We start from the raw sequence: 60,948 nt of genomic DNA, 5'->3' as shown, positions 1-60,948 counted from the left end.
TTAGCCTAACTTTATTAACACTACAAAATAACATATTCAAAGTCTGATTTAATTACCCAGGTAGCAAGCCCATATGGGAACCATATGGGACCCATATGAGAGCATACATGGGTACCATATGGGTTTCCCATATGGGATTCCACTATTTTTGCACCCAAGAACCATGTGGGTCCCATATGGGAAGGCCCACATAGCCCATATATAACCCATATGGGACCCATATTTCAAAGCATATGGGTATCATATTATGTTTCCCATATGGGATTCAACTATTTTTGCACCCAAGAACCATATGGGTCCCACATGGGAAGGCCCACATAGCCCATATATAACCACATGGGACCCATATCAGAAAAAAATTATGGGTACCATATGGGATTCATCTTGTTTTGCACCCGATACCCATGTGGGTCCCATATTGAGTAGCCTATCCCATACAGAACCCACATGGGGCCCATATCCAAAGACTTAATGGGCAAATTACGTGTTGCCCATATGGGATTTCAACAGTTTTGCACCCAAGCCCCATGTGGGTCCCATCTTGGTAAGCCCATTCCAAACAAAACCCATATGGGGCCCATATCTGAAACCAAATAGGTATCATAATTGGTTGCCAATATAGGATTCTTCTGGTTTTGCTCCCACGACCCATGTGGGTCCCATCTTAGGAAGGCCATTCCATACAAAACCCACATGGGCCCCATATCCAGAAACGTATGGGCATTGCAATGGGTTATCGAAATGTAAAAGAATGCACAGATGCACATACAACTTACACATACAGGACAATTATAAATACTGTTATGAATTTATTATTTATAATTTGCATTACAAAGGCTACTGGAAATAGCTGAAGTGAGTACTTGATGATTGATTTATCGAAAGTTAAATTCTTGACAACAAAAAATATACTAAATGATCTATAAATAATGAAAAATTTGACAATGTTCAACATGAATCTGTAGCGTTTAAACCAAGCGTCGTAAAGTTTCTACGGGTTTTATTTCGGGCTTATCAAGCCTTCCATCAGTACTTCTTTTCCTTCTACAAAATTGTCACTTTGTCATTTGTTGCCACAATATTTGATTTTTGGTTCCTGAAAAAAGAAACAAAAATGTAAACTCAATTATTTACGTATCTTAGATTGCTAAATTTGTAAACAAAACACTGTTGAGGACAGATTTATTTCGATCGATTATGATATTTTTATTAATGATTTAAAAAATAAATCTATTCCAAGATTTATTTATGTTACCCTCCTATTAACAAGTTAATATGTTTATATGTTAATATTGTTTTATTATTTTCTATAATTTAGAAAAACAATGTCCACCTTGCTTTTGAAAGAAGAAATAATTATGAAATTTGAATTATAGTATTATAAGTGTACGTGAATACGTTCCCTAATAATTGAAAGAAGACTAATATATAATGTGATTTAAACGCACTTACCGATGTTTGATTATACAGGCATCTTTTATTTCTTCTGAAATCTCTTTCTTATACCGGTCCAATTGATTTTTGCTAGCTAGTGCTGAAATTTTATTGTACTGGCTATCTCGGCTACATATACAAGCCTATGATCTGAAAATGTGTTAAATAGAAATATAACTTAAGATGATTTTTATATAATAATTATACACAAAACATGGACCTCTAACATTTTATAATCTGCTAGTCATGGCCTAGCCTGCTTCTTAAACATACATGCTACACACATGCATTAATGGCTAAAATAATATTGTAATTAAAAGCTTTACATTGTTACATTACCGGCCGTATTATATAATAATAAATAGAGTATTCAAATTAATAACTTACCTTACATCTTGTTGCACTTATAGTTTACTTTTGAAGACATAATTATGCTGTTGAGTCAATTTCATTTGACAGAACGCTGTAATGAATACTATGTGGTATAGTGTACTGTATTAAAAAGGTACAGTATTAAACTGATTTCAGGTTTGAGGTATTTCAAATGTGGGGGAGAACTCGACATTGAGGTCAGTTTATATTCCATTGGCCAATGGCAATGGTCATTTTACTATGGTCATCATATTGGAATGTGCCTTAACCATTAATGCTCAGCAAGGGAATACTGTACTTGCCTTTGAAAGTTGACCTCGGATTGTTTCAATGTCAAAGATTCCCAATGATTATACAGTACATGCCTATATAAAACATTATGAATGCATTGATTTTAGTACTTAGTTTGTTTTAATTCATATTGGTCGATAGGTATTGTATTGTTTAATACTGTATCTTGCCACCCAATCTTCAATACTTTTCATTCCCATACTTCAGTAATTTTAATATCTGTCTGCAATATTGAAATGTATATCTTAAATTTTTTCAGTACTGTATACACCGTCTTTATGGAAATGTTTACATATAGTAGGTTCATGTACGTTTTATACCTTTTTACGTTTTTTACGTTTTGTGGGTAACAAATAATTTATCAGGGCGTTTCTTATCCCATATGTGGCAACTGCATGCCCATATATTTTACAGATGAGCCCCATGTATGTTGTGGGTGTACCAAAATGTAATGAGAATACCCATATGTATTTGCCCATGCTTTTCGCTTACGAATCCCATATGGATCACAAATGGGCAACCCATATGTATTTGCCCATATATTGTACAGATGGGCCCCATGTAAGTTGTATATGGGCATACCCATATGTATCAGCCCAGGTTTATGGCATATGGGCCCCGTGTATTTTCTGTGTCGGCAAACCCATATGTATTTGCCCATGCTTTTAGCTTATGAATACCATATGGGTCACAAATGGGCAACCCATATGTATACCTGCCCATCTATTGTATAGGTGGGCCCCATACGTTGTATATGGGCGCGCATACCCATATGTATCTGCCCAGGTTTATGGCATATGGGCCCGTGTATTTTTTGTGTTGCCAAACCCATATGTATTTGCCCATGCTTTTAGCTTATGAATACCATATGGGTCACAAATGGGCAACCCATATGTACCTGCCCATCTATTGTATAGGTGGGCCCCATATGTACGTTGTATATGGGCATACCCATATGTATCAGCCCATGTTTATGGCATGTGGGCCCCATATTGTGTGTGTGGGAAAACCCATATGTATTTGCCCATACTTTTAGCTTACGATACCCATATGGGTAAAAAATGGGCAATCCATATGTATCTGCCCATATATTATACAGATGGGCCCCATGTACATTGTATATGGGCATACCCATATGTAATAACCCAGGTTTATGTCATATGGGCCCCATGTATATTGGGTGTGGGCAAACCCATATGCATTTTCTCAGCTGTTTGGTTTATGAATCCCATATGGGTTGAAAATGGGCAAGCCCATATGTATCTGCCCACATAGTTTACAGAAGGGCCCCATGTGGGTAAAATGTGGGCAGGTTATATGTGTGTTTTCCCACCTGGGCCCCATATGGGTTGAATATTCCATATCCCATATAAACTTTCCCAGGTAATTTATATATGGGCCCCATATGGGCTTGCTACCTGGGTAATCTTCCTTTTTCATGATTTTGGGGGACAATACATCTTTAAAAGTTTGTTGGATATAAAATGTAAAGCTTTCTTCTCCATTAAAAAAATGCAGTCCTCCACAGTTTGAAGAAATAACTTACTTATCCATTGAAAAAATGCACTCTGTAGTTGCCAATCATTCAGTGGTTGCTGAAAAATGAAACGTAACATTAAGCATATAACTTCTAATATTGTTTATACTAAATTGAAAAATGAATAGAAAACATACAATAATTTTGTATATTATTATTAGGCTTTATTTTTATTAGTAGGCTTACCAGATAAACGGCTTTGCTGTAGTACAGTATATCATTTACAATACTATTATTAGATTTGTAAAAACATTGTACCAACCATTTAATGGAACCATGCAATCAAGTTTGTATTTGAACACAAATGATTTTAATTCTCGGTTGGAGCTAAACAGTATAATTATATTAAGTCTTGGTTTTGATCGAATGTGTATTGCACTTTGTTTGTAGGAATAATTATTTTCTTAATTTACAAAACGTACTGACAAGTTTTCAAAAATGCATCAAAGCAGGAATATTCGGTTATGAACTTTACGAAACACGACGGAAAGCCACAGGACGGTGCTCATGAATAGTTTATGCATGAGCTTTAACAAAGTGAAATTCCGTCGTCTTAACTTTTTGAGGACGAAAAAGTTACTTTTTGAGGACGAAAAAGTTGTCATTTTCCCGTTTACGGAGAACGACTAGAAATAATATACATATAACCTTAAATATACAGTTCAAATTACACTTAAACTTAGACTTAGACCTAATTCTATTCATTAAATAAGTTTGATCTCCTACAGTTTTAATGATAACATATACAACTTACTTCAATTCTTTATTGAAAAATAATACGGTAGGATATGTGGACGGAATGTGCGTTGTTTGTAGGAATATTTTATTAATTTATAAAATGTTGAGAAGTAATTACTGAGATATGAATTATAGAAATCAAATAAAAATTGATACCCACATTGATGGTGCTTTATAGGCAAATACAAACAATAAAAATAAACATATACAGATAAAATAGTTAGTTAAATTGCTACACTTTATTTAACAAATTTGATCATATCAATAACAATAAAATAAATTTAACTAAAAATAAATTTAACAATTCAATTATTCAATAACAGTATTCAGCAATTTTAAGCTATGGATACGAAACTGCATTACAGAATATTTAGATTATTGTTTTATACAAAAATAATAATATTTAGAAGTTTGATTTCGTATTATTTTACATAAGTAATTCAAGTATTTATTTATTTAGTACATAAACAAAGTCGGAGATTTTTGGGTTTTTTTTCCTCACTAAATCTCATTTCCTTAAGTGTCCAGTTATTCTACATTCGAATTTATTATCTCCGAATAGGATGTTATATTTTCACCCCTGTATGTTTGTGTGTCTGTCTGTCTGTGAAAAGCCTGGAGGCCACAGTTTTCAACCGAATCGGGCCAAATTTGGCCACAATGATCTATGCACCAAAAGATTGGACGAGTTCGATTTTGAGGGGAAAAGGTCATAGGTCAAGGTCACAACTAACAACAAACTATTTTACTGCCTAGAGACCACAGTTTTTATCCGATTCTCACCAAACTTAGCTTCATAGTAAAAAAGAAAAATTTAAAATAAAATAATAATTATAGTAATGAATAATTATGATAAAAAATAAATAATAATAGTCAAAAAAAAATAATAATAATAAGGATAATGAACAAAATAAGATCCTCTGCGAGCATTGAACCAGCGATCTAAACTGAGAGGCTGGATACATAACCATTACATTACTTTGTAGTGTGCATTTAGCCTATATACATTTTAAAATAATTTTAAAAAATTTGTAAAAACATTTATTTTTTCCGGGGACATTTTATGTAGGGGAATTTTACAGTAGGCGGAGGTTTGTACTCTCGGCGTATTCTCTAGTTTTATTGTGTTTTCATAATCTTTTTTTCATTGTATTTATTTTATATATACTTCTATTATTTACACCTTTTGTTTTATTTGACCGAAGCCATCGTTTTAAATGGTAGTATGCTAAATGTATGCATAAATAAATCAAGAGGATTCATACTCACTTTCAATTTTTTTGGATCTTGTGAATGTATAGCCTGATAAGACAACAGCACGGTCAGTACCAGACACTAGTATTAGTTACGTACGGTAGTGATATTATTCACGAAAAACGTGGCACAAGATTCGACATGACAGCAAACTTATTTTTTTATTGTATAAGTTTGGATGTTAGAATATGTTCCATTGTTATCAACTGATCGAAACGTGTATTTATCGGTTATTTGATACGAATGTTATATTTGTGAAGGTACCATCCCAAATTCATTAAGTGTCAAGACAAGAAATCGGTGAGCATGTTACAATAAGCAGAATTGAATTTGTTTAATCTTCGACTTAATTTAATTCAATATTTGGATTCACTTCTTTCGATATGTCATTCCCAGAGTGACAATTCGATTTGACTACATATCAACACCGTGCCGGTGTCTTTCACTCCATGTGGACGATATGTATCTAGCTTACAACATCTATTTTCAAAGTTGTGAGTACATCTGTGGGCACTTATAAGAGATATTTTTAATTTCGTAAATATTTCAAAACATTTAGGGAAGCCTAAGAATTGGGCGATGATGTAGGCCTAATGTACCCAGTTTTTAATATGTTGCAAAGCTATAGTAGATATGTTATGTTAACTGTTTATTGCAAACAAAAATGTTATTTTTATTTTACTGTCCGTTGTCTGTGTATGAGAAGTTTCACCAATTAGGCCTACTTGTCTATTAAGTAATACATTTTTTGCTCTATTTTGAATTTAGTAGGCCTATAACATTATGTTCAAAACAGGTGGAAATGCATTTAGTACTGTCCCAGTATATTTGATAAACATTTAAATTACGTTTATTCATTCTTTCAAAACGTCATATATAATGTATCGATGTGTTCGTCGTCTACGCATCCTATCTTTCTCTGCTTACAAAGGAATGCAAAACAAAATCGCTAGCGTATTCCTAATTTAGGTCAACATTAAGACTTGTTATCGTACATTTACAATAGAGTGTATAATCCTACAGTCATCTCATGATTTTATGTTTACGGTAATGCAGATTTTCAATAAAATAAATACTTACAATTCAGCTTATAAGTAAATATGATTATTCCTTATTTCGAATCCTTTATTTCTCCATAAGTTGCCGTGTATGTGTACGACTTGCACAATATCAATAACATTGTTTGTGACTAGATTGGTACAGAGAATACCGAGTATATGTGTTCGCTCAAAAACATAAAGGCGACTGGAAATGGCATGCTGAATAAACACAACAGGTATTAGATCTGAATAACAATAATTCCATAATAGGGGTCGAATAACAATATTAGGTACCGAACTATACTGTACTCAATGTATTGTTGATATTAAAAAGAAGTTTATCGAAGCAGAAAGAGGTAGGTCTACTATGAGACGAATAGCTAGAATTCCATTAAAACAGCCTTTGATTTTTAATTCTTACTCAATTTCCTGATAGAGAGTACGTTATTATTAGCATTGGTAATAGAGTGCTTGCTTCATTTATTTTAATGGAGAAAATGATGCAAAGGTAACATTTAAAACAAGTTTGATAATATTATGAGTAGGCCTGATTTAAAGAATCTTTAGAATAATCATAATATATTGCTACTTTAAAGTTGAGATAACTCAGTGTAAACAATCTAAGTTTTTTTTACATAAAATATTGAATTTGAATAATTATAAAATCAAATTAATCCATGTTTTCAGTAAAAAGAACTTTGCGAATAAGAACATTTGTATAGAGAAATATGTTTGAGAAAACTGATTTAATAAATTAGAATGTATATAGAAATAGGAAATTAAACATAAAGTACGACCTTAAGAGTATTTAAATGGTTAATAAAACACTTTACAAATGAATCAGTAATTAGTCATCTTGTTAACTAAGGTAGCCTATATGTATCCAATTATGCACACATGTACCTCTCATTTAATTTACATTTAAAAGAGAAAAACATTTTTTACTAACATTTGTTCTTGATCTGAAGTACAAGTTAATAGGTCTAGTAACAAAATGTGTCCGTGGCCTTTAAACACTAAGTGTTCTTTATGCCCTAAAACACTCAATTACATATGGGTCGTAACTGCATTGCATTTAGCATTAGCATTTATAGAAAGAGATCACAGATCAGCAAACAGGTAGTTTGTGCCAATACAAAAGGCAGCAAAACAAATAATATAGGTGAAATCTCAGTGAATCGAAACACACTATTACTGTGGAATATAATAATTTCAACTCAATGGGTTTAACAAATGACTAAGCTGATATTGTAAAGACTAAACATAATATACAGGAAAAGAAACACAACTGTTTTTATAGGTATATTGTTAAATAAGCACCGTTAAAATAAATGTTTGAACAATTTTCTAAGAACATCTATGCAAAACAATTACTGTGTGTCGGGCGTTAACGTACTATAATCGATTATCATACGTTTTATGTGTCAAGTGGTTAAAATAAGAAATTGACATTTAGTTTAGGTTCAAGTTTAATTTTAATTTTCAAATAAAAATCAATTGTTTTTCAAAATGATTCTGTGTGTGTGAAAAACATACCATATATTTTAAATATAATATAATAATAAATAGATATGTGTATATTTATTAAACATAATTTCCAGACACATTTTAGTTAGGCCTGCATTGTTTTAAAAATGTTAACGTTTAATGAATAGTTAGCCATAAACCTAGTAGGTGTGAGTTATCGTAAAGGTAATCAATTGCAACAACTATACACTGTAGTCACGAGTCAGAGAAAAGATGTTAGATGGAAATGGTCCGTTAAAAAAATGGTTAAAGTTATTCTGCTCTACAGTGTATACATGTAGGAATTTACTAGTATTCATATGTCTCATTTTTAGTCGAGTGGACGCGACTCTATAGTTCACTGTGTTGGTCGGTCGGTCGGTCGGTCTGTCGATCTGTCGGTTGGTCGGTCTGTCGGTCTGTCTGTCGGTCCGGTATCACATGCGTTTTAGCACGCGACTTATGGCTGTTGGCCTTGTTAAACGTGTGTTGCACTACAATTTCTTCTAGAACCAGTAGACAGAGATACAGTGGAAGACGAAGAAGGATTTTTCTTTTGCATTGTTCGGGATCTTTTAGACGACCAGGAATTAAAATGGTTTCAATGATATGCACGATTAAGTAACAACAACATCAGGTGTTGGTAGATTAGAAAATATATACTGTTGATGTTGATGAAGATATTGTCGTCAGGTCACTTAGCACCTTTTTTTTGCACTTTGTGACAACATCCCAAGCTTTGCAGAAACTTTCTTTGGGACCTAACTAACAATTCTAAAATGGGAGCCCAAACATTTGAACAACTAATAACGTCATTTTGACCACGCCCCTTCATGATGTGATTAAATATGTTTAGCTTTATTTTTCATCTTCATGAATCCCATTGTGAACTATTTATAGGTACCACCAGGAGTAGAGATGGGAAATTAATTGACCAATCAAAATCTATAAGACAAAAACAATTATGAACCACTCAAACCTAAGAAGCAACAACAAACAATTAACAGAACAAGTCTGGAAATACACTAGATTAATAGACATACTTAATTAGTTACTCCATTTATCATAATTTAGTATTCACATATTAAATCCCTATTTCAACCAACATTGTTATGATAAATAGTGCATAACATAATTATAACGTAATATATCAGTGTACACTGTTACTATAATAAACACACTATTTGCAGGCGTGACATAACAATAAGGCACTAATGCCTTATTACAAATAATAAGCCCACATGCAATACGTCAATCCTCTTCGTAACGATAATTTTGATTAATTCAAAACTTTAATACAATTTATCAAATTATTAATTAATAATTTGTTTTCTCTTTTTTATATTAAACAATTCCTAAACATTCGAAGCACATGATTAAAACTATATTTTAATGGTTTATAATCTTTTAATTTTACTGTTTTTACTGGTTTATATACAGTGTATTTTATAAACTGATTTGAATTAATTAAATGGGCTAATGGATTTATAAAGGTTGCTATAATTTAAATTCGAATACTAACATTTTTATCATTCTTGTAACAATCAAACTATATGTTTCAGCCTATTTTTAAATATACTACGTAAACTTTTATGTACAGTATCAAGTGTAATGTCATTGGATATTGGTACCGTCAGTATACAGCATAATATTATTAACTGTGGGTACAATAATTTTAACTAAAATGTTTCATGTTAAAAATAAATCCGTTAAGTAATTGAAATTGGGTAATAAAGTCACACAATACTATTATTTTGCACACTAACTAACACTTGCATTGGTCTTCGGTTGTACCCCGTTATCGATTGTTTGTCGCCTCAAATAGTACCACGTGTTACATTTTGTGTTGCTCGTACTTACTGTTGAATTTCGTTAACATTAACATTATTAAGCCTCTTATCGAGCACCTTTTCTTAGTTTTATAGCATTGACATACGTCCGTTAAATATGATAGTGACGTAGAATATTAATACAGAGATTAACAATTGTGATATTAATTATGAATTCTTAATAATAAGTATTACGAATTCATATAACAATGACATTTCGATGCATATTAATGGAAATAATGGACATAATGATGTTTTTTTATTAAACAAATAAATAAAATAAAAACATTATTAACAAATTCACAGGTAAATTTGTATGATAGCAAAAACATTATGTATAATTGGTACTGTAGGCCTACAATCGGTAAAAATAATTGTTCTCTTCTGTGTATCACCTATTGTTTATAGAAGATGTATTTTAAAACAAATATTACACTTAAAATAATATAAAAAGATACACCTAAACGTAAAAATAATGTTGTATTTGTTATTAAAATATTTTAAAAATAATAGGCTCCAATACACCAAGGTGAAAAGAATGAGGACAAGAGAGCTCGATATCATCATGTGCATTTTTCTTTTTAAAATTACGGTCTGTTAACAATTTTGAATTACATTTCAAAGAAGATTCAATTACTCATACATCTTTTACCATTGATTCATTAATGTACGTACTGTCAGTAAGGCTGAGCTGTAATTAATTTCAGTCGCCATTGTTAAACCTTCCCATCATCTTTCGTCTTTTATTTCAAGCACTAGATGGCGCACTACGACTAATTTGAGTCGTTATAATAAAGTAGGCGTGGCTTACTTATTCATCCACGTCCAAATATCTTCTGAACGATTCAGCCCGCAAGAGGGCTCTATATAAATTTGATATACCATTATGTACTTCATTCAAAATGTATTTTTTTGTCGCGTAGCGTCATTTTGTCGAATTTTTAAAACCGTTTGATATTATTTAACGGATATTATTGCATCATATTCAATAAGCTATAAGGTGATAGCGTCGACAAAGAGGTTAAGCAAACAAAGTGAATAAATAATACAGTATCATATAATACAACATTCTTACATTGTATTTATTACCATAAGTTCCATTCTATATAGGATTTCAGAAATAATCGATAACTGACATATCTTACTATTATGTTATGTGATATAATAATAAGTGTAATTTAATAAATAATACAATTAATTGATTACAATGATAACTAGAAGAAAACATTTTGTCTCAATCCGTATTAATAAACAATCAATAAGTGTGAAACCAAACCTGTTCAATCAGTTCATTGCTAAATAAGCAAAACCAGTTTATATCTTTACCCATTCCATGTTTGAATCAATTATTGTGACCGTTATAATTTGCAGATAGTATATTGACGCTTTTTAAATTATCAAATAAATAATTACATCACACTTTATGTGGCAGATTTATTTTCAAATCTAACATTATGCACATTTTTCGACAACATTGAATTACAATAAGAAGGTGATGCACTGTCTAAATCTTCATTTAAAAAAAAAGAAATAATTTATATATAAGCTATCCTCAGTTTCTTGTTAATGTTCATGATTTAACAAGATTTAACTATTTTATTACAATAAATCTAGTCTTATAAACATTACACTATGTAAACATGATATTAATTATATAGTGAATAATAATAGGATTATGATTAATTTACCGTACCGAATACCGTAGGCCTATTCTACAAAAATAACTGTATCAAGTTTACAGTTAGCATGTGTAAAACAAAAATGTGCATTTTAAACAACACATAGAAAAGCGCATCCAAAAACATTGCAAGAAATACCACCAACTGATAAGGAAATGTTTGTTTCAGAAATATAAAGTGAAGTGTTTAAATCATAAGAAAATGAAATGGTATCAGACTTCTTTTAACTAAGACGAAAATAAAATATTATCAGAATTCTTTTAACTAAGAACATGAATAGTATCAGACCTCATTTAATGAAGAAAGTGAAATGGTATCAGACCTCTTTTAATTAAGATTTTGTATATACATTATTAGTTAGGCCTTTACGCATTCTTAAAAATTGCTTTTCCGCTGACATACAGTATACGAATTTTAAATACCATACCGATACTACCCCGTATGCCTGTATCTCATCAAACTTTGCCACAATTGAATGAATACTAAGTTCAATATTAAAGGGAATAGTGTGTCTTAATAATTTCCACCTATAAACAACAGTATTAATCTGAATCTCGCCAAACTTACCACAATTATCAATGACCTAAGGGTGCTTTCAAATGGAAGGACCAAACTGCTATTAACTATGTAGTGTAATTATAAAGAAAACTCTTTTCTTTTAGTTGGATATTTTTATGTAAAAAAATAATACTGTAGGCGGGAGTATACACTCTCGGAGTACCCTCTAGTTTGCTTTACAATCAGCCCTGGAATGTTAGTCGAAAGTTATCGAAAAATATTTCCTTGCCTTTTATAACTGGTTTTTTTTTGTATTTAGCGGAAATTAAAATCAATTAATTTAACATTTACTGGCTTCAAAGATTATTAAACGTTATGCGTCAACAAATGTGATGTACCCATATATGGACGTGATGATGTGATATAACTACAATATCTGGGCAAATCACACATTTTTTTGGTCAAAATACTGTGATAGTGTAGACAGAGCTTTATATTGTTTACATTTAAAGATTGGAACCCAAACACTTGATTGATTTACCGACATTGAGTTTGGTAATATACTCGGCATCAATGCGAAGCATTATATTCTAACTTTTCAGCAGGAACAGTCATGTTATTCTCCTTTAAAAATGCAATAAATGATTGCAAGTTATCCTCCCTTAGAATCCCCCTTTGTTCAAGATCTAATATAACAGTCCATTGGTTGTCACTTTGTTTTTTTAGAACACTTTTCAAACGGATGAGATCTCTTGTATTTTCTTCAGAAAGTGCGTCACCGAACTGAATTAGTTGTTGTCGATATGTTGAGAAGGATGTGATACACTGGTTGGTTTTATCAAATGTCTCCTTTAACAGTTTGTTGACCTCCAAAACACCATTGGTACTAGTGACATTAATTGCGTCAATAAGAACTTTCACGTTGGTAGTGGTAACATTGCCAGATCGTTTCAATACGTTGAAGAAAGCTATGCAGTCAGCATTCTGAAGATCATTGTAAGGTGTTATCAGATCTTTGCATAACACCTTCAGTTTATCAAGTGAGCCATGTTCATCATACCAGCTCGATACGTTTACCACCATTTTTTCAAACTCTTCGGATGATCCTGTAAAAAAGAAAACCGAAAACAATTACATTCAGATTTTCAAGTTAAAAATTGTAATAATCATATTGCGCAATATGATGAATATTATCAATTGAATACATGCATTATTTGGTACACAGTGTATATCGTTTGAACACCATGGACATAAACACATTCAATTCACTAGTATCATTCCTTGTGGTGCGTTGGTATATTAGTTACCTTGATAAATTGGTGATGGCTCCACACTACTTCTGCCTGGAAATGAAATGATAATAAATGATGTTATATTTTAATATCTTCAAAAGTTGTGTAGATATACTTATTATCATTACATAAATATTCACGTACATTTGTCACTGAAAGATATCATTGTTATTTATTTGTAGGTTAAATATGTATATAAGTAATATAGTTAGTTGTCATAAAATACATATTTATTTTGTCATTAAACACAATATGATGAATGTGTAATCCCACCTTCCAAAAATAAGCGCTTTAAGCGATCAGTTTTCATGGACTTCTCACCACATGGAACAGTGCTGTTGTCTTCTTCTAAACACTCTTCCAGATCGTGTAAATGAATGTGCTCTGGATAACAGGCGATACACAACACACGTAGGTTATAACCGATTCCTTCATTAGTTTTCAGCACAGTCTTTAGTTGAAGCTGTAAATAGCTTAGTATCTAAAACAAAAAATACATAATAAATAAACTTGAATGAAACGTTTCTTATAACTGCATTCAGATATGCTATTACATTACAATCTTAGAATCTTTACCTCAATGCATAAGCTCGGTTTTAGTTCAAATATTTCCTCTGTGTTATTTTCGTCAACTTTAGTTCGACGGGATATTTCAAGCTGTTAAAAAAGATGTATTGATTTGTTGAATTATTTAACATATTCTATCTCACACTGCTTACGTCTACGTATATTCATTACTGTACATTTATTTGGTGAATATAATGTATCATTTAATTTTTAGAATCTTTCAGAGAATTACAAATACTTGTTGGGCAACCTAGATACCAAAACATTAAAAACTGTAAAACAAAATAGCCTCTATATTAATTTAAATTATATTATTATAAAATTATTTGTTGTTTTATTGTCTAAGTTACTTTTATTCTAAGAATCTTAAATGAATACATATTATTAGAATACATAAATTATGTTGTAATCACAGCTAGTATTATTATCCATATGTGTAGTCATGATTAGACGTACTTAGCTCTCACTACTGCTATAACTGGATGAATGTTTAGGAGACCAAATTTCTACATGCAGAAAATGATCGGAAATAATTGATAATTTGATATTTGTTTAAAATCTTTCTAAAGATATGCTAGCTAATCAACAGAAATAATAAATATTCAAATTATGGTAAATAATGAGTTAAATAAATGTTTGTACCTTCAACGCATGCTTGTTTTTATTTTGATGGTCGATTTTCACGGGACCTAAACGAACCTCATGATCTCCAAAGTCAAAATCACTACGATTTTGAAATACAACTAGGTCCCGTCCTCTACCTTTAAGCTCCACCAGGTTCAGAAATGCAACAACCAATGTATTGTACACAGAATCAGGAAGGAAGTCCATAGGTGTAAGATAAAGTGATACCTTCTGTTTCTTGTCCATTTCAACTTGAAGGCTTTCATCCTTAGTTTTCATCCGACATGGAACCAGGAACATCCGGTTATCTTCGCTTTCATGCTAATGTAAAATAAGTATTTGTAGTGTTATGAACAATATAATATATAACATCGAACTATATTACTAAAATTATCTCAGATTTAGTTAAGAGCAAATTTGTTCAACTTACTTCTAATTTCTCATAGAGCAAACCAAATGTTTTCATCACTTCAGTAAAAATATCAAAACGATTTGGATCTTCTTCTAATTCTCTTTTCCATAAATGCCGTAGCAATTTTTCCTCAAGTATCCCTTCCTTGTTAAGCTTTTTCCAAAGTTTTCTTAATTGTTTCTGTTTCCAAATAATAAATACAAAAACTAATTTGTAAACATATTCATACAACCACAATAAATGTTGACAACAAACAACTAACTAAAAGTAATCAGTGTTGTATCCACATGTCAATATTTTAAATCCGTTTTGTGACAATTATTTTGATGCTAACCTTATCTACTTACCACTTCAATAGTTGGTTCAACTACTGTGATCACTTTTGTAACCATTTCAATCATCATGTGAAGATTTGTTATCACTGTGTTTCTTAATTTCTTATTTGTTCTTGAATACATGATAACTCCAATGTCATTCAGGTACGTTATGGCAGTGGATAGCACATTTTTTGAAATTCCACATTTAGTGCCAACTTTAAGTCAATGGCTACCAGATGTCTCTGTGAGACGGTTATTTGAACCAGTACCAGTACCAGTACCAGTAATGCAAATTAATAACAAAATAGAATGTACTGAATTTGATGATTAAATATTGTTATTTTCCTTTAAAATAATTGTAAACAGCTTATTGTTGAATAAAACATATTTTTATCTAACATTCTTCCTTTTGACTAGACATTTTAGAAATCGCATTGTTGAGAAGGCCTATTTCTGGTTAAATGTAACTGTTTCCTTGCATGTTTTTTATTTATTTTACATTATATTTGTTCAGTTGTTTTAGGATGATAACTAGCTTTTTATTAACATTACGAAATAAACAATTCAATGTTTGATTTCATTAATAATTTTAGTTGCTCATGTTTTGTGGGAACAACTAAAACAAGAAAAATAGTACAATAATGATGAAGACTTCCAAATACTAAAAATGACAAGACATCTATATTTACTATTGTAATATTAATTCACATCACTGGCTCAACAAAGAAATTGGCAACATTACATTGTAGACAGAAATGTGACCTTCAAATTATGACCTTATACATTATAATTGTTACCGTATAGTACTCTATTTTTAATAAGATAATAAGTACAAGTGTTCATACTCTATATGTTTTATAAATCTGTGTTTACAGTTGTGACAACATACAATTCACAGTTATACATTTAAAACCAAAATCTTACCTCAGTAAAAGTAATACACAGTGTTGTTTTTCCAATTTCTTGCAACTGTTCTTGCAAATCCACCCATTTTAATGGAACACTTCTCACCATGGCCTTCATGTAACGACCAACGTTTCTCCTTAGTTGTTTTATACCTTCATGCGATTTTACAGTGTTATCAACCATGTACATCTCACGATCTACATGATCGGCATATGGCATTCCTTCCATTTTTTCAAACATTTTACAAAACTTATCCTCCACTTCCTTTAATAAAAAGTGTTTTCATAATTACAAGCTAGAACAACAACAAGAATTTAATTATTCTTACAAACTGTTATTTCATATTTAGATGAGTGGAAATAGACTTTTCAGTCAAACAAATTGCAACAGTTTGTTTTTTTGCTGAAACATGCTCAACTATATGTAGATATTATCATATCCAAAATCTACCCTGATCTGCCCATTATAAATTACCTAATTTGCATAAAATCAAAATGGCTGCCATTTTACAACTTTGATCCCAATTATCTCTTAAACCATAAAGAATTTGGTATAAGAATGTATTGAACACAAATATAAACATGACCCCAAAGATTCAGAATAATATATTTGAATTGTCTTTGGGGTCAAGGTCAAAGGTCATTCCAGTATGACATCTAAAATATGCTAATTATCTCTTAATCCATTAGTTATTTTGAATAAGAATGTACAAGTACAAATATAAACATGACCCTTAAGATTCAGAATAGCACATTTGATTTTTCATCTTACCCTGGGGTCATTGGGTCAAAGGTCACAATATAAAAACATTCAAATTATCCTTTAAATCAATTTGCATAGTAGTCTTACTACTACTAAAAACATAGCATATACAGTACAGACATTGCAGCAGATTGATACCCCACCCCCAGAGATTACTAGGTAAATGTGACCCTAAAGATTCAAAATAATGTATTTGATTAGTCTTTGGGGTCAAGGTCAAAGGTCATTCCAGTATGGCCTCTAAAATATGCTAATTATCTCTATAATCTATCCATTAGGTATTTTGAATAAGAATGATAACTATAGTACAAATATAAACATGACCCTAAAGGTTTAGAATAATGTAATTGAGTTGTATTAGGGTTCAAGGTTTAAAAGGTTATCTAATTACACTATATAAAATTTGAAAATAACTCTCAAAACATCAGGTATTTTTAACAAGAATGTATTTAAAATAAATATGACCCTAAATATTCAGAATAAATGCAATGGATTTGTATATGGGGTCAAAGTCAAATGTCATCTAATTATGCCATATAAAATATGCTAATTATCTCTCAAAACATCAGGTATTTTGAACAAGAATGTATTTAATAGAAATATAATATGTCCTTTGATTTGCATTTGATTTGTATTTAGGGTCAAGATAAAATGTCATTATCTTACGATATAAAATACTCTAATTATGAAGTGTATTCATTTGAATTTGGATGATGTACCTATGAACAAATCATATCTATTTATTGTAAGGAATTACATTTATTATATTTGGTTTTTTTCGCGCCGCGGCTATGTCCCAGGAGGAAATATTCATTAATAAGCTGTTTCATAGCGGTAGCTTTAGTATCTAAGGCTGACAGTTTTGCGAAACACCTTTACCCTCTTCAAAACAAAATTTGTAACTGTGAAAATGGAGGTCATGTGGTTCAAGCAGTAACAGACCACTTTTTAAACAAACCTGAACCTAACATTGGGGAAAGTTAAGTTGTATTCTAACCAAAGTGGGTGCAGTAGTGAAAGATGACATTCTGTATATTAGGAATACAGAGACTATGTGAACTAAAGATCTTTAGAACAAGTGTCTATAGTTTACTTTGGTATAAGAACGAGTCCTCTGCTCTCAAATGACACAAATACAGAAAATATAGGGATACATTTAAAGAAACTTTCGTAACACCTTAAATTTTTCAGTTTGAGATGGATGAAAATTTAAAAAAAATCCAGCCATTAAAAATAAGTGCAGTTTGTATTAATATATTATTTAAATACCCTTGGTGTAAACATTTTAAAGTGTTACTGTTAATACCAATCTGACCCTCATGTCTCAATACTTTTCAGCTAACAAACTTTCTCTTAACCACAAAAAATGTAACTTCATCCTGTTTGGGACCCCTCAGAAAATTAAAAACATTGATACTGCAAACTATAACATTTCTATTAACAATCATGATATTCCCTCAGTCCAATCTGCTACATTTTTAGTTATCCGCTTGGTAGAGCGGATAACTCCTTGTTATTGTATGGGATCAATATTTTTTTTCTGTATTATTCTTCTTTCCTTCCTTCCTTTTTGTGAGTCGCGTTTCTCTAAAATGTGTAAACATAACATTTCATAACTTTGACAACATATGGGCATTTACGTGAAGTTGTGCACCTCCTATTTTTGAATGACGTCATAGTTGCGCAACGTGACTTACGCGCAATTTTATGAATTTCAATGATTGATCATAGATTAAAAACCAAAAGTCATTTAGTATTGACACTTTGACAAAATTTAAGTCATATCAGGGGCAAACTTTCTACGGATTAAAAATGGCATGTTTCACAAGAAGTTACGCGCGCACGTATGACGTGCACGTGGCGTTTGTCGTGGTGCAGATAACTAACTCGTCAAAGTGACGAGTTTCATGTCTAGTTAGGAGTTCATCTAGACAGTCGACTTTTATGGAAAAATCACATCAATTTTGTTGAGAATAAAATTTCCAAAAGTCTAGGCATCATCACTAGACTTTCTTCTTTTTTACCCCCTAACATTCTTCGTATTCTTTACTGCTCACTTATGCTGCCTTATCTTAACTATTGCAATATTGTCTGGTGCAACTCTTATCCTTCCAATATTAAAAAACTTCAAACTCTTCAAAAAAAGGCCATCAGGGTTATATCTGGCGCCCCACCCCTGTCTCATTCATCTCATCTTTTTTCTAAGCTTCATCTTCTCAAAGTCTTTGATATCAATCTAACCCAACAAGGCTCTTTCATCTTTTCTTCTATTAATTCTAACCTTCCAAAACATCTTTGCTCCATGTTCACTCCTAATTCTTCAATTCATTATCATCATACCCGTAGTAGTTCAAAATTACATATTCCAACCCATAAAACCAACCACTTTCAACACAACATTAGGTATTCCGGACCCACTTTTTGGAACGATCTGCCACTCCCCATCTTAAACTCTGTTTCTAGTAAATCATTTTTATCTAAACTTAAAAGTCACCTTATTTCCAAATATTAACTATTCTTCGGTCAATTTTTTATTTATTTATTATTTATATTTTTTTAAATTTTTATTGTCTGTGTCAGTATTAGGTACGCCCTCATAAATGTGTTTTTCATCTTTCTGGGCTTGTACCTTCTTCTTTCGAAATGTTGTTTAAATATATATTGTTCATTGAAATCAATTTGTATACGAAAGGAGAAAATAAATGTTGCTTTGAATTGAATTGAAAGTATCAGTATATATTAGGATTAAGTAACAGTATTTATTAATACTTTTATTAGCAAAATGATGCTTTAATCCAGAATGTAATGAATACAGTAAGACAGTAATTCATTGTGATACTTACTAAAGTATACTTTAACAAAATTGGTCCTTAGTATGGCAAAAACATCTTAAAAATAAGTCCATTGACAATCGAGTCCCACCCAAGAATTATTTAGAAATGTTTATGACCAATGTTTCCGAAATGTAAGCTACTAAAGTAGGTAGGCCTAAATGTAAAAGTAATGTATTATCAGAATAAGATACTGTATGGTATAAAGTAAATGACCTACTGATCCTATGTAAATTTAGTAGTTATAACATTCAAGTTTTTCAAAATGTTTAAGCTAAAATCAGTGACCTAGTAATCTCTGGGTGGGAGCGGTGTGGGCGCAGTGTGCAGATATCAATATGCTGCAATGTCTGTACTGTATATGCTATGTTTTTAGTAGTTGTAAGACTACTATGCAAATTGATTTAAAGGATAATTTGAATGTTTTTATATTGCGACCTTTGACCCAGTGACCCCAGGGTAAGATGAAAAATCAAATGTGCTATTCTGAATCTTAAGGGTCATGTTTATGTTTGTACTTGTACATTCTTGTTCAAAATACCTATTGGATTAAGAGATATTAGCATATTTTAGGGTCTGTTTCTGCTGCATAACGCGATTTAACCGGTTATTTTAAAATAGATTAAAAATAGATAACAATAACAAGACCGCGTTTCTGCTCAATTTGTGCTCCGAAATAACCGGTTAAATCTATGGGTGGTCGTCGAGCAAAACGTCATCATTACCCAAAATGCAATACACTCAGACGGAAGTAGTAAGTTGGCTGTTTGTTTACATCGACGTCACAGTACACACGTGTGTGATATCGCCGAACATCTCAAACATGATAACATAATAAAATGTTGTCTCCAGATCTACAAGTTTTGTTTTTTGTAAAGCCTACTTAACATCGCTAATAAAATTAATTCTCATGGCTCCTTCAATAATAGGATAATTATTATCTAGCCTAATTCCTCAAAAAGGCGATGTCACACGGCCCTTCCCACGTGAACGACTGTTGTCTTTCGCGAGCGCGGTCCTACTAAACACCAAACGGAAACAAAAACGAGACTCAATGTTGCAATACCTACCAAACGAGAGTAGATAATTGTTAATTAATTATGAAAACCCAACTTATATAGCAAAAATCGTCCGAATTTATGTTAAAAACGATGAGTTTAGCCACAAAAACTTAAATCAAACGAGAGTATGCAAGTCATAGAATATCGCACGCACATAGTGCCTTTAATAGAATAATGAGTATTGAACATTATTTCGTATATTTATGTAGGCCTACTAACATAAATAATAACACATATGCTTAATAAAATCATATTTAATATATTATCAAAGGCTCTGATAACCTTTGTTTTCGGTCGATGTGATGTTTTTATAAAAAATGATATTATGTAAAACGATCAAAGTAAGATTGTTCATTGTTCTCCTATTAAAGGCACTAAGGGCGTGCCATAAATACGCTCGTTTAGTTTCAGTTTTTGTTGCTAAATTCATCGTTTTTAACATAAATTCGGACGATTTTTGCTATAAAATTTGGGTTTTCATAATTAATTAACCATTATCTATTCTCGTTTGGTAGGTATTTGCAACATTCTGAGTCCCTTTTGTTTCCGTTTTGGTGTTTATAGGATCATACCCTTCTCAAATTGTTTAGCTTGGGTATTTTGGAACTCCACCCCGAATTCCTCTTTTACTTTCGCAAAAATGCTCTTATATATCTGTGAATCTTTTCTATTGCCTGCCATCCTTCCCCGTACTTTCTCTTCTCCCCCACAACTGAATAACATATCTTGTGATTTCATTCATCCACATGCATGTTCACTTCTTCGTTCGACTGTCAAAACCACGAGGAAAACACACATGGTTCGCGACGGTATCTGACCCGGGGTCACAACTGTCAATCAAATAACCGTTATTTCGTGTTGCAGCTAAGAATTGCTCAGCGATAACCGGTTAAACGGCGTTCTAACACCGATTTAAATTGGTGTTTTTAACCGGTTATTTTGCGCTGCCTTTTAACCGGTTACCACAAATTTGTCCTGTTTCTGCTGCCAAGAAAATGGAGTTAATTTATTCACACCGATTTTAATTTATTCACACCGATTTTAACCGGTTATTTTGTATGCAGCAGAAACAGGCCCTTAGATGGCCTACTGGAATGACCTTTGACCTTGACCCCAAAGACAAATCAAATACATTATTCTGAATCTTTGGGGTCATGTTTATATTCGTGTTTAATACATTCTTATACCAATTTCTTTATGGTTTAAGAGATAATTGGGATGAAAGTTGTCAAATGGCAGCCATTTTGATTTTATGCAAATTAGGTAATTTATAATGGGCAGATCAGGGTAGATTTTGGATATGATAATATCTACATATAGTTGAGCATGTTTCAGCAAAAAAAACAAACTATTGCAATTTGTTTGACTCAACGCCTATTTTTCATCTATTTCCACTCATCTAATTCTGATTTGAATAATTCTAACCGATAATTAAACTTAATACACGATTTAATTTGAGGACCGTAGGCTACGCTATTTATATTTCATCACTGTATCGGTTTTAACTAATTCAGCCTTAATCCCGTCCGTGTATACCACATACCGTTGCAAAATTGTAAGCTTATTTAATGTTAATGTACGTCTGTTACCTTGATCCAATTTTTTGATTTTGACTTTTTACTAAATGTGTCCATATGTGTAGCAACCAAACAGATAGGAGGTGACTCGATGATCTTGCCATCAATATTAATGGGACTTCCTGGACCATGTTGTGCCACAGTATGTTCATAAATGGACCTTATCCAGAACATATTCATTTCCAAATTGGTCATACCTAGTGTACTCTAAAATCACAAATAAAATGCAATCTTATAAAGTAAGCTAAAATATTCTCAATAACAAAGACATATTTAATAAAGTGAATTCGAGCGAAATAAGTAGGTAGTCAACTCACTGTGGTTGAATCTCGCGGATTAGCTAGTTCATCCAAGTTATCACACGCATTAAACGTTACACAGTAGGATACTCTATTTGTGAGGAAAAACTAAACAAAACACAATTGATAAGAATAACTTTTTTTATACTCCAAGACATTTATTAGGAATGTGGTAATTGATACATGCAATAATACTTTATTGAAAATGTTATACCACAACACAATGTCGTACTGTCACTATGAGCAAATATCTTTATTTTTTAATAATTATTTAACATATGAAACAAAAAAGACAAACAAAAAAAATACATAAATCAAATAAAATTTTAAAATATAATTTAAAGGTCTGTTTAATAAAATAGATACGTAAACAAGCAAATCAAGACCCTTTTTTTAAACATGCACCAATAAATTTATTTTTAAATTTTTAAGACATTTTTAAGTAATAGCAAACAACAAAATAGGAACATACCCTATGCGTTATGTAGTAGTCCAGTTGACCTGCGTAGTCCCATATAGTAGTTACGTCACTTGGAATACTTTCTGAATCATCACTTTTTACAAATTTTCTAATCATTTTCATCGCCCAACTATCTTTCTGTCTTCGCTTTTTTATTTTAGCAACAACTTTTCTTTGAATGGAGTCGGGAATTGTCGGATTTTCTTTTAGTTGACTCTCTAAATTCAAATAATGACTACAAATCAATGGTGTGTGTGTACATTAGATATGGATAGATGGACTGGTCTGATTTGTTGTGAGTAGACATAGTGAATGTTAAAATAGATAAAAAAGTGTATACAATAAATAAATACATCATTCAGGATTATTAAAGAATTGAACGAGCAGCGAATATTTTTGATTGCCCAGTTTTAATACCAATGCAATATTTGCATTTTAATACATTTATTTGTTTGCAACAAGAAAAGAAAATGTCACTCTTCCCTGGATGGAATAACTTTTTGAGGACAACATTTTCCAGAATGTTTTATAATAATGGTATAATGCCATACATATTATTTTATCAAAAATTAAGAAAACCAAATAATGAGTCCAACCCTTTCTTGCCGATTCCACTGCCAATGACGTGTAATCAGACTCTCTGGAATCAGATGTAGAAGCCTCGCCTAAAGGAAGTTCGTTGAAAGATGTTCTTTCTTTCATCTTTGATGTACTTTCTTCCACTACAGCCTCTTCAAATATTCGCTGGGTTTGCTTGAATCTCGAGTTTTCTGTCGGCGAAAATGTAAAACAAAAATGATTATTTGTGTCGTGTTGCACTCATAACAATAAAAATAATAATTTCGTGTATATTTCAGCATCAGCATGTATAATACACTACATTAATTTATTATTTACATTAAATTGGTTTATTAAATTGGATTAAACAATAATCTAAAATTTTAATTTCTTTTCTTGTCATTAAATTAATTTGTTGCTATTAATTCGCGTGATGACTTGTTATAGTAAAGTGATTAAAATGCGAAACAACCAAACTTTATTTATGCAAAATGATCGTCAGTACGTATTATATTACTGATGTTTATTTGAACACTTTAAAAGTATAAAAAAAAATACTCAAACCTTCCACTAAAGACACAGAGTCAGAAGATATTGAACATTCGGGATCAGATATTGAAGATGTTGAAACTGCACCTTGTAAATGTAATTTGGTTTCAGTTGACGTTTGTTTTTTCATCTTTGCTGTGATGTGTTCAGGCGTTTTCTGGGATGTTCCTGCAATTCATTATAACATATTTTTGATACAATATATAAAATGTCTAACATTTCACTTTTATGTATGTTTCTATACTGTATGAGTGCATCTTAACTTGATTATGATCACCAATACAGTTTGTTTAAAAATACCCTTGTAATAGAAATTGTAGTAGATATTCATCATACCTGTTTTGTCTAGATCCAAAGAAGAGATTGCTGATGATTCCAGTTGGGAATCAGATTTAGATGTTGACATATCTGAACTTCCTTCACCATCATCCATTTCTTCCTTTATTAACTGTGTTGCAAGTTTTTCTGCAAGTGCATCTTCCCGTATTTTCTTGTTGAGCTCCATAACTGTAAAAAAAAAAGCAAGGTGAAATAAGGTTGTACGGTACACATCATAGAGATAAATTAAAATACTAATATTAGAGAAATGAAATCAAATCATCATAATCACCTGTAAATAAAATAATATGTAGGTCATTTATGTAATTATAGACCAAAATGCATTTAAGTATTTAATAAAAATATTATTTCCAATGTACCTTACCGGTACGTGTTTACCTTTATTATGATACTAATTAATCTCTATACACAAATTGGCCAAAGCAGGAAATTATGCGTTTGTTGAAGGAAGAAGAAAGAGAGAGTTTCTCTCTTTTGTGGGGACAGCCCACTTTGAACGAACAGTTAATGTGTCATTTGGTATGGTTGACTTCTTCTTTTCAAACTTACCGTCAATATCTTCCTTCTTCCACTTGTCACAGTCTTTTCCAATTGCTTGAAACAATGTCGTTGTAATAACAATACCATCAGTAGATGGTTCGTTGGATTTAAATCTATAATAATGAATAATGAACTCTAAAAGGTTGGATTTAAAGAAAGTAGAATGTATCCAATAGTTCATCTTAAAATATTAATATATTTAAAATAAAAACACAAGTAAATAAGCAAATGAGATATTTAAAACAAACTGAAACCTTCAGCAGCAGCATTTGCATAAACAGCGTCGTCACCATCACCGTCAATATGTCACCGTCATCATCATTATCATCATCATCATCGTCATTATAATCATCATCATCATAATCATTATTATAAATAGTTGATACCTGAAGTTTCGTGTTTGAGTAACGGGTTTTCATTCCTTTTCGAATATTTATTATTATTCGAAAAGGAATAAAAACCCGTTACTCAAACACGAAACTTCAGGTATCAACTATTTATAATAAGAACCTCACTAATGCCAATTTCTGTATTTTATATATCAAAATACTCAGCACCAAACTTACTATAAAAAAGGTAAACCAAACAACTCTTTAAATGTTGTCAATTGCATTAAAGATAAAGTTGTTTATTAAATGGTTCAAAGAACAAAAGAGTGATTTTAGTATATTTTCTGATAATGTTATGCCATGACTATTATAGAGAACATGAATACACGATTTGAAATAAATGAGCACTTCATCTATTGTAATGGTAAAAACACTATTCAACTTGTATTATAAATGCTGTATATTGATAAAGATCATGTATATTTTATTGGTGCATCTCCCTTATAAAATAACTTTGCTCTTTTGTTACCTTTGTCCAAGCATGGCCTTTACACAACTAGTTTTTCCAGCACCTTCTTTCCCGAGAAACATACATCTTGAATTTACAACTGCAATCTCACCATTTTCAAGTTCATTTTGAAATGATCTAATGGCGCTCTCACCTCTAGCTAATATTTCAACTGGAACTAAATTGCAATTAAAATAAATGTAAATAAAATATACAAAAACAAATACAAATATTTTACACTTAAGAATCAATTCAAAGCCATAGTTTTAAAAATGTCATTATGACAGCTCATCTTCGTCACATTCATACAGTTCAAAGGTTCAGCACAATGTTCAATGTGTGTCATTAGTAATACACAGTTTAATAATAATAGTCATGATGCAAAAACTCAAGAAAAGTGTATTAATACAAACTTACTGTCAAGTAACTTCAATATCTTATTTTTCTTCTCTTTGGAGATATAATCATTATCCTTCAAAACAGATGCTGGTGTTTGTCCTCGCTATACAAAAAATGTATTAAAGTATTATCCACTGTTACTTTACTAATCTATATATAAATTTACATATGAACATTTGAACGTCATGCTGAATGGACGTGTCTAATCGTAGCTCCGGGTTTATCACTAAGCTACTTCATTTCACTTGATTGTTCACCGATACAACAATAATTTACTCTGCTTTACATTGTTTCTCTACCTGTGCTATATATTTCTGAATATTTACTCTTGTTTTTTATAAGTTTTTAATCATTTGAGAAGCTAGCCCAGCTATGCCGAAAACAACTAAAGCGAAGAAGGACCAATCACCTGACACCAGCACAAAGGAAAATAGCGCGAATTCCAACCTTGATAGGAAGAATGCGGATAATGGCGGCCTAGTTGACGGTGAAGTGGCGGACATAATACTCACTCAAATACAAAGTTTTTTCAATGATAATTCGGATATGATGTCTAACATTGCTACTAAGGTTACTACAATGATTAAAACACAACTGGCTGCAGATTTAACTGAGCAAATAGCCCAGGCCACAATTGATAGCATGGAGGATGACATGGACGAATCTGAACAATATTCCAGACGGAACTGCTTAATTTTATATGGCATTCCCGAGCAAACAAACGAAAATACCGATAATAAGGTAATTGACATTATTTCTAATAACCTATCTGTTACTGTACATCCTAAGGACATTGATAGAAGCCATAGGCTCGGTCCAGTACGCAATAAAAACCCAAGAGGTATTATAATCAAATTTAGTAACTATAACAAACGATACGAGGTATAATAAATAGAGCCAAGAAGTACCTAAAGAACTCAAGATTGTACATTCACGAAAACTTGACAATAAAACGCTCTGGCCTTTTGAAGCAGGTCAAGCGCATGTTCAGTACAAACATTAAGGCAACGTGGACCCAGGATGGTAGGATACATGTTTTATCGAATTTGGACAAAAAAGTTGTCATTACAAAGGAAGCAGATATTGCAAGACTTAGAAGAACTCTTGATTTTTAAACAATCAGTGTTGATCAATCATAATATCATTCGTTTATGTGTAGCTTAGTGTATCTCGAATTTTTGAACTTTTTAAGAACTTTTTTAAAAACTTTTAAAACTTTTTAAAGAACTTTTTTTTTTTAACCTTTGTTTAGAACTTTTTAACTCCCTTTTAGTTAGTTGTTGTAGTATATATATTTATATTTTTTTTTAAAAACTGTCTTGTTTTTAAATCATTTTTAACGTTTATGATAACGTAATTGACCAGGTCTGCTCTGCCTATGATGCAAACATTAATAATACGTATATTGCACCTAATGAAATCCATAGATTAGATAAATTTAGTAATGACGCTTTTTCTTTGCTACATTTAAATTCCCGAAGTCTGCCTCTTCATTTTGATGAAATATCAACCCTATTATCTTACTCTGGACACAAATTTAGTATTCTTGGATTCACAGAAACATGGATTAAGGATAATACCTATATTGATCATCTTAAACTTGATGGTTACAATATGATAAACAAAAACAGAGAAGGTAGAGAGGGAGGTGAAGTCAATCTATATGTTAAAGAAAGTTTAAATTTCAAATCACGACCTGACTATAGATGATAATATATCCGACTCGCTCTTCATTGAAATTCCCCAAAAAACTAAAAATATTATTGTTGGTATTATTTACCGCCCTCCTAGCTCTACGATTTCCGATTTTACTGATAATCTTGAAAAGGTCCTCCATGCAGTTAATAAGGAAAATAAACACTGCTTTATCCTAGGCGATTTCAATATTGATATTAGTAAAAATACAGCTAATACCAAAACATTTATTGGTAACATTGAATCTTCCTCTTACTTTCCATTAATAAACAATCCAACTCGTGTAACTGAAACAACTGCAACACTTATAGATAATATTTTAACTAATTATAGAAATCTGAATCCTGAACCATTACAATCTGGTATTATCACATCTGAAATAACTGACCATTATCCCATTTATATTATTTTGAATGATCTCAATATGCCCTTACATAACACGGCATCATCTACAAAAATTGAAATCATTAATCAAACTACAATTAATGATCTTATTAATTACTAAAATTGTGCGAATTAATTGGAATCCACTTTACAATTGGGTCATTCCATACCAAATCACCCAAAAAAAACCACATTTTAAATCTTACTTTCTTCAAATTTGCTCAAATTTTGGTTTTGGGTTATTTTTAATTTGAGCGCCATACGACCAACGGTTCGCGCGCTACGCGCCGTCGTTTCTTCATGTTTTTGCGTAAAATCGACGTGGCGGGCTACATTTAAATGACCGTATCTACGTAATTTGTGGACCGATGTCAGATTATTTAAAACTATAACAAAATGCTTTAATTATATTTTCATGCTCCATACAAAATAATTATTACTTAGGTAAACATATGTACACCATTTGATTATCCCATGTGGTTAGCCAAGGAAGTACCATCAGTTTATGGCACTCTTTTCACACGTTCAAGCAAATTGAATCATTCTTTAGTTTGATGATAACTTTGAAAACATTGATTGTTCTTTGCTGTTCATCATTATTTTACATTTTTGTTCATTGTATTTTGTTCACTTATTTTTTCACTCATAATTAGGCTATAATTACGTTATAAATGGTATGGACCGGGGTGACGATACGTGGGTTGGGGCAAATAGGGTCCAGTCATTTCAGAAAAATACCACTTGCCCCGGTCCATGCTGTCTAGCTGCCATTTTGTGCAATTTTAAAACGTTACTACAATTTAACTTTTTTATAAGAAATGCAATATAACCACATTATTTATAGGGCTATAATTATGTTATAAACGGCATGGACCGGGGTGAAGATACATGGGTTGGGGCAAGTAGGGTCCAGTCATTTCAGAAAAAAACCACTTGCCCCGGTCCATGCCGTCTAGCTGCTAGTTTATGCAATTTTAAAACGTTACTACAATTTTACGTTTTATAAAAAATGCAATATAAACGCATGATTTATAGGGCTATAATTACGTTATAAACGGCATGGACCGGGGTGACGATACATTGGTTGGGGCAAGTAGGGTCCAGTCATTGCATAAAAATACCACTTGCCCCGGTCCATGCCGTCTAGCTGCCATTTTATGCAATTTTAAAACGTTACTACAATTTTACATTTTTGTAAAAAATGTAATATAACCGCATGATTTATAAGGCTATATTACGTTATAAACGACATGGACCGGGGTGACGATACATTTGTTGGGGCAAGTAGGGTCCAGTCATTGCATACAAATACCACTTGCCCCGGTCCATGCCGTCTAGCTGCCATTTTATGCAATTTTAAAACGTTACTACAATTTAACTTTTTTTTAAATAAAAAATGCAATATAAATGCATGATTTATAGGGCTATAATTACGTTATAAACGGCATGGACCGGGGTGACGATACATGGGTTGGGGCAAGTAGGGTTCACTCATTTCATAAAATACAACTTGCCCCGGTCCATGCCGTCTAGCTGCCATTTTATGCATTTTTAAAACGCATAGTATTAAGAGGTAAATTTGGTAGTGATATAATGTCGACAATACATCTACACTGTATAGAAATACCAGAATTGTTGAAGTAAGCCAACTTTGAAATGAGCTAGAAAGCAAACAAAAAATACTATATCTCCAATTTTTTTATATTATGTAAATATCATGTAGGAGATACAAGGTCAAATCCTAGGTTAAATGCAATAGAATAAGTTATACATCTTAAGTACATCTCATAAGTAATAGAAGATTTGGATAGCTTTAACACTTAGCTTTCCAAAGATACCTGTCACAACAAAATCGGTCCAAACATTACGGAGATACGGTCATTTAAATATAGCCCGCCGCGTCGATTTTGCGCAAAATTGGTCGTATGGCGCTCAAATTAAAAATTTCGGGTTTTTTAGCTAAAAATAACCCAAAAACCAAATTTGAAGAAAGTAGGGTGATTTGACATGGAATGACCCAATTCAAATGACACTAATACTAGTTATAATATGTTTATTAAAGAAATACAAGATACGATTGAACAAACTATTCCATCTAAAACACCTAAAACCAAGAAAAAATCATATAAAAAAACCATGGATTACTAGAGGTATTCTTAAGTCAATCAATAAAAAAAATTTATTATATAAAAAACATTTAAAATCCCCAACACAATTAAATATATCAAAATTTAAGAAATATTGAAATATGCTTACTAATCTAATCAGAATTAGTAAACGTTATTATTATTCTCGTATTTTATTTAATGCAAAGCAGACTCAATTATTAATGATGTGCTCGGCAGAAAGAAACATGTTACTGTCTTACCTGACTCTGAAGGTCATAACAAAGTAGATATTGTCAATAATATTAATAAACACTTCAATGAAGTAGGAGAAACTTTTGCCAAAAATATTGTCTTGCCTGTAAATAAAAACTACAAGCAATACCTTAATGGCAATTTTCCAAATTCAATTTATTTTAAGCCCACTGATGATTTAGAAATTATTTCTATTGTTAATAAAAAGGAAACCATCTAACTCTGAAGGCATTGATGAAATTAGCAGTAAATTACTTAATATTATTCCATATGTAGCGTCACCTTTATCATACATCTTTAATTCATCACTTGAAAGTGGTGTTGTACCTGAGCTAAGCAAAATAGCAAGGATATTTCCTCTATTTTAGTCTGGTGATAAAAACATGTTTAATAATTATCGTCCAATATCCATTTTACCTGCTCTATCAAAAATCTTAGAGCGTATTGTTTATAACCGTTTGTATTCCTTTTAAAATAAATTTGCAATCATCCACAAAGAACAATATGGGTTTCTTAAAAAAAGTTCAACCTTTATGGCTATACTTAATCTTATTGAAAAAGTACAAGCTGCCTTAGATAGAAGAGATACTGCTATTGGAATATTTATTGACCTGAGTAAGGCTTTCGACACGATTGACCATTCGATTTTATTATGGAAACTTGAAAACTATGGTATTAGGGGGTCTGCACTACCTTGGTTTAAAAACTATATATGGAAGAAGGCAATATACAGTAATTAACGGAATTTCTTCTGAACACACAACTAATAATTATGGAATACCCCAAGGAAGTATTCTTGGGCCATTATTATTTATCATATATACAAATGATATTTAAACATGACTTTATTCGCTGACGATACAAATCTGTTCTCATAAACCCCAATTTGAATACACTTATTGATATTGTTAATTCTGAACTTATTAAAATTGATAAATGGCTTAGGTGTAATAAACTTTCTCTTAACTGTGATAAGACTAGATATATAATTTTTAGAACTAAAAGAAGTAAAATTAATGTTAATAATATCCATTAAAATTGCTGATAAATCTATATCCCAAACAAATTACTATAAGTTTTTAGGAGTCTTTGTTGACGAATTTGTTAATTTTAAAACTCATATTGATCTCACTACTTCAAAAATATCTAAATATGTTAGTTTACTTTTCAAAATTCGTCACTCCTTTCAATCTATAAGTCACTTATGCAACCTCTTATCAGCTATTGTAACATTATTTGGTTTAATTCATATGCTTCTTATACTGATAAACTTGTTAAACTCCTGAAAAAAGCGATAAGAGCTATAACTTGGTCTGATTATCGTGCACCAACAAGTCCTCTCTTCCACATACATAATGTATTAAAAATTGACGATATTCATAATTACCAAATTGGCATTTTTATGTTCCGAATATTGAATAATCCTGATTTACGATTTTCAAACTTTAAAAATGTTACTGATGGTAATGGTCATAAGTACAATACTAGAGGAAAATGTAAACTTCAACCTCCTCTTCGAAGACTAGTTTCTACAAGTCATAGGCCTAGTATTGCTGTTTCGGGTCCTCATGTCTGGAACAACTTAGATATGACTTTTGAAAATGCAAAATCCATCAATGTTTTTAAAAAATTGTATAAATTGAATCTAATTAATAAGTACAAATCTTAATTTCTGCCGATGTCAATGTTATTTTATATATTAATATATTGTATATATCCTTGTATAGTTTTAGCTGTTTAGTTTTTTTAGGTCTTCAACCTTGTACAAGCATTTAGCTTTTTGTTGTTGATCCTTTTCATCTTTTATGCATTTTATCTTTGACATGTTTTATAATTTTTATGTTTTTTTTTTATGAATAAAATGAATGAAATGAAATGAAAAATGAAATGAAAAATAAGGGCAAAATTCGGTAAATCGCGCCTTACTTCTAGACTTTTTACTCGATGGTATATAAAGTTGGTTCATACTTTCGGTACTGATTTTAACCACCTGATGTAACCCTGTTTACTAATTAAATTGAGTTAGATAATTAGTTATTGACAATTAAAACGAATTTAGGTTTAACAATTTGCCTCAAATAGGGGTGTACACACTGTCTAATGGATGTCATCTTAAAAAATACCCGCACACAATAATATCTCCTTCTACGATAATTGTTTTTATTAGCTGAAAACCGGTTGAACAGCTCGAGTACAGCATCATAATGTTGAAGACAGGCGGATTTTTTTAAAAATACTATTTTAATAGATTTAATATACGTTTAAACAAATGTATTGATTTGCGATAAATGGATCATTCCAATCTCTCTTCCATAATTGTCTATTCCCTCGTAATAACATAAAAGGCAAGTACACCCATAACAGAAATTCAATCCATTTTTTTAAATCTGTGCTGCGGAGGTTGGATATAGGTATTTTTTTAGCAGATAATGAGCTAGCGTTTTCAGTCGCCGTCTATATCTGAACAATCAACTTTATTGCAGTTAAACCACCTCCCACACCACCACCCACCCCCTCAATGGCATGAGTATCGTTGTAATGCCAGTATAGGATAGGCCTACAGTACATGACCTAAACGCAGAACTAGGCCTACTTTGGTGGCTTAAGGAACCAACTTAAAGTATGAATTGGCTCTAAGAAACAATTGAAGGTGGAATGCCATCCTGAGATGAGTAGTAGTAATTAGTCTCGTTTATTTTATTTCATTTACATGTAATTTTTACTTTCTATGGACCAGAGATTCCGAAATAAAAGATTGAATGAATGAATGAATTAGCCTTAATAATTAAGTTGAATTAGATAATTGTTTATTTATTGACGATTAAGCGAATTTACGATTTGCCCCGAATAAAATTGTTTTTCACAAACTGTTTTACATTATATAAACACATAGGCCTATACAAATAAACTTTATTACTGACAGTTGCTTCTCAACTTTTGTATTAATTAATACTGTCATTACAAAAAAAAAATAAACGTCGTATTTGTGTATCATTACATGTGCTGTACTATTTCAATTGACTATGATGGTGAGATTTTTAACAAAGTATTACATCGCAATGTTTTACTGTGTTTAGTTGTATATTATTTGTAAAACATGAAAATAATTAATATTTCGTTACTGAATGGATAAAGAATATATTTAAAATTGTCCCTCTTTGCACTCATCCTATTCCCCATCCCACAACCCTAATGTTACATACAAAACACAAATTAAGTTTGTTTAAATTTGACTCAAACAATTAATATTGTTCTCATTTTGTGACAAGTTCCTCTTTCAGAAGTAATTCCTAGGGTGCTAATTATAGTTGAGTACATAAATCACCGTGCCTATTTATTCGTTCCTGTAAACGAAATTGGTCCTGCGATACACATTTGAAATCGCCATTTTTTAACGCTGAACATTACTATGTATTCAAGAAACATCTGTGGGCACGACCTAGATACCATCTAGTACTAGAAATTTACGTAATCTGGATTGTAATAAAAACACATTCATAAGTTAATATGACACAATCTGAGTAGACCTACCTTTGCAATAACCAACAACAACATTAACTGCTCTATCATTTAATGTTTAATGTGATTGAATACACTTAAAAAATGCTATTGAAAAATATTAAAAAAGAATAGGGATACTGATTAAATGTACATGTTAATTATCGCATCTATGATATTTTACCACCATGCTAAAATAATGGCTTTAAATAATTGTCGCCCTTTCTGATATTCTTTGGCTCCATCAAGATGATGATTACTGTGTGTACAAAATAATTTGAAGTTGATAACATACTCCTAATCACAATAAGAGTATACCTTGGATATAGGCGTAATGGTTTGCTTAAGAAGCACAATTAAAAATGCAAATGCAATTTTGCATTAATTGACGGTACCTTGTTTCTTGCTTTAAGTGATGCTCCATGAGCTATGAGACTGTTCACTATTTCTAAATTACCACTGCCAAGCCAAACGTGTTCATGTAGCGGTGTGTTTCCCTTCTGGAAAGCAGAAAGTTTTATGTATTATAATATACATTTTACACTTTAGATACTAGCATTAAGGTTTAAACACATTTAAGATTGTATTCGTTCTACTCCTACAATTACAACAAGCAATTAACTGCTGCATCTAGTTATTGTATAATTTGTTCGCGTGGGCTACTCGTCTTTCAATAGGTAACTTTGATTATCATCCCAGCCAAATTGCCAGGACTTGCGGCTGGGAATGGGTCCGACGAGCGCACACCCGGGAATGTGGCGGGTGTAGGCGATTATACAAGTCTAATTATTTAAACTGGAGGCAACTGGAAATGCGTCTGGTGGTTGGACAGCCGGGAATGAGTTCAACGGTTGTGAATCCGTGTTTGCAAGCATATATGTCTATCGATAAGAGAATGAAAGTGTGATGATAAATCTGAATTGGGGTAAAAAATTGACTTCAGTAATGTAAATGGGGTCACATCGTATTATTATGAGCCATGTGCACGCATAATGAGTTAAAAACATACACAAAAGCGCCATTATTCGTTCGGCATCATAGTCTGGATGGTCTATGGTTAAGAAATTGTCATGTAAATGGAGTATGTAGTTAATTGTCTACGATAGACCACAGTATAACAGTACTGTAAATAATACAACTAGTTGATTTTAATTGGGACGTGGAGAGGTGTTATGAACATAAATTTGAAAGTATTGGTATTAGCGTCTTGTTAAATGAGACAGCTATTGTGATATTTAAAATACTTATATATGAAAACAAATTAAACAAATCCAAGGTTAGTTTATACGGGAGCTCATTTAGATTAACTTATATTGCTAACTAATACGAATAATTACGTTTTTGATTTTTAAAATCATTGTAAAAGAGTAATTTACATTTTCTGTTGCTGTGATTGATGCTCCGTGAGCTATGAGACTGTTCACTATCTCTACATTACCATAGCCATGTTCAACGTGTTCATGTAGCAGTGTGTTTCCATTCTGGAAAGAAGAAAGTTAGATTAAACTTGACGCATTTTTACAGGTATTATTATAAATTACATATTTATCCTTTTCTACATTCAGTTTCTAATTCATTGAGAGTGAATGTAAATTATATAGAACGACCTGGTATTAAGAAAATAATACAACTTGTTGATTTTAATTATTATAATACAGACGGGTTAGCAATGAACACATTTTAAAAGTATTCATTTAGCGTCTTGTTCAATCTAAAACGGTACAGCTACACGATTTTTTATTTATTTTGCTTATAACGGGAGATAATGTAAATTAACTTGTAGTGTTAACTAATACAAATAATTACATTAATGTGGGCTACTCGTCTTTCAGTAGGTAACTTTGATTATCATCCCAGCCAAATCGCCAGGACTTGCGGCCGGGAATGGGTCCGACGAGTGCACACCCGGGAATGTGGCGGGTGTAGGCGATTATACAAGTCTAATTATTTAAACTGGAGGCAACTGGAAATGCGTCTGGTGGGTGGACAGCCGGGAATGAGTCCAACGGATGTGAATCCGTGTTTGCAAGCATATATGTCTATCGATTAGAGAATGAAAGTGTGATGATAAATCTGAATTGGGGTAAAAAATTGACTTCAGTAATGTAAACGGGGTCACATCGTATTATTATGAGCCATGTGCACGCATAATGAGTTAAAAACATACACATAAGCGCCATTATTCGTTCGGCATCATAGTCTGGATGGTCTACGGTCAAGAAATTGTCAAGTAAATGGATATGTAGTTAATTGTCTACGATAGACCACAGTATAACAGTACTGTAAATAATACAACTAGTTGATTTTAATTGGGACGTGGAGAGGTGTTAGCAATGAACATAATTTTGAAAGTATTGGTATTAGCGTCTTGTTAAATGAGACAGCTATTGTGATATTTAAAATACGTATATATGAAAACAAATTAAACAAATCCAAGGTTAGTTTATACGGGAGCTCATTTAAATTAACTTATATTGCTAACTAATACGAATAATGTAATGTATAACGGGAGATAATGTAAATTAACTTGTAGTGTTAACTAATACGAATAATTACGTTAATGATTTTTAAATCATTGTAAAAGAGTAATTTACATTGTTTGTTGCTGTGATTGATGCTCCGTGAGCTATCAGACTGTTCACTATCTCTACATTACCACGGCCAACAATAACATGTCTATGTAGCGGTGTGTATCCAAGCTGGAAAGAAGAAAGTTAGATTAAACTTGACGCATTTTTTTCAAGAATACAGGTATTATTATATTACATATTTATCCTTTTCTACATTCATTTTGTAATTTATTAAGAGTGACTGTAAATTATATAGAAAAACCTAGTATTAAGAAAATAATAAAACTTGTTGATTTAAATTATTATAATACAGAAGGGTTAGCAATGAACACATTTTACAAGTATTAATTTATGCTCTTGTTCAATCTAAAACGCTACAGCTACACTATTTTTAATATATTTTAAATTTTATTTTTGCTTTGATAATAACTATACATTGATTCCAATGAAAAACACAATAAACGAATCTAGGGTTTGATTATAACGGGAGACAAATTCACTTGTAGTGTTAACTAATACGAATAATTACGTTATTGATTTTTAAATCATTGTAAAAGAGTAATTTACAATGTCAGTTGCTGTGATTGATGCTCCGTGAGCTATGAGACTGTTCACTATCTCTACATTACCAACGCCATAATCAACGTGTCTATGTAGAGGTGTGTATCCAAACTGGAAAGAAGAAAGTTAGATTAAACTTGATGCATTTTTTTTAAGAATACAGGTATTTATTGCATATTTATCCTTTTCTACATTCATTTTCTAATTCATTAAGAGTGAATGTAAATTATATAGAACGACCTAGTATTAAGCAAATAATACAACTTGTTGATTTTAATTATTATAATAAAGACGGGCTAGCAATGAACACAGTATTAATTCAGCATCTTGTTCAATCTAAAATGCTACAGCTACACGATTTTAAATATATTTTAAATTGTATTTTTGCTTTAATAATAACTATACACTTTACCAATGAAAAACACATAAAACGAATCTAGGTTTGCTTATAACGGGAGACAATTTAAATTAACTTGTAGTGTTAACTAATACGAGTATAAAGTGCGTTATTGATTTTTAAATCATTGTAAAAGAGTAATTTACATTGTTTGTTGCTGTAATTGATGCTCCATGAGCTATCAGACTGTTCACTATCTCTACATTACCATGGCCAATCGTAACGTGTTTATGTAGAGGTGTGTTAAACTTGACGCATTTTTTTCAAGAATACAGGTATTATTATAATACATTTTTTTTCTATATTTCATTTTGTAGTTCATCGAAAGTGACTGTAATTTATATAGAAATACTTGGTATTAAGAAAATAATACAACTTGTTGATTTAAATTATTATAATACAGACGGGTTAGCAATAAACACATTTTAAAAGTATTAATTTAGGCTCTTGTTCAATCTAAAACGCTACAGCTATACGATTTTCAATATATTTTAAATTGTATTTTTGCTTTGAATTTGATAACTATACATTTTTTCAATGAAAAAACATTAAACGAATCTAGAGTTTGCTTATAACGGGAGACAATGTAAATTAACTTGTAGTGTTAACTACTGTATATACAAATAATTACGTTAACGATTTTTAAATCATTGTAATTTACATTGTTTGTTGCTGTGATTGATGCTCCGTGACCTATGAGACTGTTCACTATCTCTACATTACCACGGCCATACCAAACATGTTTATGTAGCGGTGTGCAGCTGTACATGATGTTTAAATATCATAAATTATATAGTGATGGTTAATAATAAATAATATAATTTATTAAATTAATAAACATATTCCTACGCCTAGACATTTCGTTTAGATTCAAGTAAACTTTCATAAATACTGAATTTGTAGATCTGTATGTATTTATCAAACCGTCTTCAAAACAGCAAATTCCAACAATACACTCTACGGTGAATTCAATAAATATTTTGTTATATTATTAATCTATTATCCATCCCACCTTCATCCTACAATGAAAAAAAAAAATATATTACGTAATTTTGTTTCTCCCATCTGCTATGAGGCTTTTGAATGCAAGCTATGTGTATGTATCGAGTTATATGACATTTGCCTTTTTGTTATATTTGTTGCATTTGTATTTTATCATATAGGTGTCGTACTGTCTCTATTTTACCAATTTTTGTTTAACTACTACGAATAATAACGTTAATGATATTAAATAATAGTAAATCTCTGTCAACGCTACCAAACTGTATCAATAAAGTGTCGTACTGTCTGTATTTTACCAATTTTATCATATCTTTATTCTTTGTGACAAGCAGTACAAATTGTTTTACATTTCTCAGAGCTTGTTGGTATTTCATCATTATTATATTTTTCACGAATTAAAATATTGTGGTTTATGGCCTACATAGTTATTATCAAACATTCTCATATACAGTACTTCATTGCCTCCTTGTACAGTACAGTATTTCACCTTTCCAAGCTGTGGATGCTTGCCAACGTCGCATAATCCACCCACCACCTCCGTCACTGATCGGCTGGTTTTTACGATCCATTGTTGGGTTTACGCTTCCGAAAACTGACTTCAGGTCAAGTGCATCATTATCAGTTATTAATATTACCAATGCCTGCGTCTCTGTTCTTAATCTTTCTCTTTATTTTCTAGTTATCATGTATATGCATGTTAATTATTTTATTTGTTGCTTGTATTTCTAAAATATACTAATAAATAGATAATAGATGAACTGTTTTAGATATTATTTGTTCGATTTATGATCCATTGGGATTCGCAGCTCCCGTACTTTACATGAAAGTTTTACAGGCTATGTGCAAGCAGAATTTACACTTAGACAACCCGTTAGCATCTGAATTTACGGACCAGTTGGTTAATTTCTTTCTTTCCTTTGAATGATCCAAGAAACACTTATTTTATGGTCTTTGGCCGAAATAATATACATGTGCCGGTGCCAAACCGAGGTAAGGTCAATAAAGAAACACACTATAACATTTCGGAAACTATTCTTTATTAGGCCTAATGTACTTTCTTACAATCAGGTGAAAACTAGAAAGAAATGCAACACAACAGCATTAAATAAAACGCCGTGGTTAGGATTCCGGCACCGGAACTTAACTTCTCAGCGTTAGGGAATCCGACACGCTGTTGCGCATGCCCAGAGCGAAGTAATTATAAGCTTGCACAAGATCTTTGCTTGCACACAGTATCGAGAGCTACTACTCTAGAGTAGTAGTAGTCGGAGTGTGTTAGGAGATTGAGTTAGTCGTCGCGCAAGAGCGATGGATGAAACTTGACCTAGGCCATACATGAATTAATAATTAAAATACGACTACGCCGCGCGTTAAACTAATTATGATATTGATAAGAATCAGTATCTATCTAAGAATCGTAATGCTGTAATGTATAGCTACTATATATAGGACTAGCCGAGATAGATATGCCCACTCCACTAGGCCTAGACAGTACCAGCTAGATGTGACCAGTGGGCCTGTTTATTTCGTAATTATTTAAAAAAAAGTGGTTGCTTCATTCATATATAAACTTCATATAATTATGAAACATAATTACATGAATAGTTTTATGATTTTTCAAGTACAAAATAAAGATTTCATACACATAGCCGCCGCGTATGATGAGTGAAAAAATCGGGAAGCCGGGGTCGCTACGCTATTCACTTTCGTACATTTCTTGAAATACGCATGTGTAAAAAGTTTGCGCCAATAAAAATGTGTTTTGGCGGTAGAGATTCGCACACTATAATCGATCTTGTTCTTCGCTCTCTCCGTGTCAGTTGTAGAGAGTGTCCATCATGGCGGATTTGTTTCCAGTTGATAAAGAATTCCACTCTTTTAGTGAAATTCAGCGTGACCTGGAACTATTCCAAAGGCGTACATATACTCAATATTATATCAAAGATTCAAGAACAGTTAATGCTGCATTGAAAAGACTTCAGAAACAACGAAAAATCAATGAAAATTTGAAGTATACGTATTTAGTTTTTTCGTGTATCAAAGGTGGAAAAAAATTCACTTCGAAATCTAAAGGCATTCGGCCAAACCAAAGGTAGGGATGCATCATAAAGTTCTATATAATTTTTTCGTCAATTAATTGAACCAACGCACAGTTTCATACACAACAGACATGACTCAAAAGATTCACCTGAATCCACTACTGCTGGTAGCTGGGTCTACTATTCTAACTAGCCTAGATACTGATGATAGCCTAGGCCTACTAGCTAGGCTTACTACTACTAGGCCTAGTCTAGGACTACTGGCTAGCTTACTACTAGGTCTATTTTGGCATGGCTGGGCCTACTATTATACTACAACTAGGCTAGTCCTAGGCCGCCTATATCTATATCAATGCCTACAACTACTAGGCCCTACACCCTAGCCTACTACCTAATCCACAGAGGTGGCCTAAGTAGTAGCACTACATAGCCTACCATAGTAAGTATTTTAGGATAGCCTAGGCCTAGCTAGTAGTAGTAGGCCTAGTAGTAGTATAGGCCTAAGTAGGCTAGGGAGTTCATTATTATAGATAGGCTAGAACAATGTTTAATACGCAAAATATTTTGATGATAAGTTCTGAATCGATCTGAAAGTTCTGACGACGGACGTATCATAATGATGTTATTTATTAATAAATCTACTTTTTATTTTGATTACTATCTATACTTTTTTATGCCATATTATTCTTCTTTATGTATGATATTTGTTCATTTAAATTTGTATTTTCCCCAAAAATATGAAAAATAAAGGTGAAATTGTTCACTCCCATATAGGAACAAAATGAACAATTGATCAAATGACTTCTCTTGTTTCTAGCTTGCTAGTGTTTTATACATACAACACTATAGTTTGAAAATTGTTGAACACTGTTAATTTTTGTGATTCTTCTTTTCTGGTAGAAAGATTAATTACATACATTGTTGCAACTTTGTTTATATATTTCAGAACATTTAAAAGTGATTGTGCAGCTGAAATTAAACTGACGCTTACAGGAGATGGTAACTGCTTGAAAGTGACTCATTGTAATAATAATCATAATCATGAATGTAGTAAGGTAAAATATATAAATTACATCTAATTATAATTTCAAAACATCTGCCTCCTATTATTAACCATTAACTGTATCGGTACTGAAAATCTATCAGAAATGGTGGCGCTAGACAGCTGTTCAGTGACATTTCATCTCTAAAGGATTTGTTGTTTTAACATGTACAAGGTACTTAGATGCAAGTTTAATAATGAAAACCCAAACAAAGTTTGAAGATCAATTCAAATATATTTATAGCTTCCACACCAGCTGATTGATTGCTGTGTCAAATTATTTTGATGCTGACTGATTTTCTCTTCATTGTAATTAATTAATTATTATTACTATTATTATTACTTTTTAAATTTAATTTTTTTAGGTTGGTTTTTCCCATCTTCCCCAACAAAGAAAGCTGGGTGAAGCAGCAACAAATGAAGCTGTAAAATTGTTGGAGATGCGAGCAAACAAAAGAGTTTTGCAAGACCACCTACAAAATTTAACAGGAAAGGTTGTAACAGGACGCGATATTTCAAATATTAGGGCCAAATTTCTCAACCATGGAGAAAACAAGAATGACATTGAAAATCTGGTTAAGAAATTACGTCAAAATGAAGGTATGTCAGATGAATAATCTTTTCATTTCAAACAGTACAATCAGAGCTTTATTATAAATGTAATGATTGTGTTAGCAGTTTTACTATTTATATGTAGTCGATTGAGTGTGTTTGTTTGTCTGTTTGTTAGCAGGATTACTCAAAAAGTAATAGCAAGATCTTTATCAAAATGAAAATACAGGTTGTAGTGAAATTAGCTTATTCGCACACAGCATTAAGACACAAAAATATTTTTTTGTTTTCCCCGTGAAATCTTATGTAGGAGACTTTTTACAGTAGGCAGAGGTGTGCACTCTTGGATTGTCGTTCTAGTCGTTTGAGTAAATGTAGTTTATATAGTAAATTAAATTGCAACTACTATGTTAAATAAAATATGTTAAATAAAACAACATTCTATACCTGACAGTTACAATTCATTAGAATATTATTTTTACAAAATCAAATTTCTAGTATTAGTAACAAATAATTGCAACATTCATTGACCATTTCAATTTACCTTGCCTTGATTTATTCCTAACTGGGTTTTCGAAACTTAGAGCCCTATGGTCGCTTATCCCTCTTTGATCTTTAATTTGATTTGTTTTCGATCTTAGGTTCAACCATAGAGATTGCAGTGGACAGTGAAAACAATTTGCTTGGAATCTACTATCAAGACACATCAATGAAAGAGTCATTTTCTGCTTTCCCCGAAATTATTTTCATCGACGCCACATATAAACTAAATGAGCTTCGAATGCCATTATACATTATGATGGGAGAGGATGGCAATGGGCAAAGTGAGATATTTGCCACCTTTCTTTTATCAAGTGAGGAGAAGAATGTTATTGCCAAAATGATACAGATATTCAAGAGAAGCAATCCGGATTGGACAAAAACAAAATCGATAATGTCTGACAAGGACTTTACTGAAAGGCTCGTCTTAAAGAGTGAGTTTCCAGATGCCAACTTATTGATTTGCCTCTTTCATGTTCTTAGGACAATTCGCAGAGAGGTTACCACAGCAAAGATGGGCATCACTGCTGACCAGAGGAATCTAAGTTTAGAGATTTTCCAGAAGATGGTGTATGCCAAGTCTGAAGAACAATACACTTGTGCTTACGAGTCATTAAAAATGACAGGCATGACCAGTGTTGTTGAATATTTTGAGGACAACTGGCATGATAACCACCATGAGTGGGTGGAAGGGCTCAAGTCTGAAAACTTAACATTCCTTAACAGAACAAACAATCGACTGGAATCGCTGAATCAGAAGATTAAAGAAGTGTGTAGACGACATGCAAGCCTAGATGAATTCTACCATGATTTTATGATCTTTCTCAAATCGACCAGACAAGCCCAAGACCACAAAGCTATGACAGTTTTCCAAACGCGCTCTGTGAGCATCTACAGTGCAGATTCACCTCAAGCAAAGTATATGGATTGGCTCACACCATATGCATTTGGCTTTGTTGTCCAGCAGTTAGAATTGGCAGCAAAATTAACAAATGTGAAGAAGCATGATGATGGTCAGCAGTATATCATACAGTCCAAGTCATTGAGGTTGAAGGTGTCAACTTTGCAATGTGAATGTACTTTCAGGTAATTACACCACTCATTAAAATTACCGTCACCAGTATTGTTATAATTATTCATTATCATCTTCTTCATTATCATCATCTTCTTCTTTATCATTATTACATCATGACTGATGATCTTTCTTTGTTAAAAATATAAATGGCCACATGTTTAATCTATGGTTGTTTTTTAGATCTTCCATGCAGTTACCATGTCGCCATATATTTGCTGTGAGAAATATTGAAGGCGAAGACTTATTTTACAAGGGCCTTTGCAACCAACGCTGGTCTATTAATTACTACAAATCCAAACATGCAGTAAACAACAACTTTCGTGATAATGATACAAGTTTTCAAAGCAATGTTGTTGTGGACAATACCCAATCTGCTATACTGTCAGCACGGCAAAAATATGGTGAGGTGTCCAAGCTCTGCAAAACATTGTCATCTATAGTTTCGGAGGCACCAATGCGTCAGTTTCACCACCAGTATGATGTTTTAAAAAAAATATGTGATGCATGGAGCCATGGGAGATATGTAGGGGTACAAGTTTATGGTAAATTTGATACTCTTGTCGCTTCTTGACGTTTTTTTTAGCCAGTCAAATACTATTTTAAGATTATTTTAATTTTCTTTTAAAAAAATGCTAGATGAGACAAAAAGTAATGGAACGGCAACTACATTGAGTGACATCCTATCCAGTGACACCCCATCCAGTGCAATATAATTTCAGACATTAATGGAATGCTGGCAACTACATCCAGTGACACCCTATCTAGTGACACCCCATCCAGTAACACCCTATCCAGTGACGCCCCATCCAGTTACAATCAAAATAAAGAGGCTGTAAAGTCTGTACCTGACTATGGTAAGTAATTAATTAAAAAAAAAACTGCAGTATTCTCAATCCTTGAGTTCTCAAAACAATGTTGTTATTTACAATACCCATTATAATTTCAGACATTAATGGAATGCTGGCAACTACATCCAGTGACACCCTATCTAGTGACACCCCATCCAGTGACACCCTATCCAGTGACGCCCCATCCAGTTACAATCAAAATAAAGAGGCTGTAAAGTCTGTACCTGACTATGGTAAGTAATTAATTTTTTTTTTTAAAGCGCTGCATTATTTTCAATCCTTGGGTTCCCAAAACAATGTTGTTATTTACAATACCCATTATAATTTCAGACATTAATGGAATGGCAACTACATCGAGTGACATCCTATCCAGTAACAATCAAAATAAAAAGGTTGTAAAGTCTGTACCTGACCATGGTAAGTAATACATTTTTTAAAAATGCTGCAGTATTCTCAATCCTTGGGTTCCCAAAACAATGTTGTTATTTACAATACCCATTATAATTTCAGACATTTCTAAAGTAAAAATTCCACCTGTGATTCGAAAGCGTGGACGACCAAAGGGTGCAGATTTAACGGTAATTGGATTACCATCAAAGCGCTCTAGAAAGAATGTTCCGTTATCAAGTGGAAAACCTGTGCCATTTATAAAAAAGCAACCAGCTGAAAAAGACAAAAGTAAGAAATTTAGCAACAGACATAAACAAAAAAACATATTGCATTAAACAGTATTTTACATATAATCATATGTCCCAAAACTAATACAGCAATACTCTAAAACATTTTTAGTTGAAAGTAGTGATCATCTGTATAAATATATCTGTCTGTATAAATGACATAATCAACTTGATTTTTTTACAGTTATGCTCTCATGGTTGCTTTCGAAAAAAAGCATTAAGAAACCCCTTGATGGAGAATTAGTTGATGAAAGTGAAGTTGAAGTTCGACCAGAATTTGTAAATCCTGCTATCATCGATGAAAACGTAACCCTGTGTCGCTTGAGGGTTTATTTTTCTAGTGATGCTTGGTTGTTGGTAACAGAAGTTGTCAGAAAGGTCCGAAATCGTCCAACGTGGATGTGTAATGTTTGTAAAGACGAAGTGGATGAGGAGAGCATATGCTGCGATGCTTGCCTAAAGTGGCATCATTTCTTATGTGCCTCAATTAAGAAAACGCCTAAAACCAAATACTGGTTTTGTCGAAGATGTTACGCAAACCAAAAGTTTGTTATTTAAAGCTCAGTTAATCACATTCATGCATTTGGTTTAAAAACAGATTACCTGCATTTTTTCAGTATATTTTCAGTTCCCAAACTGCAATTTTTGTAAAAATTAATCCTATATTTATGGGCCTATTGTAGTCATTTTTAAAGTCTTTAAACAGTTAAAAATGTTTAAAATAAATTAAGCTATATATAGGCCTATACTGACATGCATCAATCAACGAATTAGTTACACAATCTCTTTCCAAACTTATACATTTCAGGTATCATGTTTTTCTCTTTTTTTATTGTATTAACTTACCAGACTTCATGTAATATTTAAATGCATTATTTTTTACAAATTGCAGGTAATGTGTCTTTAATAATATGGATCGTACAGGATAAATCTTGGCATTAAATGGTTTTATTATAGTTGATTTGTATGTAGCAATTCATTTGTTCATGTTTTAAAGAGTCGGTTTATTTCAAAATGAATAAATCAATGTCAACGACCTATAATAATGTTAATCAATTGTCATAGTACAGAATAGTAATCTAAAAAAGAATCCCATCTCGAAATCTTTTTCAGATAAACTGTATGTGAATGAAATAGAAATATACAATACACACAAGGTTACAAGTTAGTTGGGTGATTTAATAACAGATCTGATGCAGAATGATGAGAGTGCACATACTGTATCATCATGTTCAATGACATTACAACCCTTTGAAATTATAACTAAGCCTCATATTTATTATACAGTTTATTGTTTCCAAATGGATTGCATTTGTATCTTCTTAAACTCTGCTTCTCTAAAAAGAATCATATGCCATCATATCAAAAAATGTACAATTGAATTATTCTGCAATAATTTCGAAAAGAAGCCTAAATAGTAAAGTAACCTCGAAAAGAAGCCCAACCAAGAGCTTATGGGCTTCTTTTCGAGGTTTAGTTAAATGATGCTAAAAATAGTACACAGTCCATTCCTTTCTACCTTGATGTATAGTAGTGTGAACCCCGGATACATAACAGACAGCAGAGAGAGCTCGTTTATGATACGGTTCAGGGACGATTCGGCCCTGAGACGATTCGGCCCGGGACTATTCGGCCCACTTTTGGTGGGACGATTCGGCCCACTTTTGGGCCGAAACATCCCACTTTGTGGGCCGAAACGTCTCACTTTAGACCAAATTCATATTCATTTTTTTTTTATTTATCAAGTTTTTAAAGGTGTTTAACAATCCGTATTTTATTGATATTGACAAAGTTGATATAATATATATAATAAATTACTAAAAAAACGTAATTTTATATTCAATTTATTACTTCGAAAACCTTGTTTATTTCGTGCATTCGCCAAGCGGCCAACAGAGGGCGTAACTTGTTTACATCGTTCGCGTGACTAAAAAATGATTATTTTCGACAATGTTTTCAAAATGTTTGCTTTATTGCATCTTTATCCCTAGTAGTGCTACCCAATAGTCTCTCTGAAAATAAAGTTTGGGGAAAAAAGCTTATTTTATGCTTATAAATGCTTATCAAAGCCGATAAATGTAAGTGTGCCGAATCGTCTCAGGGCCGAATCGTCCCGGGCCGAATAGTCCCGGGCCGAATCGTCCCAGGGCCGAATCGTCCCGGGCCGAATCGTCTCAGGGCCGAATCGTCCCGTTACCTTATGATACTACTAGGGCAGGCCTGTGTTTTTGGCGTTCCGAACTTCATACTACCTCTGTCTATTAAAATTACAGCATTACAATTCTTAGATAGATACTGATTCTTATCAATATCATAATAATTAGTTTAACGCGCGGCGTAGTCGTATTTTAATTATTAATTCATATATGGCCTAGGCCAAGTTTCATCAATCGCTCTCGCCCGACGACTAACTCAATCTCCTAACACTCCGACTACTACAGTACTACTCTCGATACTCTGTGTGCAAGAAGCTATAATTACTTCGCTCTGGGCATGCGCAATAGCGTGTCGGATTCCCTAACGCTGAGAAGTTGAGTTCCGGTGCCGGAATCCTAACCACGGCGTAAATAAAACGTACAACGTTGCTAGCCCACCGCTACACACCCGCTAGGCCTAGGCCTAGCCTAGTAGGCCTAGGCCTAGCCTAGTAGGCCTAGGCCCTATAGGACTAATAAAGTGCTCGTTTAACTATCAAATAACAAATAAACAAGTAACAAAATCTGTCTCACCACATTTGGCCAGTGGATCTCAAAATCACAATAAATGCGTTAAAATTGAATCAAACAACAATAATAACAAACTACTATTTATCTACTGTGAGATTTAAATGCATGCTTGAGTTGAGAGCAAGCAAAACCGTCAACAACAATACAATGTATCTCGCCTCTTTCCCTCTCTAGCTTGCCGTTAAATAATTATAGAGGGGGTAGTTTCAATAAACTTTGACAGACGGCAAACATACAATGTATAGAGTGCGTTTAAAAATATTTTCTGAGCTTAGTAATGAGATCAGTATTTGTAGTAGACATAAGGACAATATATTTTAATTTAGATGGATTATTTGTGTAAGAGGAAAACATATACTTAGTGCTACTATCTGAATAAACTAAAGGGATTTATCTTCAATTGATTGTAGAGATCATAATTTGCATATAGTCTATCATTTCTATTAGGCCTAATACGATTCCATCTTCCTTTTTCTAGTTATAATAGTCTTAGTTTAGTCACAATGTGTCTATGTTTGTAATTTTAATTAAGTATTCTTCCATTCCAACATAATTTATATTGAATGCGTGTGAAATATTGGAGCTTATAGAGAGTGTAACCTCGCCTTAGTTTAAATTTTGAAATAAAAAATATTGTTGACCTGTTGAGCATGCCATGTTGCCAAATCCATTTATACATAATGAGTTTTACATCATTGACCCATTTTGTTGCGCTTTTCTATGTTGAAAATCATAACATTGTTTAATGAATTTTTCATAATCTATTTGGCTTACTCTCAGCCACAACGAATTCAATTAATGATACTTTGAGTTTGGATAGGGAATCCTCGACATTCTCCTCTCTCATTACATCACTTGGAGCAGAATTTTCTATTCCTAAAATATATTTTTATTCTAAAATCAAAATATAATCCAAGTGGTATGAAGAAATTGTTCAAACGCTGGAAAACTACAAGTCAGGCAGTCGATGCTACAAACCACAAGGGTTCGGAGAAGTCAAGCAGGCAGAAATTCATTAGTGAATAGTATGTGGTCAATGCACGTATTTAAGATTGATAACTCCTGATAATATTCCTTCTATTTCTCTACTATTATTTAAAGCCAAAGTTACCCCAGCTAAAAAAACAACGATACAACTTCCATAGAAAACATCTTCTAATCCGAGTGATATAGTCAGTAGAGCCGTGCGTGCTACAGTAAGCAATTGATTTCAGATACCGGATGAGTGAGTAGTTCTACATTTGTTCACCATGTAGGTCTTACCAAACTAATGCGGTTGGCCGAGTCGATGACGAATCGCGTAAAGTTGTTGCTTCAGAACTAAAATATATTTGCTCATTCCACGCTAATGTTTACAAAGTTGTTTCAGAATGGTTTTATAACAGACAGATAAAATGAACTATAAATCACATTAAATGTATTGAATGTTCATTCCCCTTAAAGGAGCCAACAAGTAGTAAGGCATATTTTTTAGATATGCCTATCAATGGTAAACTTAACAGTGATATAATACAACAAAACACATGCAATAATATAATATGAAAAGATTGGTGTAAATATTGCAAGGAGCAATGTAACGGCAGTATGTGTAACTGACTTAATGATTATATAATTGTTGTTGAAGATATGCTCATCGGGAAAAATTTGCATAAAATACCATGTTAGCCTACGTATATTAGAAATCTCACTAGCTAGTGTACGGTAGTTAGTTGAGACCATGCTATCGTTAGCTGCACGATTTTTAATATATTTTAAATTGTATTTTTGCTTTGATAATAACTATATATTGTTTCCCAATGAAAACACATTAAACGAATCTATGGTTTGCTTATAACGGGAGATAATGTAAATTAACTTGTAGTGTTAACTATATACAAATAATTACGTTAATGATTTTTAAATCATTGTATAAGAGTAATTTACATTGTTTGTTGCCGTGATTGATGCTCCATGAGCTATGAGACTGTTCACTATCTCTACATTACCACTGCCAAACTGAACGTGTTCATGTAGCGGTGTGTTTCCATCCTGGAAAGAAGAAAGTTAGTATTATTATATTTCATATTTATCCTTTTCTACATTAATTTTCTAATTCATTAAGAGTGAATGTAAATTATATAGAAATACCTGGTATTAAGAAAATAATGACTAACTGATTTCAATTAAGACATGCAGAGGATTTAGCAATGCACATCATTTTGAAAGTATTGATTTTAGCGTCTTGTTTAATCTCAAATTCGACAGCTGACAGTACATGATGTTTAAATATCGTAAATCATATGGTGATGGTTAATAACTTTAAATAATATAATTTATTAAATTAATAAACATATTCCTAAGCCTAGATATTTCGTTTAGATTCAAGTAAACTTTAATGAATACTGAATTTGTAGATCTGTATTTACCAAACCGCCTTCAAAACATAATTGCAAATTCCAACAATACACTCTACGGTGAATTCAATAAATATTTTGTTATATTATTAATATATTATCCATCCCACCTTCATCCTACAATGGAAAAAAAAATTACGTAATTCGTTTCTCCCACTTGCTATATGAGGCTTTTGAATGCAAGCTATGTGTATGTTTCGAGTTATATTATGACATTTGCCTTTTTGTTATATTTGTTGCATTTGTATTTTATCCTATAGGTGTCGTACTGTCTGTATTTTACCAATTTTTTTAAACTACTACGAATAATAACGTTAATGATTTAAATAATAGTAAATCTCTGTCAACGCTACCAATATGTATCAATAAAGTGTCGTACTGTCTGTATTTTACCAATTTTATCATATCTTTACTATATTTATTTAATATGTGACAAGCAGGACAATTTGTTTTACATTTCTCAGAGGTTGTTGGTATTTCATCATTATTACATTTTTCACAAATTAAAGTATTGTGGTTTAGGGCCTACATAGTTATTATCAAACATTCTCATATACATTACTTCATTGCCTCTTTGTACTGTATTTCACCTTTCCTAGCTGTGGATGCTTGCCAACGTCGCATAACATGCTCGTTTATCTAACAAATAAACAAGTAGCAAAATCTGTTTCACCACATTTGGCCAGTGTCATAAAAAAACTTCTTGGAAGAGAGATGAGGATCTCAAAATCACAATAAATGCGTAAAAAATTGAATCAAACAACAATTATAACAAACTACTATTTATCAACTGTGAGATTTAACAACAACAACAATGTATCTCGTCTCTTTCCCTCAAGTTTGCCGTTAAATAATTATAGAGGGGGTAGTTTCAATAAACCAGACGGCAATACATACAATGTATAGAGTGCGTTTAAAAATATTTTCTGAGCTTAGTAATGAGATCAGTATTTGTAGTAGACATAAGGACAATATATTTTAATTTAGATGGATTATTTGTGTAAGAGGAAAACATATACTTAGTTCTACTATCTGAATAAACTAAAGGGAATTCATCTTCAATTGATTGTAGAGAGCATAATTTGCATCTATCATTTCTATTAGGCCTAATACGATTCCATCTTCCTTTTTCTAGTTATAATATTCCTAGTCTTAGTTTAGTCACAATGTGTCTATGTTTGTAATTTTAATTAAGTATTCTTCCATTATATTCCAACATAATTTATATTGAATGCGTGTGAAATATTGGAGCTTATAGAGAGTGTAACCTATTATCTCATAGAATTGTGTTCAATAAGCCTCGCCTTTGTTTAAATGTTTAAATAAAAAATATTGTTGACCTGTTGAGCATGCCATGTTGCCAAATCCTTTTATACATAATTATAAGTTTTACATCATTGACCCAAATCGCTCATTGTTGCGCTTTTCTATGTTGAATTTCATAACATTGTTTAATTTTTCATAATCTATTTGGCTTACTCTCAGCCACTAACGAATTAAATTAATGATACTTGGAGTTTGGATAGGGAATCCTCGACATTCTCCTCTCATTACATCACTTGGAGCAGAATTTTCTATTCCTAAAAGATATTTTTATTCTAAAATAAAAATATAATCCAAGTGGTATGAAGACATGCGTTTATCTGCTGGAAAACTACAAGTCAGTCGATGCTACAAACCACAAGGGTTCGGAGAACTCAAGCAGGCAGAAATTCATTATATATCAGATGCTTGTGAAAAGTAGTGGTCACGTATCTGCTAAAAATCTAAAAAAATATAAAGTTTATGTAGCTACCGGGTACAAAAAATCAGCGATGCAACTTCCATAGAAAACATCTTCTAATCCAAGTGATACAGTCAGTAGAACCGTGCGTGCTACAGTAAGCAATTGATTTCAGATACCGGATGAGTGAGTAGTTCTACATTTCTTCATCAGGTAGTTCTTAACAATCAAAGGCGGTTGGCCGATTAATTTGATGACGAATCGGGTAAAGTTGTTGCTTCAGAAGTAAAATATATTCGCTTATTCCACTCTAATGTAGATAAGACTGTTTTTCAGTATGGTTTTATTAACAGACAGATAAAATGAACTCTAAATCACATTAAATGTATTGGATGTTCATTCCCTTAAAGGAGTCAACACGTCGCAAAGCATAATTGTTAGACAGGCCTATCAATGGTAAAACTGAACAGTGATATAATACAAAAAAACAGATAAAATAATCTAATATGAAAAGATTTGTGTAAATATTGCAGGGAGCAATGTAACGGCAGTATGTGTAACTGAGTTAATGAATAAATTATGTTATTGTCGTTGAAGGTATGCTCATCTGGAATAATTTGCATGAAATATCATGTGGCGTATAATAGAAATCTCACGATACTAGCGTATAGACCATAGGTCTTAGTTGTATTGCGATTTCTACATGTTATGTCATACTATCGAGAAGTTATATAATAAATTATCTCTATTGTGGCTTGATTACACGCCTTCCGTTTTTTTTCTTTTACGGGTTATCTCAACTCAAATAAGTGTCTAGTGAGGCCGCAGTTATAGTCTATTAGTAGAGTAGATTGTGTCTGTTATTGTTTACTAATAAATGTTTCCATACACATTAATCAACAGTTTATAAAAGGGTTCTTGTTTTTCACTCACTTAATTTCACCGTAACGTTTTATATCATATTTTTTTTAGTATAACATACTTTGCAAAGATTTAGTTAATTTTTGCAGGATGTATTATTTCATAAATAAGTCAAATTCACTTGAAAAGCTAGTATAACTTATAAAAAAGTTACATCATATTCAAAACAATTAGAAGTATCTCTGAAGAGCTTTTTGAAGCTCCGGTTAATCCTTATGAGAAAGCTCATACCGAACGTTGTATGTATTAATCCGCTGACCGCAAAGTCAATTTACTGTATGTCTATTAATCCGCTGGATTCAGTGTTCAGTGTGAATAATATCCTTTTAAAATATTTGGATTGTATAATTATATAAATATAGTTTCTATACCTGATCGACGGAGTTCACAAGATGTGGATATTTCTTACATATTTCTTCAATTTCTTTCAAGCCTATGTTATATCTTCTTACAGCTTTTAGCAATATGTATCTGAAAAAAAAGAAGATAAAAATGCATCATGGCAAGAATATTCGGTCGATAATGTTAATATGTTTATTTTTCATGTTTCTAAACAATAATAAATACAATTTTCTTTGAACTATTTATAATATTACAAGTTTGTTGGATATAAAAATGTAAAGCTTACTTCGCCATTTCTCCCACAGGTTAAAGAAATAACTTACTCATCCATTGAAAAAATGCACTCTGTAGTTGCTAATCATTCAGTGGTTGCTGAAAAATGTAACCGAAACTGATATGTATATTACTTCTAATATTTCATACTTAATTGAAAAATGAACATAAAAAAAAAATACATTTGTATAATAGTAGGCATATTGAAAAATTACAAGAATTAATATTTATTAGAGTAGGCCGACCAGATAAACGGCTCTGCTCTATATCTATTTATATCAATTTACGTAAGGGAAACATTCGATAAATCGCGCGTTACTTCTAGAATGTTTACTCGATGGTATATAAAGTTGGTTCGTACCTTCGGTACTGATTTTAACCACCTGATGTAATCCTGTTTACTAATTATATTGAGGTAGATAATTAATTATTGAAACGAATTTAGGTTCAACGATCTGGCCCAAATAGGGTGTTTTCTGTTCGTTGTATACTGTTGCAAAGCTATTATGTTATGTTTATTGTTTATTGTACTTCATCATTACATTTTACATGTTATTTTTATTTGATTTTCTGTTGTCGTTTTCACCAATCAGGCCTACATGTCTATGTAATACATTGTTTTGCTCTATTTTCAATTTAGAAAGCCTATTAGACATAAGATTTAATTATGTAAAGCAAGGATGGTGTAATGAGTCTGCATGTAAACTTCGTTTGAGGTAGTTCATATTATGAAAACTACCAGTAAAATGTGCACCTTTCAGTTTACCCGAGGAAATTGTTTTTGACAACAGGCAGTCCTTAGTTTACATGTACACATTTTAATTTGCAAAATTAATGGTATTGTATTAATGTTTTCAAATTATGGGGCTGCAGAGATCGCTTAGAGTCATTAAAATGATGTATGCAAACAACTGATTTTAGGAAAAAGGGATAATATACAACGTTGCGTGCAACAAAATGTTCAATTCAATTTCTCCATGTCAGGCCCGTCGAATCGACGCTGTTCAACGGAAGTTTGTACGATTCCTGTCTTATAGGCCTAACTGTGTTAATTTTGCCTTTTCCATTGATTCTGTCAGCAATCGTCGAACGATATCTGATATGGTTTTTTTATATAATATTTAAATTCTAAATATGACTGTTCATTATTTAACTATTTAGTTTAAATATCCCTGGTCGTACACGAAATAGACATTTATTGCATATTCCTTTTAGCCGTGTCGACTGTACTAAGAGGGGATTTTTTCATAGACTACCATATACATTTAATAATCTAAATAGCAATTATATTGATATTTTTAATGACAGGCTTGGTTATTTTAAGAGGAAGAGTATGTGTTCACTTCTTGAACAGCCTGCATAACCCGTTTTATTAATATTAATATTAATATACATTTTAAATTGAAATTGTTTATGGCATGCTGATCTATGTTTTTATATTTATATATATATTTTTATCTGTATTTTATTGTTAACCATTTTTGATGTTGTATTGTTTTATGTTTCAAACCTGTTAGTGGCGGTATTTATCGCTGTTGGGTTTGACTGAATAAAAATAAAATAGTTTACTAAGTGTACACTATCTGAACTATTTCTTATCAGAAATTGAAGTTTAGCGGAACAAATAGAATGTAAACAATATGGTCAAAAACTACATAAATATCCTAAAACACAATCAGAAAAATCTTTTCAGTGCCAAAAAAGTAAAAGACAAACTACTAAATGGCGTAGTAATGAAGGTATTATAAGGTCCAAGGAAGTATTAAGTAAAACAGGACATGTAATATCCTAATCACATGATGTTGGACACTACTATGTAAATAGAGAGACATAAAAGGGAAATAATATGTAATCATTATAATAGTTAATTTAAATTTAGATATTTTTTCTTGTTATATGCATTTAACAAGGCCATATGGCTGCAGTCGCGTGCGCAAATTTGAGTTAGTGGCTACTGTTTTACCTACCGACCGACCAACCAACCGAAATTGCTGAAATTGTTAAAAATTGTTGAACAATTTTAAAAACATTTATATTTGCCTCCAAGTATTAATATCCACTGTCAAAATAACGAAAAAATATGAATATGAGTTAGTGTTCAGGGAATGTATTATAACACCAAGTATTTCATTAAGAATTAGATCATGTGGTAATGTTCAGCCATCTTGTACAACCGACCGAATTTGCTGAAAATGTTAACAAATTTGGAAACATTTTTAAAAACATTTATATTTGCCTCCAAGTAATAATATCCATTGTCAAAATATCGCAAAATATGAATTTGAGTTAGTGTTTACCGATATTTAGTGTTTACCGACCGACCAACCGATCAAAATTGCTGAAAATACGCGACTACAAAATTTTGAAACATTTTTAAAATCATTTATATTTGCTTCCAATTATTAATATCCACTGTCAAAATAACGAAAAAATATGAATTTGAGTTAGTGTTTACCGACCGACCAACCTACCGACCGACCGACCGACATAGTGAGCTATAGATAAAAAGGTAAATTATAATTAATGCAGTATTCCACGAACCAATACCTATATAACGTGACTCAATTTTAAAAGAAGGTAAGGTAATAAGTAATGTAATATATTCATATGAGCAATTTCACAACTGGATTGGAGACTAATAAAGAGTTCTACAAGATGGCTGAACATTACCACATGATATAATTTCATACTGAAATACTTAGTGTTTTATATATAATACATTCCCTGAGCACAATCTATAACAGTTACCATCTGTGTTTAGTATGGTACATTGTTATAAAACACAAACCAACTCTATTACTGCATTACAGAAGGTGGAAAATATATTTAAAAAAATAAATTATGCCAGTGCCATGCCACTATTTCAATTTATAATAAGCGTGTTCGACATTGTAATTGTGAACCTACCACTCCAAATGCATCAAATATACCAGGACATGTATTTATATATTTATGTATATAATTTTATTTGACGACATAAATCACCGTTTATGTATGTATTCGCTCCGTCTGGACAACAGGTATACACTATGTCCTGTATTACAACAATATTCGAGAACCATTTATTTATACAGCATGGACACGTAGTATGTTATTTGCGAAAATTAAATTATGCGTTGTTTAACGTTTGTCGCAGCGGTAGCAAAATTTGCTTGGTGGAGGTTTTTTACTTGCAATAACCAAGACTCCAAATACAAATGCTCTCCGAGCTGAGAGTTTGCGTCAGATATCATTGACAGGGTTCATCTACCTTCTTAAAAATTAGGTATCAAACAATGTAGTCAGTATTTTTGTGATTATCCTTATTTTGTAGGTGATTCAGGATGATATTAAAGAATAATGATAGTTTATATTACTCACAATTTATTCCAAAAAGCTGGTATCCTTTAAAGCATTTAGTTGTTCAGTAGTTGCGTTGTTGAAATGCGTCAGAATATACTTTTTATTAAACAAACATTGTTTGTGACTAGATGGGTACAAAGTACAGTATTAAATCGCTGTTAACAAACACAGACATATAAGTTGGACCTATAAATAAAATAGCTAGCAAATATCTACAAACATTATAAGGGTTGATAAGATACATAATCAGGGTCAAATAATTCGATAGAGGTGGATCAAAAAGAGTGTTATCATGACTGTGTTCACAAATACTATACATTCTGAATTAAAGACGGTTTGTTGTTTGCCGAAATCATTTTTTTTATAAATTAATGTCTAGTATTCATAAATAGGATTAACTGTGTAAGTATTATTGATACATTTAGTACACCAAGTCAGTTTCACCAACCGCAATAAAATTATACAAACAATAAACAAAAACACACAACAGAACAAATGATAAAATTCGTGTGGTTTCATTCAAATAAAAACAAAATAACTTCGACTATCCTCAAGGTGATAGACATTAGGAATGTATTAGTGACTGCACACATTATAATATACTAGCAGTTTTTAAGATATACAGTACACTAGCAGCAGTACACGTCTTCGACGGGGGTATATCTAATAAGCACAGAGTTCAACCGAGAAAATGATTGAGAGAAGTATTATAAATTGGAATATGGAATTTTTTTTTTTTAAGACATCTTAAAGAAATTTGAATTGAAAGTTTTATTGAGTAAGTAACCAGCCTAATATTAAGTATTAACTAATAAGTATTAATTAATAGTAATACCAATTAAATAAGTCAATATCAAATAATATACTGAGCTGCATTCGTGATTGAGTATTGTCATTTAGTGCAAGGAGACCAATATGAATGAAATGGTTACGAACAATGTTTGACATTTTACTTTTTAAACTATACGTGACATTTAAATAAAAACGATGAGAAGATACATAAATAGTAAAATAGTACTGTACTTAAAAGTACTGTATAGTAATAATCTAATTAGATTAGTTATTTCATTATGTCGCCCTCAGGAAATAAAAAAAAAAGTTGTTGGCTTTACCGCAGTCGTCGTGTGTTTTTTAGTCGCGTGGACGCGACTCTATAGTTCACTATGTCGGTCTGTCTGTCTGTCTGTCTGTCTGTCTGTCTGTCTGTCGGTCCGGTATCACTATGCGTTTTATCGCTTTCTGACCTTATCTTGATATCAGTTTAATCTAGCTAAGTCAATTCTTCACAGAATATTCCTTATGGCCAGGAATCGATGTGGTTATGTTTTCACGGTGCGCAATAAAAAATTACGCGGTCTACGCACGATTTAACGAAATCACGTTTGTAATCATATCTTCACAACCATGAATCACAATTAAATAAAATTTGGTACTCATAAATTTCAGGGCATAAATCATCATATGACAATACAATTACGTGCGTAGCGCATGTAACGCATGCGTACGCGCGCTTAAAATTTTCAAAATTTATTTTCGATGAAATAAGAGTACGTTTCAGGCAATTTTAAGCGTTTACAAAATTGCCATGAGTGCGCAGATTTTTGCGCGCGCACTGCGCGTTAAATGTTATTGCGCACTCTTTTTGCCCGATTTATGTTTTCTTGACTTACTTTTCAACTCGAAATTACGTTATACGAGCACGTCAAAAGTGACAGGCTACGCACGTGTAAATTAAAAAAATATAAATGTTTTTAAACATTTCAACATTTTTTATGCGACTTAATGGCTGTTGGCCTTGTTATTTTATAGTACTTAAATAGACCGTATTTATGTGATGCCCTGAATGTTCAGACACTGGGATAATAATCGATTACAATATAATAAAAACAGTAATAAATGGTAACTGAAAAGCTTCTATATTATATATATATTTTGCAGTGAGAAAAGGTTTAAAATACATTTAAAAAGAAAGAACGTATTATACATTACATTATTTGAAATTTCTTTCTAATGGTACTGTGTTTTTGTTATTACTGTGTGCTGTAGGTAAATATTATACAGATATTGCCTGCTTAGAGGTGAAATATAAGATTTGACATCCCCGAGGGAATGATATTATGTTCGAGGGAATATATATATCCCGAAGCGGCAGCTGAGGGATATATAATTCCCCGAGAACATAATATCATCCCGAGGGGATGTTAAATCTTATATTTTACCGATATAAAAGGCGATATCTGTTATATTATATAGCCAAGAACAAGTCTGCTGGGTTGGGTGAAGCTAGGCTAGGCCTCCTATTCTAGTATTTGTATTGTATGTAAACAAGCCTCCTGCCTAGAAAGACACCTTACCTTGCGAAGAATAATATACAGATAATTACTAATTAATGATTCCTTGGCAATAAAATATTCACTTAGGCCTAGGTCGTTTAAATTAACAGAAGAATTTCCATCAATAAGCCTATTAATAATAATATTATAATCAGGTAGGCCGAATAAACAATTCATCGTCTTCTCTCGCGAGGAGCCGAATCTCCGGATGTTCAGCGCGTACTAGTTACTAGGTTACTACCGTGAGTATTGACCAATCACAAACGGTGTTTCATCACATTTAGGAAGGACTAATAACAAATGAGGGCGCTATGTATGCATAGTTTAAATAGTTTAGATGAATAATTTCTTGAAGCAACTTCCGTGGCGCAACGGTGGACGCGTTGTCTTGCGATGGAGTGACAATTCCACCCGAGTTCAAATCCAGTAGATGACTTTTGTTTATTTATCGTGTTGCCACACGAAAATTACACAGTCAATATCATCGAACTCGAGAATGTATATGTTTAATGACAGGGGACACGATAATTACGCGAAAATTAATCGGTCAATATCATCGTTCTCGAGGATATATACGATTTACGATCCTCGCAGCGGTAGTCATGTGACGCAGTTTCAACCAATCACGTTCACGTATTTACATAGGCTATGTAATATAATGTTTTGTTGTTTTGTTGTCTTGGCATTGTATATACAATGATTTTGTTGATCCAATTATGGAACAACCAACATACAATTGACCATGTGAAATACATGGCGATGTTAAATCCAGTCCTGCTACGGTGAGAGATTGTCTCTGATATTTGCTGATCGTCATACCGAAGCACAGGCGGACTGGAAATTGTAGACGCCGATATTCAAACGGAAGATCTTTTGGTATAATTGAGATTTTTGGTATGAACACATCTTCATTTTTGTAAGGACCCGTTAAAATGTTGGTTATGATTTGTTTTTGTGGAAATCGGGAGAGGTAACATTTAATTGCCTAACTGTCAGGAGAAACAGATATAAATAAATAATTAAGTATTTACAGTAATTGTGGTTGCGGTGGTAGGAGAAAGTTTTATAAATACAGAAACAACAAAAGAAATATAAAACACTTTTTATTTTACATTAGATCTAATACACAAAGCACGATACTGTTTTC

The 60,948-nt window shown here is 32.1% G+C and overlaps 2 protein-coding genes across 2 annotated transcripts; one reads left to right on the top strand and one right to left on the bottom strand.

Annotated features, from left to right (window-relative positions):
- Nucleotides 1-10,837: 10,837 nt before the first annotated feature.
- LOC144858732 (uncharacterized) lies at nucleotides 10,838-34,977 on the bottom strand. The gene is made up of 17 exons (XM_078714834.1): nucleotides 34,841-34,977; nucleotides 26,527-26,611; nucleotides 26,131-26,287; nucleotides 25,282-25,385; nucleotides 24,730-24,900; nucleotides 24,409-24,561; nucleotides 23,883-24,056; nucleotides 23,299-23,504; nucleotides 22,845-22,934; nucleotides 22,540-22,734; nucleotides 16,315-16,560; nucleotides 15,092-15,253; nucleotides 14,680-14,982; nucleotides 14,047-14,127; nucleotides 13,744-13,951; nucleotides 13,486-13,521; nucleotides 10,838-13,284 (listed from the first exon to the last, which is right to left on the bottom strand). The coding sequence occupies exons 3-17, from the start codon at nucleotides 26,190-26,192 to the stop codon at nucleotides 12,749-12,751; spliced, it is 2,727 nt and encodes a 908-aa protein (XP_078570960.1). The 5' UTR covers nucleotides 26,193-26,287; nucleotides 26,527-26,611; nucleotides 34,841-34,977; the 3' UTR covers nucleotides 10,838-12,748.
- A 5,836-nt stretch (nucleotides 34,978-40,813) lies between these two features.
- LOC144834533 (zinc finger SWIM domain-containing protein 3-like) lies at nucleotides 40,814-46,306 on the top strand. The gene is made up of 10 exons (XM_078689370.1): nucleotides 40,814-41,067; nucleotides 41,961-42,069; nucleotides 42,422-42,656; nucleotides 43,250-44,234; nucleotides 44,404-44,624; nucleotides 44,943-45,077; nucleotides 45,170-45,304; nucleotides 45,402-45,488; nucleotides 45,582-45,749; nucleotides 45,933-46,306. Exons 1-10 carry the CDS (start codon nucleotides 40,814-40,816, stop codon nucleotides 46,304-46,306), a joined length of 2,703 nt encoding a protein of 900 aa, XP_078545496.1.
- Nucleotides 46,307-60,948: the final 14,642 nt, after the last annotated feature.

Source organism: Antedon bifida, chromosome 2, assembly GCF_963402885.1.
Source record: "Antedon bifida chromosome 2, ecAntBifi1.1, whole genome shotgun sequence".
Lineage (NCBI taxonomy): Eukaryota > Metazoa > Echinodermata > Crinoidea > Comatulida > Antedonidae > Antedon > Antedon bifida.
Note: the sequence above shows the minus strand (reverse complement) of the source record. Positions and strands in the feature narration are given on the sequence as shown.

What these genes read in the sequence shown, in the direction of transcription:
- LOC144834533 (XM_078689370.1), top strand. Translation starts at nt 40,814, where the DNA reads ATGGCGGATTTGTTTCCAGTTGATAAAGAATTCCACTCTTTTAGTGAA. An exon ending in GTCAGCACGGCAAAAATATG is followed by an intron (nt 44,625 to 44,942) that starts GTGAGGTGTCCA and finishes ATATAATTTCAG; the next exon opens with ACATTAATGGAATGCTGGCA. An exon ending in AAAGTCTGTACCTGACTATG is followed by an intron (nt 45,078 to 45,169) that starts GTAAGTAATTAA and finishes TTATAATTTCAG; the next exon opens with ACATTAATGGAATGCTGGCA.
- LOC144858732 (XM_078714834.1), bottom strand. Translation starts at nt 26,192, where the DNA reads ATGTTTCTCGGGAAAGAAGGTGCTGGAAAAACTAGTTGTGTAAAGGCC. An exon ending in AAGGCCATGCTTGGACAAAG is followed by an intron (nt 25,386 to 26,130) that starts GTAACAAAAGAG and finishes TCATTATTATAG; the next exon opens with ATTTAAATCCAACGAACCAT. An exon ending in CTCTGTGTCTTTAGTGGAAG is followed by an intron (nt 24,057 to 24,408) that starts GTTTGAGTATTT and finishes TTTCGCCGACAG; the next exon opens with AAAACTCGAGATTCAAGCAA.